Source organism: Mus musculus, chromosome 18 (assembly GCF_000001635.26).
Source record: "Mus musculus strain C57BL/6J chromosome 18, GRCm38.p6 C57BL/6J".
In the NCBI taxonomy this organism is placed as follows: Eukaryota; Metazoa; Chordata; class Mammalia; order Rodentia; family Muridae; genus Mus; species Mus musculus.
This window is the reverse complement of record NC_000084.6, coordinates 17,217,821-17,289,909: the sequence shown is the minus strand read 5'-3', so window position 1 is coordinate 17,289,909 and position 72,089 is coordinate 17,217,821. Positions and strand designations below refer to the sequence as shown.

Genomic DNA, 72,089 nt, shown 5'->3' with positions numbered 1-72,089 from the left:
TGAAAGTTTAAAAGTAGAACAATTCTGTACTGAAAGGAGCATAAATTCAAACACAAATCTAATACACAGAAGACTGCAGCATTGCTTCTGCTATAGGAAAATATGCTGACTTTCTTTTTTTCTGATTTGTCACTTTGTCTGCCACTCAAATAATACCACTTTTAAACAAGTGTGCTTCCTTCTACAAATTAACTTTTCCTTCATTGTTTGGGATTAAAGGTGTGTACTAAGAACATACGCATATTCCAGCCAGAGATATCAAAGGTATGTGCTAAGGGCTGAGCAATACCACAGCTGTAAATGGTTTTTGTTTTTTTTTTTCAGCAAATAAAAAAATCTTAAGGATCAGAGTGTGATAAAATATTCTGCGACATTTTTTTTAAAGCACTGAAATGGAAGGAACTTAAGAGAGAGCAATGCAGGACAAGAAGACAGTTTTACTGGTGACAGAGAGACAGGCTGCAGAGAGAGAACAAGCTAGACCAAGGTAGTCAGAACAAGAGAATGAGAAGGAGTCACCAGATTAGAACAGATAGCCAAAGGTAGTATGAGGTCAAACAGAGCAATTCAGGTGAAGCAGAGAGAAGTCAGATTGATTCAGTCTGGGGAGGAGTCCGAGCCAGAACAGTTGAGTTTGATCAGCCAGCCAGAGATCAGAAAGAACTAGGAAGGGATGAGCTTATTCACCAACAAGTCTAAGAGGCTGAAAAAAAAAAAAAACCTAGGCCTAGATTAGATTGTGTGGAAGCTGAGAGACCAGATCTTGGTTCAGACTCCATCTTAGAGAACCTGAACTAAGGATGAATTTGAGTTAACCAACAAGCTGGCACCTAGCACCAATTTCCAGGTTACTCCCCCCAATAAACCTTTGCCTAGTAGTAGTTTCCAATTTACTCTCCAACAGGCCTGATCCTGGCACTTCACTTCCTAACAACTACCGACCAGAAGTAAAGCAGAAGTTAAGTTTATGGTTTGGCTCCCAGCACCAGCCAATTATTTTTAAGGACAATGAAATTCCATAATAGTCCCCAAATCAGATGTATTCCAGGCAAGAAACCCCCTTGCTTGTTTGCTCACCTTTATAAATGCTTGCTTGAAACTGGGCTCAAGGCTTCTTCACCTTTCAGTCCTGTTGTGTCAGGGTTAGTGCAAGCTGGAGCTTGTCTAAAAAGACACTAGTTCACATGAATTGCAATCAGTTCCTTGGTGATCTTTTGGGGCTTACAATCAAGCACAACAGGTTAGAAGCCTCCAGGACCAGGCCTACTTTAGCAGATGGATGCAGTAAGCCTCCCAGACAATTACTACAGGAGGATAAAAGTTACGTTAACAAGAAATTCTCAGAATTCCATATCATAAAGTGTGTCCAATTATTTTACTCTAAAAAGATGTTTGAAACAGAATACATGCCAAATATGAAAGAAAAAAACACACAAGTTGCTTAAATGCTTAAAAATATAATTTCCTGTTATAAACACTGAAACAAGCTATTTCTACATACAACACCATCAATTGAAAACGAAGCTAGCTGACTTGTTTCACTCTGGAATTCAGTATTAATCATTTGGGGCTCAGACCATGTTTCTGTCAAATTTAGTTCTCTTACTTTTAGCAAAATAACTCCTTACCCATGGTTCAACAGCTTTAAGAAATTAGATAGAAATATGCATATATAATTTGTTCTTTCTTTAAAACCATATAGCATACCTTTCAAAACATACTTCTTATAAATTAGGTTAGAGAAGAACTTATTACTAAATAATTATCTCAATCAAAAAGGGATGTCCTATGAACTACATTAAGATGAACAGAGGAGGGAAAATATGGGTTCCCAAAAGAGGTAAATACTTAATTTCTGTAGTAGAAAGTTGTTAAATAGTGCTTGATGCAAACCAGCAAATAATGATTTATAGCTAGGGAGTCAAATAGGAGAAGAAAGTGTTAAGTTCTGAGGATATGGCCTCAATGGATTGGGAAGTAAAACAGGATAATGTTAACTTCTACATTGTACACAGTAATTTGTTGATTCATAGCACAAATTTCAATTTTCAAATTACATACATGTGCAATTTTGTTTTGTTTTTAAAAAATGGCTCATGCTTCCAAGAAGAAAATCAGAATTGACGGGTGGAAAAAGGACTGAAATCTGCAAAGGTTTAAGGAATAGAATTATGATTTGAGATTGTTAAACAGCCAATTCCTGGCTTCTTTAAGTAAGCAACCAGACATTCTAAAATGCTTTAAACCTTCAAGGAATTTACCATTATATGGGGTGTCTTTGAAAAATGGTTAAATAAGCATAGTCACATTTTGAACATGAAAGTGAAACTTATCAAAAAAATGGAAATGAAACAAGAGGTTATCCATAAGGATCATATACAAATGTTATAAAATTTGACAGTTAAAAATATACTATAATGTTGAAAGTAAATGTTATGGGGGTGAAAACAAAATATGTACTATGTTAAATGTCATTCAAAGCCTATTTAATACTAAAGTAGATATTCTGAAAATAAAAGCATGTAGTGATTTCAAGCATTCTGTATTTCTCATACTTTTTTTCATAATACCAAAGAGAAAATATATGTCAAATACACTTAGTTTCTTTATATTCTTTGTTTTTATAATAATACCAGTCTAAATTTGATAATCCCATTAAATCATAGTTCACAGGACAACCTTATTCTTTAACATTTACCTCCATATCAACTACTTTTGTAAAATCTATATTATATCCCACCTGTATAAGTGTATTAGACAGTTATCTGAATATTAATCTTATAGTAAGGATTACTTGGGAGTTGTGTATTTCCTTGTTATAGTAACACTATCTGAATTATTTCTAAAACACTGGAGTAGTACACACTTTCATTTTTAAAAATACTTAACAAAAAAAAAAAAAAACAAAAACCTCTAATATCACTGGAAAGAGTACAGTCTGAAGTTTTGCAAAATCTCTGGACTCCATCAGACTTGGTCAGTCTGAAAAAAGCTGAGCTATGTATCTGTCTTTAATTTTACTGTCCTTTGTCCATGAATTATCCTTGGCCTAACAGGTACTAGGATGACTTGATAGCATTTCTCTCTAGATACCTTGAACTTGATTTCTTTAAGATACTGCAGCTTCCTTTTCTCCTTCTTTTACTTCTAGTTTTGCATCTGAAGGCCAGTTCTTATTTACTAACTACCAGTTCTTATTGACTAACTAGAATATTACAGGCACATTAACCTATGAATGACTGTCTTCGATCTCTTTCCAGAGGAGTTCAGTTTGCCTGCTTCAATCAATCTTATTTTTTTTTCCCGCTTTTCTTTCTTTTGTGGCCTTCAGGCTGCTCTGTAATTTAATCTGCCTCTTAAGGTGTTCTGTATTTTATCCTGGTATTTAGCATGCTTATATGAAATGGTAACTCCATACATCTGCTTCATCTCAACACAAATTGTACTCTGGTGTGAGGCACAGATGGACAGTTTCTAAGAAGTCTGTATGACAGAAATCAAATTGATAAATGTGGTATCTGGGATGACTAATGTTTTCCCCTTGGCATGTTCTTGAACCATGAAAAAAAGACAAACTTCAAGTAAAATCTATGAGACAGTTCTTTTAGATGAGGTTAAAATGAGGTGGGAAGTCCCATTCTCAGTTTGGGTGATGTCAGCCCATAAGTTGCATTCCTGAAATGAATCAACAAGAGAAAGCCAGTTGAGGACCAACATCCACTGCTGTCTGTTTCATCATCATGGATGGAATGTGATCAGCCTCCTCCAGCTCCATAACTATGGTTCAGCCCCCTCCAGCTCTTGTTACCATGACTGCTCTGCCATGATGGACTGCACTTAGAAGTGTAAGACAAAATGCACCCTCTGTCCTTTCATGTCAATGCAATAAGAAAGGAAACTACTGCATCTAATAGACTCTGTACAACTGATAATGGAAGGACAAAACAGTCTTGAAAGTAAAGAGACTCGAACCAATTAGGTCAGAGGTAGAGACAGAAAAGAAATAGAATGTGAAAGCATACATTAGAAAGTAAACACAGGAAAGAGTAACTTATTTAGTTCCTTAAAATCTAACTTACTCCTAAAAGAACCATTCCACTCTCCTCAGGAAGATGCTTTCCACTCATAACTGAATTGCCCTTATATCAAATTATACAACACTTGGTCCCTGATCGACTAAAACAATTACCAGTTACCTTAGGAATCAAGTTTCCATGAGCCTGTAAAATTTGAATCATATTTCAGCTAAAGGAATATTATTTATTTATTTATTTCACCTTTGAATATTTTGGCTACTGAAGACATTTTATTAATTATAGTATTTTCATTGGTTTTTGTATTAAAGTCATTTCTGAATTGCTAATAAACATTCTTTTTTATTACTGCTAGTATCTATATGCAGTATTCCCCCCTGAGTATATCGAAGGAACAAAATACTATAATCATACAACATGTAAAGGCTCATATTAAAAGGTAATGTCAAAGCCTTTTACAAGATGTTTATGTACAGCAGTTTACTCTTTTCATTTGCATCTCTAATATTTCATAACAAAACAATAATTAATTGTTTTAAAGAGTATAAATTTGAAATGTGTATCAACTTTCAGTTTTATTGGTATGTCTCTAATTTCATGCAAAAAAAAAAAAAGAACATCTGTTCTCGTTACGGCTTGAAGCATTTACTTCCTTCAAGTGGATAACATTCTTTGCATGACTTTCAGTGAAATATTGTGGTTTCTTTTCCCATTAATCTAAAGCCTTTAGATGCTATTGACTTAATGTTTCATCGAAGGTATTAATTACAAATATGTTACCTAAATTTGTAAACTACTTTCCCTCACTAAGGCAATTTAATAGCCAAAATTTAAAATAAAGAAGAAAAAGTGTATGTGGCTCATGTTTCAGCATCACCTAGGTGGACCAACCAACCAGTATCTAGGAAAATTTTAGTGTCCTGTATAGTGTAATTTCAAAATTAGGATTTTTGAGAAGTTTCATGTTAACCCACAGATACTGGAATGGCACATAAAATAATTTTAACATAGAGAAGACATTAACTGTAAAGCTTGCAGCTCATGTTTCTGTAGAGATCTCTTTGTATGATATTTCAATACTACCCTAGCATGTATTTATTGAAATGATTATTATTTTGATAAGGGCGAGCCCGTGAGCAGTATACCATTATATCTTGGGTGACACAGCATGGCAGGAGCAAGAAACTGGATGGTCGCATTTTTCTTTCTTTCTCAAGACGCAGAGAGATCAGGGAAGTAGAGCAACAGTGTGCATCTACAGAGTCATCGCTAGTGATGTACTTCTCCACTCCCTGCAGGTCCCATAGCCTCTCTGAATAGTGCCACCATCCAGGGACCAGATGTTCAACTAAGCCAGCTTATGGAGGATACTCCTTATTAGAACTATGACCCAAAGAATGTTTGACTTCTATACTTCCTGAAGCTCAATTGTTCTGTTTTTAAACATCCTTCTCCATCCTTCTCGGGACCTTTTTGCACACTAATTCTTAGTCTTCTGCTGCTAAAAGCAGCGGATGCTGTTTTGTTACCTTTGAGGTCAGTGCTCAGCATTCAGAATTAACACCACTCTGCATCCTCCGGTGTTTCTTTCTATCTGTTGCTAGCTCAGACCACACTACTAACTATAGACACTAAAGAGAATCCTTTTATCAGATGGTCTTTCAGGTGAACAACGTAACCTCCTAATACATCCAGAGAAGAGATGTTTGCACCAATCACCATACACATTATAAATAAATGAAATTTGGTTTCATATCAGTTGTAGTATTGTCTCTAGTACACATTACAACATATAGTCTGCATATCACTAAAGGAAGTGCTGCTCCTGCGGCCTAGATAAAAATGTTTGTAAGGTCGTTAGGTGTTCACTGAGAATTGAGATAGCAGAAAACGTCTGCTCTAAACTGCTTGAAATGACCTTTGTCAGAAGCTGTTCATGCAGGAGTCTAAGAGCTCAGCTGTGATGGTTGTGTGATTTTTGTCAAAGTGAGCACCAATTTGGGATTAAGGGTAGTACAGGCAGCTGCTTGATAATCCTAGTGTTCAAAACAGCCAGGCCAGTAACGGAGAATCCAATAATTGCCTTTTAGGAGCTGAAATTTCCTTACCCACTAATGTATTTACATACGTATAGGAGTGCAAGCACAAAAAAGTAGGCTTACAATAAGAGTTTCAAGAATTTATCATTTAGTTTTACAATTATTTTGACTAGATTATGTTTAACAGATACCCAGTATTCAGTGGAAATGGGAGTCCCCTTCACACCTCTCATTTCTACTAGACTAAAAGAATCTACTCTTATACTACAATGTCACAATTTATTTCCAAATATTACTGACTCTTCTAAAAGAGGAAAATCTAAGAATAGTTAGAAAAGCTAGGAACTTGAGCAAATTTTAGAAGATCTGAGTCAAGGGAATTCCACATGCTTCAGCTTCTATTTGCTGATTCTAAAAAGAAGCAATGAGATAATTAAAAAACTCAGCAAAACTCTCTCCGTATTACAGCTTTACTTATGAGATAATTTTCAAATGGAAACTCATAAGCCTGAAATGGCAAATACTAAAGGCACACAGAACTAAAATTTGACTTTTTCTTTGTTAAAAGAATAAATTGGATTTAGAGTTCTTAATGAGCTATGGTAAAAGGTTATTTTTTAACCTTCTCTGTAATCAACTCAGAAAGTTGAGGGTCCATAATTCTCTAGAATAATCTTTGTTGGTTTTCAGTGACTTTATCATGCATTTGAGTAATTAAAACTAAATAGTTCCTTGTTTAAGTAGGCACTAAAATGCTTTGCAACTGTGGTTTCTTCTGAGTTTAATTTTAGAATTTAGTGCACATTCGGTAATCATTACCTATAGCACTTATTCTCTGTCATTCATAAATTCAATTCAATCAAGTGACCAAATGCAGTTGAAGCATTTAAATGTGTCCTAATCTAGTTTACAAATGTATGAGACTCAGACTATGGTTATTTTATTTGGCCTTGACAACTACTGGGGGATAACCCATAAACTAATTAACTGCTGCCCTGGCTACTTCCCCAGCAGTATAGTCAAGTACCTGCTGTATCTCCTAGCCATGCACCCAAGGTCCATCTTATCATGGTAGCTTCCACCTCTCTAGATCTCCTCTTTTCTCCTTTCTCTGCAACCCTCAATCAAGTAACTCAAAAACCTGTCTACCTCTAGTCCCTCCAGTAATTGCCTGTAACCATTTTTATTTAAACAGTAGGTTTAAAAGGAACAAAATTTGCACAACAGAAGCTGGTAAAGGTGAGAATTCACTCTTAGACTGGGAGACATAAGAATAGAGAATTTAGCATTACAATACATAGCAACAGATCAACTGTCAACAACCAGAAAGTCAACTCTTGACAACTGTGGCTTTCCATTTCCAAGGTTACATGGAGAGGAAATGAACATTTAGGATTTCCTTTAGGATTTTAATGATTTTTAAGTCTTTAGGTCAGCCATCACAAACTACTATAATGATTTGCTGTATGTGAAAATGTGATGTGAGTTAGAACTGGGATGCTTTCTCCATACTTCTTAATTGGCTTCGCGCTATTGTTGGTTAAGTGTCCTGGGAAGATTCTCCAAACAAATGGCATACTCATGGTTCCCCAGTTGCATTTGCATCTGCCACAATCCTTAAAACTCACAATAAACACTGATCACACTCTTAGGAAATACAAAAAATTTACTTTCCTTAATCACAATATTATTGGTTATTATAAGAAATTAATCAAGCTTTTGTTGTCATTATAAATTAGTATCTGAAAGATCTACAAAGAGCTATGGGCTAGAAATATATGTTGACTCTTGTGAAATTGACTATAACAAGTAATATAAATAATAGTGCTTAAAATATTTTTGTCAAATATTTAAATAACTTCCAGATCAAACTCATGGGATTATTAAAATTCTAAGAATTCTTTGCAGCCCATAGAAGATTTATGAATGCCTATATTGACTCAAAGTCCAGCAGAATGAAATTAATTCTGTCAGAGTCAATATGCTGATGGAAAAGACTCATTTATTTGAAGTAATACTGATGCATACTATTTATGTTTATTTTAATTATAGCTTTGTGGAAGTAGAAGAAAAACACAATATTTAAATTTTGCAACACAGTAAGTTCTAACATACCTCTACAGTATAGTCAATGCTATAAACACATACATCACCGTCAAAAATTTCTCTGCCAAACTTCATGATTCCTGCTGTTTGACCCATTCCACCGGCCCCTGTCTTTAAGATGATATTGATCTGTTTTTCATTGTCACAGATTGATCTGTATTTTCTATAATCTATTTTCTAGATTTTTTTTCATAAAACTGGAATCTGAAAGTGTCTAGTCTTCCTTTTTCTCACTTTTTGCAGCACATAAATGTGTGAGAAGTGGTAAAGCTCAAGAAGAATGGACCTTTGCTCACTAATAATGTAAGACAGTTGGGTGCAAGAGTATTCGAAGAGCAGTATTTGCACTGTAATGTTACTAGCTTCCATTCTTTGCTTTGTCAGTACCTTCTCCAACACACAGGCACACAATGCAGGTAGGAATGCACTCTAAAAAAAGATTGCTTCTAACAACTTCTATGAAGGCCTGCTCCAGCTTTTGGAGATAGGAATCACAGAACACTGGGAACCTCCTTGTGACTAAGTCCTCTCAGAGCCTCATCAAAAGTACATAACCCACAGAAGTTTCTCATTTCATATTTTTCTACCTAATTACTGAACCCTAGGATGTTCACTACCCTAGGATTCCTTCTCTGGCAAGCTGATGCTGTCTGTTTCAGGTGTCTACTATTTGGGGGTCAGTGATCTCCCCAGTGATTTTTCTTTCCTATGTCATCTAAAAATAATGAATGATTCTCCTGTTTGTTGGAGTTTTTATTTGCTTTCAGAATGTAATGACAAGTTCAAATTCCTACACACAGAACACCCCAAGCCAGAGGCTCACATTTATGTTTAACAACTGTTTTAGCTGCACCAGTTTCCTGCTCCCTCATCTCACTTTCATTTCTGATGTTGCAAATGTTTGTCGTTCATTCACTCATATATCTGATTGGAAATTTTTCTGTTTTACTAATCTTATAAAATTTGTATTTTGCTTTTAACAATTCTTTGTGTCTTTCTTGTTCTTTTACTCTTCCAATCTTCCCCATCTGTCCCTTATCTCCCTATTCCCCTCCCCTTCTTTCCACATGATCATGTCTAGCCTCTCTCTCTCTCTCTCTCTCTCTCTCTCTCTCTCTCTCTCTCTCTCTCTCTCTCTCTCTCTCTCTCTCTCTCTCCCTCCTGCCACCTTCCCCCTGTTCTCATCCCCACCTGTCCCTGAGTCCACCTGTGAAATCTATTCTGTTTCTCCTTCCCAGGGAGATCCTAGCATCTCCATTTAAATCCTCATTACTTAGCCTCTCTGGGTCTGTGGATTTTAGTATAATCGTCCCTTACTTTATAGCTAATATCCACTTGCAAGTGAATACATACCATTTTTGTCATTCTGCATATGGGTTACCTCACTCAGGGTGATTTTTTTTCCTAGTTCTACCCATTTGCCAACGAATTCCATGTTGTAATTGTTTTCAAAAGCTGAGTAATAGTTTTTATCCATCCTTCAGTTGGGATATACCTAGGTTGTTTCTAGTTCCTGGCTATTGTGAATAAGCTTGCTCTGAACATAGTTGAACAAGTACCCTTGTGGTATAATGGAGTACCTTTTGATTATATGCCCAGCAGTAGTATGGTGGAGTCTGGAAGTAAATTGATTCCTAGTTTAAAAAACAAACAAATAAACAAACAAAACCAACAAAAACTCCATACTGATTTCCAAAGTGGAAATATAGGTTTGTATTCCCACCAGCAGTGGAGGATTTTCCTATTGCTCCACATCCTCGCCAGCATCAGCTGTCATTTGTATTTTTGCTCTTAGGCATCCTGACAGATATAAGATGGAATCTCAAAGTCGTTTTGATTTTGATTTCCCTGATGGCTAAGGTTGTTCAATATTTCTTTAAGTGTTTCTCAGCTATTTGAGATTCCTCTGCTGAGAATTCTCTGTTTAGATCTGTACCCCATTTTTTCTTGGATTATTTAGTTTGCTGATATCTACTTTCTTGAGTTCTTTGCATATTTTAGATATTAGCCTACTGTCAAGTGTGGAGTTGTGAAAATGTATTTCCATTTTGTGGGCTTCCATTTTATCCTATTGATAGTGTACTTTGCCTTACAGAAGTTTTTCAGTTTCATGTGTTCAAGGCTATTTCCCATTTTCTCTTCTATCAGGTTCAGTATATTTGGTTTTTTATCTACTTGGATTTAAGTTTTTGTGCTAGGTGATAGATATGGATATATTTGCATTCTTCTACATGCCAACATCCAGTTAGACCAGCAGTATGTGTTGAAGATGTTTTCTTTTAGCCATTGTATATTTATGGCTTCTCTATCAAATATCAAATATATCCAATTTATATATTTATATCAAATATAAGTGTGTAGATTTATACCTGTGGCTTCAATTCAACCACATTGATCACTGATCATTGTGTAATGTCTGTTATTATGCTGATACCATGATTTTGCTTTTGTTTTTGTTTCACTTTTGTTTGTTTGTTTGTTTGTTTGATTTACTCCATAGTACAGCTTGAACTCAGGAACATTAATACCTCCAGAAATTCTTTTATTGAACAGGAATGTTTTAACTATCTTTTTTTTTTCCATAAGAAGTTGAGAGTTGCTCTTTCAAGATCTGTAAAGAATTCTGTTGGAATTTTGATGAGTATTGCATTGAATCTGTAGATTACTTTTGATAGGATGACCATATTTACTATGTTAATCCTACTCATCCATGACCATGGTAGGTCTTTCCATATTCTGATATCTTCTTCAATTTCCTTATTTAAAGACTTGAAGTTTTATCATATACATCTTTCACTGGCTTGAGTAGAATTACCCCAATATTTTTTGCATAAATATTCATGAAGAAAATTGGTCTGTAGTAGTATTTTTTTGTTAAATCTTTCTATAGATTGGGTATCAGTCTAACTGTGGCCTCATAAAATGAATTGGCAATATTCCTTCTGTCTCTATTTTGTGGAATACTTAGAGTTTTGACATTAGCTTGACTTTAAAAGTTTAATAGAATTCTGCCTAAAAACATCTTGCCTTGGGCATTTGTTGCTGTTGTTGTTAGCCTTTTAATAACTGCTTCTCTTTACTTCTGGTTTTAAATATATCTAAGTTATTTTTCTGATCTTGGTTTAATTTTGGTTTAAGGGTTATCTATTGAGAAAAATTATTAATTTCTTTTAGATTTTCCAATATTGTGGAGTACAGGTTTTTGTGGCATGGCGTAATGATTCTTTGGATTTCCTCAGAGTCTGTTGTTATATCCCCTTTTTAACTTCTGATTTTGTTAATTTGGATATTCCCTCTCCATATTTTAGTTTGGATGAGGGCTTGTCTATCTTGTTGATTTTCTCAGAGACAACTTTTTGTTTCATTGATTCTTTGCATTGTTTCTGTTTTATTGAATTTGGCCTTCAGTTGGTTATTTCTGGGAGACCACTCCTAGGAATGTTTTCTTCTTTTTGTTGCACAGTGTTTTGTGGTATTAAGTCACTAGTTTAAGATCTTTCCAGTTTCATTATGAAGGCACTTAGTGTTATGAACTTTTCTTTTAGCACTGCCTTCATCTGAGGAACTGTGATAGGCAGTCTATTTTGGTTGAATGAGGCTTGCTCCAGCAACCCAGTAGAGAACTCTACAAGGGATGGAAAAGCGAGCCACAGTCCCAGAGACAGGTGCCTGAAACCACAGAGCCCCCAACTCCATAATTCTGTGACTATCACTCATGCAGACAATGTCCCAAGCTACTGGTGTTCTGGCTAGACTCCACCCTACAGTTACCTGACAACAGCCTTTCTGCAATAAAGCTCTAAAACAGTTTCTCTTAATAAGCCACTTTTAACCTCCTGCCAGAAGGTCTTCCTACACTCCAGCCACAGACCAGACCAAGGACTCTCTACCGAGTGGGAACCAACTAGTGTCCCCCCTCTCCCTGCGCTCTCCTGCACTGACCGAGCCACCCACTGACTGAGCCATTGGGGGGAAGGGGGCATTTGTTCTCAGCTCCTCCGCATCCAGTGTGGGATGCCGGAGGCTGGGAACCTGGGGCCTAGGACTACCCCTTTTCCACCACCCATCAAACACCAGAACTCTGGCGGGACACAGGTTTTCTCCCACTCCCCTCTTTCCCCCACACCTCCCCCACACCTATGATTCCGCATTCATCACGCCCTGTAAGTTGTGTATGTTGTGCATTAATTTTCATTGAGTTCTAGGAAGACTTTAATTTCTTTAGTTATTTCTGCTTTGATCCAGTAGTGATTCAGTCGGGAGCTGTTCAGTTCCATGACCTTATATGCTTTCTGTTGTATCTTTTGTTAATATCCAGCTTTAATCCATGGTGGTCTGAAAGGATACAAGGGGTTATTTCAGTCTTCTTGTATCTATTGGGACTTGCTTTGTGACAAAGTGTAGGGTCCCTCATCCGCTCTGCCACAGGGCATGACCACTCACAGAGGTGGGACACAGAAAGTTGACTGCCCTTACCCCACTCTGTCACCAGTTGGGTGGTGGGCCTTACAGAAGCTTTGGGACACCACTGGGAGGAGGGGTGGGAGTGTGTGGTAAAGCACACCCTGGTATAGAACAGCTGGATCTGGTTTGGGAGCTCCCTGGGCCTGTAAAGAGACCAGGGCTGTGGGGTTCTAAGGCTCTTGGACACCCAGGCACCACTGGAAGTTGCAGAAGAGCTGAGGGCCTGTGAGCTGGAATTGGGCCCAGGGCAGGGGGTTGAGGGGGAGGTGTCCTTGCTTGACACGTGGCAGCTTGGGCTTGGTGGCAGTCATGGCTGGGAGTGCAGAGAGGCCTTCTATGGGAGACTAGACAATGGCTCTATAGGAGAAGGCCTTCTCCATGGCTCTCAACGGTGGATCCCAATGAAAAGAGGCAGTCCATGGTTTAAAAGCATTTATTGTTATGGCAGAAAGAGGATGTGTAAAACCATGTGCCACTTCTCAGAGTGATCCTAAGATTAAATACCTATTGCAGGGAGGAATGTCTGAGAAGGAAAGTTTATTGGCTAAGCACTCTAGACCTTTAGGTACCTCATTAAAATGGAGATTAGTCTTGAGCCTATGTGACATAGGTCATGCCCTTTACATACGGAGGGCCTTGGGTACATTGCCCTTATGTGACTGATGGCCACAAATCTATGGGGGCTGAGGCTAGTGATAGGGACCTGATGCCTAGGAGCAGGCAAAGCTCCCACTGTTCCTTCAGGGTATCCTGGGCTTCTAGCCTTAGGCTCAACTGGGGACATCACTATCTCTCACAGTACCACAACAAAGTATGTAGTCAGTTTTAGAAAAAGGCTTATGGGGTGCTAAGAAGAAGGTATATATAAAATATCTGTTAGCTCTATTATTTCTCCATTTAGTTTTTGTCAGGATGACCTGTCAATTGGTGAGAGTGGGGTACTGATGTCTCCCACTGTTAATGTGGATATTTGATGTATGATTTAAGCTCTAGTAATATTTCTTTTACAAATGTGGGTACCCTTGCATTTGAGGCATAGGTGTTAAGAATTGAAAGATCATTTTGGTAGATTTTTCTCTTGATGAGTAGAAGTATCCTTTCCTATCACTTTTTATTAATTTTGGTTTGATGTATTTTGCCGGATATTAGAAAAGGTACATCAACTTATTTCTTGGACACATTTGCTTGAAAATATTTTTTCCAATCCTTTACCCATAGGTAATGTATATTTCTAATGTTTTTGCATGCAGCAAAAGGGTGGGTTCTGTCTTCACAAGCATTCTGTTTGCCTATGTCTTTTTACTGGAAAATTGAGTCTGCTGTTATTGAGCGATGTTAATGATCATTGATGGTTAATTTTGTTTTGGTGGTAGTAGAATCAATCTCTCTCTCTCTCTCTCTCTCTCTCTCTCTCTCTCTCTTTTTCTGTGTGTGTGTCTGTGTGTGTTTCTCTTCTTTGGGTTTTTCTGGTATGAGATTATTTATTTCCTCTGTTTTCATAGTTCTAGTTAACCTCCATGAACTGGAGTTTTCCTATAGTACCATCTGTGGGGCTGAATTTGTGGATAAGTATTGTTTAGATTTTAGTTTGTTATGAAATGTCCCATTTTTCCATCTGTGGTCTTTAAAAGTTATGGTTGGTCTGATAGTCTGGGCTGATATCCGTGATCTTTTAGAATCTTCAAGGCATGTGTCCAGACCCTTCTGGCTTTTAGATTCTTCATTGAAAGGTTGGGCATAATTCAAATATGTCTGACTTTATGTAATTTAGCCTTTTTCCTGTGCAACTTTTAAAATTCTTTTCTATTTTGTGTGCTTCTGGTCCAATCTATTTGGTGTTCTATAATCCTCTTATACTTTTATAGGATGTCCTTCTTGTGGATAGGGAAATTATCTTCTATAATTTTGTTAAATACATTTACTGGGTGTTTGAGCTGTGATTCTTCTCCTTTATCTATTTTTATAATTCTTAGGATTGATTTTTCATAGTATACCAGATTGCATGGATATTTTCTGTGAATGTTTTGGTTTTGGTTTTGGATTTATTTTCTGATGAGCTATTTTCTCTATCTTTTATAACATTGATTCTCTTTTTCTTTTTTTTTTATTACGCATTTCCTCAATTACATTTCCAATGCTAGCCCAAAAGTCCCCCATGCCCTCCCCCGCACTCCCCTATCCACGCATTCCCACTTTTTGGCCCTGGCATTCCCCTGTACTGGGGCATATAAAGTTTGCAAGTCCAATGGGCCTCTCTTTCCAGTGATGGCCGACTAGGCCATCTTTTGATACACATGTAGCTAGAGTCAAGAGCTCCGGGGTACTGGTTAGTTCATAATGTTGTTGTACCTGCAGGGTTGCAGATCTCTTTAGCTCCTTGGATACTTTCTCTAGCTCTCCATTGGGGGCCCTGTGATCCATCCAATAGATGACTGTGAGCATCCACTTCTGTGTTTGCTAGGCCCCGGCATAGCGTCACAAGAGACAGCTATATCAGGGTCCTTTCAGCAAACGCTTGCTAGTGCATGCAATGGTGTCATTGTTTGGAGGGTAATTATGGGATGGATTCCTGGATATGGCAGTCTCTAGATGGTGCATCCTTTTGTCTCAGCTCCAAACTTTGTCTCTGTAACTCCTTCCATGGGTAATTGTTTCCAATTCTAAGAAGGGGCAAAGGGTCCACACTGTGGCCTTCGTACTTCTTCAGTTTCATGTGTTTTACAAATTGTATCTTATATCTTGGGTATACTAAATTTCTGGGCTAATATCCACTTATCAGTGAGTACATATCATGTGAGTTCTTTTGTGATTGGGTTACCTCACTCAGGATGATGCCTTCCAGGTCCAAACATTTGCCTAGGAATTTCATAAATTCATTCCTTTTAATAGCTGACTAGTACTCCATTGTGTAAATATACCACATTTTTTTTATCCATTCCTCTGTTGAGGGGCATCTGGGTTCTTTCCAGCTTCTGGCTATTATAAATAGGGCTGCTATGAATATAGTGGAGCATGTATCCTTCTTACGGGTTGGGACATCTTCTGGATATATGCCCAGGAGAGGTATTGCGGAATCCTCCAGTACTACTATGTCCAATTTTCTGAGGAACCGCCAGACTGATTTCCAGAGTGGGTGTACAAGCTTGCAATCCCACCAACAATGGAGGAGTGTTCCTCTTTCTCCACATCCACGCCAGCATCTGCTGTCACCTGAATTTTTGATCTTAGCCATTCTGACTGGTGTGAGGTGGAATCTCAGGGTTGTTTTGATTTGCATTTCCCTGATGATTAAGGATGCTGAACATTTTTTCAGGTGCTTCTCAGCCATTCGGTCTTCATCAGGTGAGAATTCTTTGTTTAGCTCTGAGCCCCATTTTTTAATGGGGTTATTTGATTTTCTGGAGTCCACCTTCTTGAGTTCTTTATATATATATTGGATATTAGTCCCCTATCTGATTTAGGATAGGTAAAGATACTTTCCCAATCTGTTGGTGGCCTTTTTGTCTTATTGCCGGTGTCTTTTGCCTTGCAGAACCTTTGCAGTTTCATGAGGACCCATTTGTCAATTCTCGATATTACAGCACAGGCCATTGCTGTTCTATTCAGGAATTTTTCCCCTGTGCCCATGTCTTCGAGGCTTTTCCCCACTTTCTCCTCTATAAGTTTCAGTGTCTCTGGTTTTATGTGGAGTTCCTTGATCCACTTAGATTTGACCTTAGTACAAGGAGATAGGAATGGATCTATTCTCATTCTTCTACATGATAACCACCAGTTGTGCCAGCACCATTTATTGAAAATGCTGTCTTTCTTCCACTGGATGGTTTCAGTTCCCTTGTCAAAGATCAAGTGACCATAGGTGTGTGGGTTCATTTCTGGGTCTTCAATTCTATTCCATTGGTCTACTTGTCTGTCACTATACCAGTACCATGCAGTTTTTATCACAATTGCTCTGTAGTAAAGCTTTAGGTCAGGCATGGTGATTCCACCAGAGGTTCTTTTATCCTTGAGAAGAGTTTTTGCTATCCTAGGTTTTTTGTTATTCCAGATGAATTTGCAGATTGCTCTTTCTAATTCATTGAAGAATTGAGTTGGAATTTTGATGGGGATTGCATTGAATCTGTAGATTGCTTTTGGCAAGATAGCCATTTTTACAATGTAGATCCTGCCAATCCATGAGCATGGGAGATCTTTCCACCTTCTGAGATCTTCTTTAATTTCTTTCTTCAGAGACTTGAAGTTCTTATCATACAGATCTTTCACTTCCTTAGTTAGAGTCACACCAACATATTTTATATTATTTGTGCCTATTGAGAAGGGTGTTGTTTCCCTAATTTCTTTCTCAGTCTGTTTATCCTTTGTGTACAGAAAGGCCATTGACTTGAGTTAATTTTATATCCAGCTACTTCACCGAAGCTGTTTATCAGGTTTAGGAGTTCTCTGGTGGAATTTTTAAGGTCACTTATATATACTATCATATCATCTGCAAAAAGTGATATTTTGACTTCATCTTTTCCAATTTGTATCCCTTTTGTCTCCTTTTGTTGTCTAATTGCTCTGGCTAGGACTTCAAGTACTATGTTGAATAGGTAGGGAGAAAGTGGGCAGCCTTGTCTAATTCCTGATTTTAGTGGGATTGCTTCAAGCTTCTCACCATTTACTTTGATGTTGGCTCCTGGTTTGCTGTAGATTGCTTTTATCATGTTTAGGTATGGGCCTTGAATTCCTGATCTTTCCAAGACTTTTATCATGAATGGGTGTTGGATCTTGTTGAATGGTTTTTCTGCATCTAAAGAGATGATCATGTGGTTTTTGTCTTTTAGTTTGTTTATATAATGGATTACATTGATGGATTTCCGTATATTAAAACATCCCTGGAATAAAGCCTACTTGGTCAGGATGGATGATTGCTTTAATGTGTTCTTGTATTCAGTTAGTGAGAATTTTATTGAGGATTTTTGCATCTACATTCATAAGGGAAATTGGTCTGAAGTTCTCTATCTTTATTGAATCTTTCTGTGGTTTAGGTATCAGAGTAATTGTGGCTTCATAGAATAAGTTGGGTAGAGTACCTTCTACTTCTATTTTGTGGAATAGTTTGTGCAGAGGTGGAATTAGATCTTCTTTGAAGGTCTCATAGAACTCTGTACTAAAACCATCTGGTACTGGGAATTTTTTTGGCTGGGAGACTACTAATGACTGCTTCTACTTCTTTAGGGGATATGGGACTGTTTAGATGGTCAACTTGATCCTGATTTAACTTTGGTACCTGGTATCTGTCTAGAAATTTGTCCATTTCGTCCAGATTTTCCAGTTTTGTTGAGTATAGCCTTTTGTAGAAGGATCTGATGGTGTTTTGGATTTCTTCAAGATCTGTTGTTATGTCTCCCTTTTCATTTCTGATTTTGTTAATTAGGATTTTGTCCCTGTGCCCTCTAGCTAATGGTTATCTATCTTGTTGATTTTCTCAAAGAACCAACTCCTCGTTTGGTTAATTCTTTGAATAGTTCTTCTTGTTTCCACGTGGTTGATTTCACCATTGAGTTTGATTATTTCCTGCTGTCTACTCCTCTTGGGTGAATTTTCTTCCTTTTTTCTAGAGCTTTTAGAATTGTTGTCAAGCTGCTAGTGTGTGCTCTCTCTAGTTTCTTTTTGGAGGCACTCAGAGCTATGAGTTTCCTTCTTAGAAATGCTTTCATTGTGTCTCATAGGTTTGGATATGTTGTGGCTTGATTTTCATTAAACTCTAAAAAGTCTTTAATTTCTTTCTTTATTCCTTCTTTGACTAAGGTATCATTGAGAAGAGTGTTGTTCAGTTTCCATGTGAATGTTGGCTTTCCATTATTTATGTTGTTGTTGAAGATCAGCCTTAGTCCATGGTGGTCTGATAGGATGCATGGGGCAATTTCAATATTTTTCTATCTGTTGAGGCCTGTTTTTTGACCAGTTATATGGTCAATTTTGGAGAAGGTACCGTGAGGTGCTGAGAAGAAGGTATATCCTTTTGTTTTAGGATAAAATATTCTGTAGATATCTGTTAAGTCCATTTCTTTCATAACTTCTGTTAGTTTCACTGTGTCCCTGTTTCGTTTCTGTTTCCATGATCTGTCCATTGATGAAAGTGGTGTGTTGAAGTCTCCCACTAATATTGTGTGAGGTGCAATGTGTGCTTTGAGTTTACTAAAGTGTCTTTAATGAATGTGGCTGCCCTTGCATTTGGAGCATAGATATTCAGAAATGAGAGTTCCTCTTGGAGGATTTTACCTTTGATGAGTATGAAGTGTCCCTCCTTGTCTTTTTTGATAACATTGGGTTGGAAGTCGATTTTATTCGATATTAGAATGGCTACTCCAGCTTGTTTCTTCAGACCATTTGCTTGGAAAATTGTTTTCCAGCCTTTCACTCTGAGGTAGTGTCTGTCTTTTCCCCTGAGATGGGTTTCCTGTAAGCAGCAGAATGTCGAGTCCTGTTTGTGTAGCCAGTCTGTTAGTCTATGTCTTTTTATTGGGGAATTGAATTCATTGATATTAAGAGATATTAAGGATAAGTAATTGTTGCTTCCTATTATTTTTGTTTATAGAGTTGGCATTCTGTTTTTGTGGCTGGCTTCTTTTAGGTTTGTTGAGGGATTACTTTCTTGCTTTTTCTAGGGCGTGATTTCCATCCTTGTATTGGTTTTTTTTTTTTTTCTGTTATTATCCTTTGAATGGCTGGATTCATGGAAAGATAACGTGTGAATTTGGTTTTGTCGTGGAATACTTTGGTTTCTCCATCTATGGTAATTGAGAGTTTGCCTGGGTATAGTCGCCTTGGCTGGCATTTGTGTTCTCTTAGTGTCTGTATAATATCTGTCCAGGCTCTTCTGGCCTTCATATTCTCTGGTGAAAAGTCTGGTGTAATTCTGATAGGCCTGCCTTCATATGTTACTTGACCTTTTTCCCTTACTGCTTTTAATATTCTCTCTTTATTTAGTGTATTTGTTGTTCTGATTATTATGTGTCAAGAGGAATTTCTTTTCTGGTCCAGTCTATTTGGAGTTCTCTAGGCTTCTTGTATGTTCATGGGCATATCATTCTTTAGGTTGGGAAGTTTTCTTCTATAATTTTTTTGAAGATATTTGCTGGCCCTTTAAGATGAAAATCTTCATTCTCATCAACTCCTGTTATCCGTAGGTTTGATCTTTTCATTGTGTCCTGGATTTCCTGGATGTTTTGAGTTAGGATCTTTTTGCGTTTTGTATTTTCTTTGATTGTTGTGCCGATGTTCTCTATGGAATCTTCTGCACCTGAGATTCTCTCTTCTATCTCTTGTATTCTGTTGCTGATGCTCTCATATATGGTTCCAGATCTCTTTCCTAGGGTTTCTATCTCCAGCGTTGCCTCGCTTTGGGTTTTCTTTATTGTGTCTACTTCCCTTTTTATGTCTTGGATGGTTTTATTCAATTCCATCACCTGTTTGGTCGTGTTTTCCTGCAATTCTTTAAGGAATTTTTGTGTTTCCTCTTTAAGGTCTTCTACCTGTTTAGCTGAGTTCTCCTGTATTTCTTTAAGTGAGTTATTAAAGTCCTTTTTGATGTCCTCTACCATCATCATGAGATATGCTTTTAAATCCGGGTCTAGCTTTTCAGGTGTGTTGGGGTGCCCAGGACTAGGTGGGGTGGGAGTGCTGCGTTCTGATGATGGTGAGTGGTCTTGATTTCTGTTAGTAGGATTCTTACTTTTGCCTTTCGCCATCTGGTTATCTCTGAAGCTAGTTCTTATAGTTGTCTCTGGTTAGAGCTTGTTCTTCAGGTGATTAAGTTAGCCTCTATCAGCAGACCTGGGAGACTAGCTCTCTCCTTAGTTTCAGTGGTCAGAATACTCTCTGCAGGCAAGCTCTCCTTTGCAGGGAAGGTGCCCAGATAGCTGGTGTTCGAACCTGCCTCCTGGCAGAAGTTGTGTTCCACTCACCAGAGGTCTTAGGATCCTGTGGGGGAACCTGTGTGGGTCCTTGTGGGTCTCCGGAGACTCCTCGGGCAAGGAACCCTGGTGCTGGAGTGGACCAGAAGGGACTTGTGACCCTGTTCAGGCCGGGTTATCTGCTTCCCTAGATAATGCACTCTCAGGACCCGCACGATTGGATTGGAGCAGACACTGAGTTCCACTCATCAGAGGTCTTAAGATCCCGTGGGGAATCCTGTGTGGTTCCTTGCGGTTGTCCCAAGACTCTAAGGGCAAGACAGCCCGGTGCTGGAGTGGACCGGAAGGCTGATTTTCTTTTTCTATTTCTTGTATTCTGTCAGTGATACTTGCATTGTAGTTCCTGTTCTCTTCCCTAGGCTTCCCGTCTCCAGGATTCCTTTGTGTTTTCTTTATTGCTTATATTTCCATTTTCTGGTCATAACAGTTTCCTTTACCTCCTTGTTTCCCCCTTAGATTTCTTGGCATTATTCAAAGTATTATTGATTTCCTCCCTTTTGGGGTCTTTTTTCTTGATTTCTTTTACAAATTTTATTTTAATTCCTATTAATGACCTCTATCATCTTAATAAACTTGTATATAAAGTAATTTTCTAGTTCTTCAACAGTGTTGCAATATACAGGTCTTGATGTGTAGCATAACTAAGCTCTATTAGGAGCATATTGCCCTGACATTTTTTTTTTTTACTGTGTCCTTATACTTGCATTTAGGCATCTGAGTTTCAGACCATTATAGTTCTAGATGCTGATTTTCGATTTTGTCTTTGTTGAATGGGTGTTTTGGTCTTTGGTTTCTCTTTCCTCTTTGGTCTGCTGGTCTTTGCAGCAGCAATTTCTCTCAGCTGGCATGACCTCTGACACAGTAGGGAGTCTCTATCCAAGTTAGGAGGGAACTTGTGGTGGCTTGTTTGATCTTTGGTGCATCATGGGATCTCTACCTGAGATTTGTGGGTGGAATGTGGTCAGGAGGGGAGTAGGGATTAGGGGCACAGAGTGAATATAGGAGGCTTGATGGTGGGCCACATATCTGTGTTTTATTTCTGGTGGCTGGTGTGGTATCTTGTTCAGCAGAAAGTCTATGCCTGCATTCATCTATTTTTTTTTCTTCCTTGTTTGACCTGCACATGTTCTTCAAACTGTCATGGCCTGAACCAGTTCTTCTGAATGGTATGGCCTGCACCTGGACAGAGAACTTCTGCCTGAGTTGATGGGAGAGGATGTAGTAAGGGAGAGACATTGGAATTTATCTTTGGGAACCAAATATCAGGAGTGTTTTAGCTTAACTGGCAGATGGGTCACTCACCTGTTCTGCTGAATTGCATGGCCTGTTCCTGAACAGTAGAAGTCCACCAGAATTGGGGGCAGGAGCATGGCAACATGCAGGTAGTAGGCCAGGATAGTGTTGGGGGCAATGGAAGGTGTATTGGGGAACCAAATCTAGGATATAGAGAGGAGGCAGGTCACTCACCTGTTCTGACTCCATGTTTGCTACTGTTTGGATGTAGTGGTCAGAATACAACTTTGGTCTTCATCTCACCCTGCTTGGAGTCAAGACCCTTCTCTTTGCCTGTTGTCTTATCCAGTGTGGCTGAGTTAGGAACTTCCAGGGGTTGTCCTGTCTCTACCACCTATCACACTGAAAGATATGGATGTTGAGGATTAGAACTCAGATCTTTATGGCTGTCAACGAACACTTTAGCTATTGAGACATTTTCCCAGCCTCAACTCTCTGGAAGCATATATAATTCAGAGCAACTTGACTCTATCAAGTAAAGTCTATTTATACTATCTCATTCTGAAAATCAACTGAAAAGGAACTGAAAAGGAAAAATGATCTTTCCCAATTGTGATTGAGGTTAAAGAATGTTAAATATCTTCTAAATAGATTCTCTCTTCTGTCTTGAAAGGACTCATTTACTGTAGGAGGAATGGCAGGCCCACTGACATAAATGCCAGAGGGTCCTGCGGCCACAGATGCAACTGCTGAATGAGGACCTCATTGAAGACTGCCTGAGAGCCTAACGATTGGTGATGCAGACAATGCCAGCCACTTGGAAGAGATGATTGCTTGGGACCAATGGCACCTGGGTGGAGGGTATAAAGGGTACTCACTGAGAATTAATAAACAACCTTGCAAAAGTGTTCTCATGAGTTGGCTGCAGTGTTCTCACATGGTCAAGGAGTCTGAACCATTAAACATGACCTCATCCTCAGCCATCAAGGGTGGTTACAGTTGGGTAGTGGGTGGTCCAAGGTACAAGCAACAATTTATGAGTAATTAACAATGGTTAATTATTATATTGTGTAGTTTTTACATATTCTTGCTTAAATACTAGTCTTGGCTAATCTAGATCTCTGGCTCCCTTAACAGAATTAAAGAAATAAACTAAAAATTGGAATATAGTACCAAAATTGTCTACTTAAATAATCAAAAGAGATCCATACGCTAAAGGAATCTCCTGAGAGCATGGCAAGTCACTATTTTCATCCAAGTAGACTTTATTTCTTTCAATATTTTATCCTGATTATCTGCTTCCTGGTAAGGCCACTGGATTCTAAAATAGACAATTTGCAATTTATCACTGTGTGTTCCTTCTGTTTACAAACTCCTTTTGCTCAGTCAATGGAGAATATGAACTCACCTGGCACCAATTCTCCTGTTCTGTGTATATACCTTTCCAGAGATCAGGTAGCATAGCTTGATTTCTTCATTCTTGCCTTTACCTTGGTCTGAAAAGTTGCTTGTGCAAGTAGAATTTGATAAAAGTGACTTGGGGAAACTACTATAACCAAAACTTAAAGAGATTCAAGTTGTATTTTATGCCTTTCTAAGAATGAAACAATCTCAAGCTCATCACAAGGAAACACCTCATGGTAAAGTACCAGCATGCTTGCTCTATGAACTGATTCTACTAAGGATCCATTACTAGTTGTAAACCTCTTTATGTAAGAAATGAGCTATAATGTTTTAATCTCAGCTGATACTAAGAAGGCTCAAAGTGGAAGACTCCCTCAACTGGGTTAGGCTATTTTGCAGTATTGGAAGAGATACGAAAATGTGATTACTCTAGTCTTTAGTGTGTATAATTGCTATGCAACAGGATAAAGTTATAGTATGGGATCACAGGATGTGTGATTTTAACTTTCCCCTTCATTAGAGGAGTTGAAAAACAGAATGCAAATAATATTGCTTCTCCTGAAATCAACTAAGACGAAGCGTTGAACTGCCTGGGTTCTTAGCTAGGGAAGAAAATATCTGACACTCTTAAGAAACAGAGTAAGCAATTTTATGATCAATATGTTGTGATGCATTGCCAGAGATAAGGGGAACAATATGAGAGAAAGGTAGCAAGACGTCTGGCCATCTTTTTTTAGATAAAAAAATACAGAAAATAAGTTCCCTATATATAGTGACAAAATATGTTTATATCACTGTCATTTCTATGGTAATTGAGATACATTACGAACATTATCAAGGATATATGTTTAAATAAAAATTGTTTTATCATTTTAATTAAGAAATGAGAAAAAACACTAATATATTATAATTTTATTATTTTTTAGTTTAAAAAATAAAACACATATAGAGTTGTACTATAGAATATTGAACAGTTGATTACTAAAATTACAAATTTATAAAGGAACATGAGCAAGAAGTTGTGCTGTGTAAAACGTGAAAAGGTTTGTGCAAATATCTGAATATCATAAAAAATAGAGACCAAGAAAAACCATGTACAATGAAAGCATCCACCTGGTTCTATTCTAGCTTGTATAACAATATGAAATAAATGACTCTGGAAATTTAATCGTGACAGTTTGAGAGATGCACAGATTTAATTAATGAATAAGTAGGTTGAAGAAAGAATACAGTCATTCTTGCCTTTGAGTCATGCAAGTTTGGATTGCATTTAGTTGAACAATATCTCAGCCTCATATATAACTCATTTCTGAAATTGGCCATAGGCATAGACCTTCCTAAAATCTTTGGCTCATAGTTCTGAGGCAATGGTCAGTGAATGTTAACTCAAAGTAGCAATTTTTCTTTAAGTAGTGAACATGTGAACCAAAAATAAGGAAGAAGATTCACAGAGAACATACTGAAGTCATGTACACATAGAAGGTATGTGCTGCCAAAAAAACAAAACAAAACAGAAAGCAAAATAATTCGGACACGATTACATTTAGAGAGTATTAACAAAGAACCTGCAAGCAAACTTATCAGGGCTATACCAAGTCTCCATGTCACTGGTCAGATAAGTCTAAAGGAACTAACTGTTGTTATAACTCTGCTAATAAAATGTTTTAATCTGTATGTACTTTGACTAAGATAGCCTAACTATATTGATTTTAAAGTCTCCAGTATATTTTGAACAGAGCTTCACATTTATCCTTTATTACATATCAAGTTTGAGGTGAACCTGTGGCTATGAGAACTTCTTTCACTCCCTCATAATATATAATGTTCAAAAGTAAAATTTAAATCAATAAAATGAACTGTCAGCCCAGAGATATTGTCCACATAAGAGAAGCCTTTTTGCACTTTACCCAGCTCAGCACCTTCTCTTTTCCTAGGACCCTGCTTCCCAGGATGCCAACTTCCCATTTGTTCCTTTCATGATGTCTTATTACCACGCACATCAGGCTGAGAATAAATGTTTAATTTTTCTCTCTGAGGTTTCAAGAATGAAGTCAAACCATGCTGTGGAGTGAGCTTTCCCACATCAGGTGTTATACAGAAGAGGTGGATGCATGGAGCATTCAGTGTTCCAGATTACAGCTCCTGGGGACTTTTGTAAAGCAGCAAAAGTAAGCAATCTAAATGTTCCGGGGGATCTAGTCCCTGTCACTCATGTGTATTGGCTTATGTGTGTGCTTAAGACTGTACTCCAACCCCAGGATACCCTGTCTTGTTTGGACTGAAAGTGAGTTAGCATTCAACAGAAAGACTCTAGTCTACTAGATAAAACAGGAAAGATGTTTATAGTGGTAGTTTTGGAAAACCTGGCAAAATTAGAAGTGGACAAACTAACACTCAACAAAATTCTAGATTTCTGTCAAAAGACACTAAGAAATAGGCAACTGAACCTGAAACTTATGATGAATTATTTCATCATCGTTTTGTTATTTTAATATTTGGTAGGGAATGCTCTGCCCTCCATCTTCAGATAATGTCTTTTGAATTATTCAACTTTCTAAAAATATTAAAATTGAATTGTCAATTTTCAGCAGAGATGGATGGATAGATTGGTCAATAGACAGACAGACAGAAAGAAAAATAGGAAGTAGTAGAATTTTTTTTTTAATTCAATCTATTAGGAGCACATTGTTCTTTAACTAAGTTGGTTATCTTACCTAAATATTTGACTACACCTTGGGTTTTTCCTTGAAAAGTTCTAAGTAATGCAAATACTAGATGTTTCGATATCTCTTTTTTCATTAATTACTTCAAAAATTGAAGCTCAATTTAACTGTAGTAAAATACAAGCAAATATCCACAACAACAAAACAATAAAAATAAAAGTTGCATGTAATTTTTAAAAAATCCACACTTGTTCCAGATAAGCTCTGGGACTAGCACAAATTTTCCCACAAATGCCAGGAGTGCCTTCCCGGCTATGCTCTGAGAGCAGCCGCTGCCATGTGGTCGGTTGGGCTTTTTCCAGTTCCTCAGCCTGGCTTCGCTAAGCCACCCTGCATCTGACCCTCTTGAGGATGCCTGGAGCTACCACTCCTGTTCCACTAACCATCCACTCCTGCAGCTGAGGCCGCCCCACAGCTGCACCTTCTTTCTTGCCCACCTAAACTGTCGCAAATGGAAAACACCAGACAATCTTAATATTTAAAATCAGTCAGATGTTGCAACCACTGGGCTCGGAATCTATTGTCCTAAACTCATCAGCTATTCTATGTTGGAATTCTTCTGGTGGTGTCTGCAGATGTTTCTGGGTCTAACCAGAACTAGCTGGGCTGTCTCCTCTTCTTCCACTGCCTGTCGATAAAGGTCCTCCTTCTCTATACTATTCTATCGGACCCGAAAAACCCACCTCCATGTCTTTCTCCAACGACTAGCTTCTGCTGCCTTTATTTAGCCAATCAAGCAATTAGGGAAACAACTAGGGAAACTCCTCCTACAACTCATTTATACTTACACAATAGAAAGTGAGACTTATGAAAGGTGAATAAATTAGAACAAAGACCAACAGCATGTAGTCAAAAGTAGCCCACCACCTGTTTCATGGATAGTTCTTGAAAAATGCAAGTGCATACACATAAATATTACTTATATCGCATTCCTTTTTTCTTGCTCTAATATCACAAGAAAAATATTTGTGACAGGGACTAGATCCTCCGGAACATGTAGATGGTTTGTTTTTGCTGCTTTACAAAAGTCTCCAGGAGCTGTAATCTGGAACACTGAATGCTCCATGCATCCACCTCTTCTGTATAACACCTGATGTGGGAAAGCTCACTCCACAACATGGTTTGACTTCATTCTTGAAACCTCAGAGAGAAAAATTAAACATTTATTCTCAGCCTGATGTGCGTGGTAATAAGACATCATGAAAGGAACAAATGGGAAGTTGGCATCCTGGGAAGCAGGGTCCTAGGAAAAGAGAAGGTGCTGAGCTAGGTAAAGTGCAAAAAGGCTTCTCTTATGTGGACAATATCCTTTGTCATAAGAAGTCCTCTGGGCTGACTGTTCATTTTATTGTTTTAAATTTTACTTTTGAACATTATATATTATGGGGGAGTGAAAGACGTTCTCATAGTCATAGGTTCACCTCAAACTTGATATGTAATAAAGGATAAAGTTGAACGTGTCTTCAGACTCTGCAGACAGACATTAGAAATGCCACCCACAATGCTGTTCATGGGGTGCTATTGGTCAAACTCAGAGCTTCCTGCTTCCTGCAGTTTAGGCAAGCTCCCTAAGAAATGGGCTGCATACTTTACTCAATTAATTGGTTTAAATGACTGCAGTGACTTTATTGGCGTGTGATACTTTATACATGCTTACTACTTTCTTTTCTTTTTTTTTTTTAGCACAAATCTGTTTTAAACAATTTTGATGAATTTTCCTAAGCATCTTCACTTTAAGAATGCACAGCAAGTTTCTAGCAAGGCCTAAATTATCTCATTTCTAATTCACATCTTTGAGGTAGAAACTGTTGCATTTAGGCTGTATTAATGGGAAGTCTGTGATTTAGAGAGTAGAGTAATTTTCTCAAAGCCACTGGTTAAGTTGTTTGTATTTAATTAAAGATTTTCCTCACTTCAATTTCCAATATTTTAAACATAGCAGAAATATACTGACCATTAAGAAAATGAAGAGGAAGGAAGAAATACTTTAAACTTGGTGATTAATATCTCCTGGGTCTTACATCTGTTAATTTCATCATTTGTTACTAAAATTTATCCTCAATTTTATCAATCCTAATATATCAGTTCATAAGAATAGAAAATACTAGCCAGGCGTGGTAGCGCACACCTTTAATCTCAGCACTTGGAAGGCAGAGGCAGGCGGATTTCTGAGTTCAAGGCCAGTCTGGTCTACAAAGTGAGTTCCAGGACAGCCAGGGCTACACAGAGAAACCCTGTCTCCTGTCTCGAAAAACCAAAAAAAAAAAAAAGAATAGAAAATATCAAAAACCAAAATCAAGTAAAAATTTGGAACATAATTCAGAAAGTACATTTTGAGTTTCAATCTGTGGATCTTCTTAAACAAATAATATTTTGGTTTCTCAACAAAGCATCTGAAAATACATAATAAATGATGTTATTGGAAGAAATACACAAAGAGATGTTTTTTCACTATTTTTAAGGCTCCACAGGCCAACTTCTGGTTTTCCTTCTGTTTTTCTCATCCACTACCTAGCATATCTGTATTCAATATGCTTTTGAAAGCATTCCCCTTGCTAATGCTCATATAATTCAGGTATCCTCACTTCTCACAGCAGAAGTTCCCCAAGGAAGCACAGTAGAGGTTTTCACTCATTTCAGTACCACTCTACTGCACAACTTTGAGTTTAGCAAAGGCCCCACCATCTTTGGGATGATGTGTACTCACCAACAGGTATTTAGTGCACTTTTATTGACATTTCTTTCAAGGTCTTGTAGCCTACTTCTCTCTCTGTTGTACCCAAGACCCAGCCTCAGTTCTAAGAAACAATAGCCATGGGATGGAGAGATGGTTTCGCAACTAAAACCTGGATTTTAATCTCTGGTCTAAAAGGTGGCTGTCTAGTGTAAAACACAAATCTGTCTAATAAGAAACCTATTCCTAAGTGAGAGACCTGAACTTTAAACCATTTGTGTTTTATTTGGATGTGATTGCTTTATTATACTATACTCAAATTAAAATATTTTTCATATTTTTTAACAAACAATAGAAGATATTTTTAGGTTGAGCCATTGTAAAGAGAATCAGGCTCTGTCCTGGGAATCTTGACTAAAGACACACAAATTTATTTTTTAAAATATGTTTGCTTTTCTTTTATATAGATGAGTGTTTTGCTTGTATGTATATAACTTGCCCATTACCTACAGAGATCAAATTAGTGAGTCAGCATATTATGTGCTAGGTCCTCTGCAAGACCAATTAGAGTCTTAGTTGCTAAACCATCTGTCAGTCCCATGATTATTGTGGCTATATTGGCTATTTTGCATTGCATAGGAAGTATGCTAAATTCTCTTGTTTTGAGGGAACTCCCCACCAAGCCTCACATCCCACAAGGAGACAGGTCACAGAAGGTGGAGAATGAAACTCAAGCCAGTACCATCTTTGCAGGCACTGAGTCAAAATTTTCCAGAAACTGACCTGATAGTTGACTCTTCTTACACACTTAAGCATAGCAAAACCTTAGGAATGGGCTCCATGTGACAATTACCATAACAGACCTTTAGGAATAGCTACATAGGAACTCATAGCAAGGTAAAAAGGCACCTGTGACTTTTAAATAAGAATGAGTTCCATTGGCTGACAGAGTTCAGGGATAGGGTCTAGTGGGATGGTTTGTGATAAGCGTAAGGGTAGATTCTATTGGTGGAGGATGCAGAGTCCATGGGCCTCTCTCATAGGAATGTGTTCTATTCAACAAGAGATGAAGTTCAGTATTAGGACACAAACGATGCTCATACTACGTTCTTTCATCAACTAGCTGTATCACCATATCAAGTTATTAAAGGACCTAAAACAATTTATCCTTTCAATTACACCAGCCATGATTCCAACTCACTCATTACATTCATGGATTTAAAAAGATACCACTAGTATGTGGTCTCATTGCTTCAGTGTGTATGTGTGTGTGTGTGTGTGTGTGTTGTTTTCTAAGTTCATAAATCATAAATAATACAAGCGTTTGTTTATACAAGCTCTATTTTTATCATTTTTCATAGTATACAACTTAAAATCTAATCAACTCAAACATGAAAAATTGCATACCTACTTTTGCTTCTGAGTTTTGACAGTCAACACTCATAAGGCCTGTTTTCACAATAAATTCTTAAGACATACTGGAATATGAAGTATAAGACAACTGGGAAACTTAAATAAACAATTGATCCTCCTTGCCTTTACTGCGGTCACTAATTCCTTGAGATAAAGGACCAAGTCTAGTTGTATAGTAAAGAATGGGTGAGCTTAGAGGCTCGGTGTAGAGGCCTATTTAGGTCTTTCTGATTTACTAAATTATGTGTCATAGATATTTAGAATTAATCACACTTAAAATAGAATAAAAGTTCACACATGGGTTAGAACACAGAATTTAGTAGTGAGTTGAATTTGCCTAGTCTCACACTGATTACAAAGCTAAGGTTCATATATATTGCTCAGGGTTACTTACAGACTTTTTCAGTTTATTTTTATTCAGCCTATTTGTTTTCGTTACAATTTTGTTAGTTAAAAAAAAAAAAACAGGAAAAACAGACAGAGAAAAAAACAAAACATCGACTAGAAACTGTGACTAGAGGATGAGGGAAAATGAGTTGCAATAGTCTGTCTATTTATATTTTCCTAGCTGCTTTCTCAGTTGCCAACACTGGAGATTATTAGGAATGCATTGTTATAATCCCTGCTCACACAGACAGCCCCGTCTCAGCCTTTTTCTCTACAGTTATCTACAGAAGATGGATTGAAACAAGATGAAGTGACTACTGCACTATCATGCAGCTAATATTGTCTGAGGTCTTAGGGCCTGAAAGATACTGAAAATACTGCAGAGCAATAATGTCCTAGTGATTTCCTGTCGACTTGGTCTATCAATCACTGTGAGATGGATGCTGGAGTCTCCAACTGGAGAAGAGGACTAACTCATCCCTCCTTTTCCTCTGACTGTTTTTGCCTCATGTATCTTGACATCTTGTTGCAAATATGCAAGCTAAGGTTTGCTGGATCTTCTTAGAGAACTAAGTCCTTTATCATTTAAGTAAATTCCCTCTCATTATTTCTGATCATTTTATTTGCTATGAAGTTAGTTTTGCCAGGAACCAATAAAGCTACTCTAGCTTTTTAAATTAAGTGTCAGCATGGTACCTCTTGTTCCATTTTCTGTCTCCACTAATTTAAATTGAGCATTTTATAAGATTCCACTTATTTCCTCTTCGCAGATCAAACATATTTCTCTTTAAATAGCTTGTGCTTTTCCTGCATTGCACAGTATGCATTTATACCTCTTTTGAGATTGCTTTGGCATGCAAATCAGAGGTGGAGTAAGCTCTAACCCCTCCACACATCTCTTATGACAATGCTGTCAAAAATTCCCCTTATCCAGGCACTGTTATTACCCAATTTTTTCTATTATTATTCTGGACTAACATTCAGTTAATATATCAACTAGGAAAAATACAATTTTCACTTTACTTTTACTATTAATTTTATGACACTATCAAATTTTTATTATGACTTAATTTTAAGAATTTTACCAATTTCCTTTTCATATCTTATTCTTATTTTATTTATTTCTTTATTTTTTTATTAAAACATACCCTGTTTGATACCCTTTCCTTTCTTTCTTCCAATACCTACCAGGTGCTCCTTTAGTTTCTTTTTGAAATCACATTGTTGTGATATTGAAAACCATGAACTAATACCAAGATATTGCAAGCAAAACTTTATTTTTATGGCCAAACCAAGCTTATAGTTCTCCTTAGTAGGAGGATGAAATGGTGCCTAGGTTGTTGCAGAGAAGTTCTTATACAGGACTTTTGCAATCAAGCAAGTCTTAACAAAACAGAATATCTGCATTAGGCTTTACCATAAACACACTGTCACAAAATGCAACATCATTGTGATCAGTCAGAAAGTTTCAGAAAGACCTTCTTTCAAGTCAAGTAAACCTGATTCTCAGAAGGACTTTGTGATCTGTGGATTTGAAAACCAGTCTGCACAACAGGAGCCCAAATCTCATCTTACCTAAGAAATACGCATACAAATATGAAGACTCTGGAAAACATATTCAAAGCTGAACAATGGGGAAAATGGACATCCTGTTACTATGTAACCCATATTAAAGCCAATAATGGAGGCAGAGCTGTGGGAGTCACATTCTAACAACATCCTTTTTTTTCTTTCTTTGTTACTGTTATTTTTCTTTCAAGGCAGTGCAAAGAGCAACAGATTCTAGATACCAAAACAGTTTTTTGTTAATGTGTAACTTCCATGACTACTAATTCTAGTTTGGAGGATTTTATCTTTCCTCACTGTGATTTTTTGCTTTTGTTCCTTCTGCCTTCCTAGAAACCCCAATAGGGCAAGTGAGATAATGAATCAAAGCAGTCCTTTTCACCTCAGCTCTGGTCTAGGAACCTGTGTAAAAAGTCTGATACAGCCACACCTGTCCATCATACCAGCACTCCTGCAGAAGAAGCCGAGAAAGATTTGCCAGAAGCACTCACACCAAGTAGCATGGTGTATGAGAACATGAACAATAGATTCAACTTTAACCTAGGTATCCTCTGACCTCTGTATGTATATAATGGTACTTCTGTACCCTCACACAAATAAATATACCTCCACCCTCTCCCTCCCCCCCCCTCTCTCTCTCTCTTTTCACACACAAACACACACACACACACACACACACACACACACACACACAACACAACACATTGACACAGCCATACCAAGCATTACAGAAAGGTAATTTTTTCACCTCATTTTTCATAAATATTTTTGCTAAATTTAATGAAGCCTGGATATTAAATGATTATTCTTTGTATACTCCTATGAGCAAAAGTGATAATTAAAATATTAACTGACCGAAGCCTTACTGTCACTTCTTTATTGACAGTAACAACTGTTAAGATGTGCAGGCAGTACTTCCAGAACTTCCAGTAAGTACAGACAAATACTGTTATAGTACTTATATCCGTATTTCCAATTTAATCACAGTAGTCAGCTTATGTATAATGACAAGTTATATGTATACATCTGTTCATATCCCTCTATATCTATACAATCAGCTTATCACCAGGATATCAGGCCCTAACATTTTATGATATCTATAGTAGTAGGTTTGGGGAGGGTTTGATGGTGAGTTTGAGAATGCAAATCAACTGCTGAGACAGTAAGTTATTACTATTGGTTTAAAAATAAAGAATCCTTTAGGAATTTCTTTCTGATTCCCTAATACTTCCAAAGTGCTCATTATATTTTAATTTTAATTCTTTACAGTCCACATGGAAGCCAAAGTATATTTGTGATGAAACCATAAAACACCCGGAAGAGCCTTTAAGACTGAACGTGGACTAGTAATTGTCACTGCTGATGCAGTCCGCTGTCATGTCGTATGTATTACTTTGTAGATATTATCATTAAAATGATGTCATTAGTTATTATATGAGCCACCTTCTAATCTGGAAACCACATAAAAAAGAATTTGCAAGCTCTGTTATTATAAGAGGACAGTTCAATTGAGTGGAACTTGTTCAATATGTAAATAGCTTAAAGTAACTCATCTAGAAATTTATTATAAAAAATAAAATGTAAAATGGTGAACTAGAATTTCCCCCCAAAGAATGCCATAATATTTTCTTTTTGAACATAAAATGTGTATATGCAATTGACTGAGTGACTTATTAGAACTTTTCATAGACAATAAAATAAATTAGTACAACAGAAATTTCAGAGTCACACATTTACACAACATTACCATATAATAGTTTAATGGGGCCCAAGACCTGAACATTATATACCTATTTTTACATGGTGTAATCACAGTTTTACAAAATAGATTCTAATGACATTAATCAAGAACGTGTGCTAGTTGGATTATTTTAAGAACTACTATAAATACATACCTAGCAACAATTTAGGCAAAAGAAGTTTGCTGATACTCAAGACCTAGAAAAATCTCAAAAAGCTTCATTATTGTGTAGTGGGGATAAAATTCTGGGCATTGCTCCACTTATAATTGTTCTAATTGTATTTTATTAATGTTAGCCTTAGAATAATTAGAAATAGGAAAATATTTTTTATAAAACTTCTTTCATATGTTTGCCATATCACTGAGAATGTAGCCTTCTGTGGCTTTATATTTAAAACTGCATAGCATCAATCACTGTAGCATATTCTACTTGTCTGAGTGACAAATTAAACCATCTCAGTGATTGACATGTGTAGATTTTTCAAATCTTTTTGTTTCCATTTATGGAGAGATTGAATAAATCAAATGTTTAATCTGAAATTTTATAAAATGTGGACAATTCATCATTAGAACTCATAGTTTTACACATGAATTAAGTAGAGTCCAAAGGAGTTTTCACAATGATAACGTAAGTTACCCATTCAGCATCTACAGAGGTCTCAGACATTAATACTCACGTGGAGGCAGGCAAATAATAGGTTTTTAGCATATTGTTTTCATGCTCTTAATATAATTTGGTTTAAGCTTACAAGACAATCAAAAGACAAGGAAGGTAATACTTGGGTTGTGAAAATATTATCGTTTCCAGTCACTGTTAGATAGTGTAACCTTGTTCCAAACTTAATCATTTTTCTCAGACTCAGATCCTCTTAAGAAAAGTTTCATTGACAATAGGATAAGTAATATGTCTTCCATGAAGACTCCCACGACATATATGCACAATGGTCATAATGTTTGTGTCCAGGGTCTGATCCGTATAAAACTCTCAGTTATCTGTCTAACTGTGAGACTATTATCTGGAAGTAATTTCTAAGGAGCAAAGCAAAGGATGTATAAGTAATGCTGAAGCAAAGTGCACAACGGAATTATTTTAAGCCAGCAGTAGCGATAAATACAAAGTTGATTGAGATGGAAGCTCCTTTATTGAATCTTCACCCACTTAGCTCATTAAGTCATTCTGTGGACTTCTTCCTTTGCCGTGTGCTGCTACCAGGAAGACGCATGAATGATGTTCATGTTCTAAATCATGAAAGATGTGCTCTCTCTGTGAACTATAATGCGGCCAACTTTTAAAGAGTCGTCTTTTCCTTTGTGCTTACCTGAAATTTGTGACTCATCAGAGATTTACATATGTCTTTTGCTAAGCTTTCTGCTCATGATTCCTTTACAGAAATCTTTTTCATGGATCAAGTATGCTCTCAGAGCATAGTAAAGGGACAAGACTGATTCTAACTGGCCAGATAAAGTACGGTTACCTGAAGAAGGGGACACACATCACGCCATGGAAAGGGGAGGCATTCCTAGTAATGCAACAAGGGAGAAAAGAAAACTCCAGGAAAAGAAAACAGGGGTTTGCACAACATGGAGAGAACACGAGTCCAGATGAAAAATGGGAACTGTGACCCATGGAATTATAAAAGTTTGAAAATAGGAATAGATGTGAGAATTTCTGTATTTGACTTATAATTGGCTACACTGAAAAAATCCCATCAACAATGACAAGAGACTAGAGTTCTCCCAGGTTCTAGTAGGCTGAAAGTAACTTAATATATATATATATATTTTTAATTTGGAGAATAAAACAAAGACTCACCAAATAGCACATCTTCATGAAATTTGTATTAAATTTGAATTTGTCTTATGGTAAATATCTGTTTTACAAACTATTATTTTATCTATAGCTGAATAAATGAAGGCTAAGAGAGATTATTTAATTTAACCCAATTTCTGAGGAATTAGTTCAGATTATCTATCCATTATGTTTTTTACCTACAATCTCTTCCAGAAAAATAGACATTGTCCATTATAAATCTGTTTAATTTTTTCAGGTAAATATACATGTGGTATTTTATATCTAAGGCATATTATCATGGTTTGGACTTACATAAGAGTATAGTTCTTTAAAAGAAAGAAAATCTGCTCCTACAAAGAATTCCTAAATTAAGTATTTTGTTTCATGATGAAAATGCAGGTTTCTCTAGTTAAGCAAGTAATTACTCTAAAAATATAAACTATTAAATAAATGAAAAAGAAATTTCAGTTGTTGAAATCTAGGACACACTAAAAGGACTCTGAAGGAACTTAAGTTTTTTTTCAACACACTCTGTATCACTTGCTTCAGGATTGAAAAATTTCCCCTCCCTCCCAGTGTCGTCCTAAGATTTGAGAGTGTCTATAGCCTTGCTGAAGGAGGTTCCTCTCTACAATTCTACAATTTAGTTTTCTTGTCCTGGCAATTAACCTAATTTGCATGCAGGAATGTTGTCTCTGCAAAATTTGGAAGCTAAATGTTCATTTCCATATAAGGCCATTCCTTCAGCTTGAGTGTGGTTTGCCGCCCAGAGCCTATGTGCTGTTTTCCCTTTCGAAGCCCAGTGCTCCTGAGCAGGTCCCCATTCCCACGGAGGAAACTCTACGAGCTATGAACACATATTCTCCGAAGTCTTCTAAGTAGCTAATCATATTACAGGGAGGGAGATTAAATATCCCTTCAAAAGGAATAATTAAACAAGTATTATCTAATGCCAACAAACACTATTCCTTAAAGTTTTTGTTAAAATGTATTTTCTGTTACTATTTGCTAGGATATTGTATCATATAGCTGTAGCACATTTCTTTACATCTTAATGCAAGAGGCTGAATGCCCTTCCTCATTATAAAATATGAAAAATCATTACTTCAAAATGAATTACTAGAGAACAATTCATCTGACAGAAAAGTCAACAACACACCAAACTTTCTGAACAACAGCAGTTCCAGTGCTGCAAGTGTGTCCCTGTTCCTGCACTGTGTGTCCCTGTTCCTGCACTGTGAGTATGTCCTTGCTCCTGTACCGGAACTGTGCCCCTGTTACTGCACTATGAGTGTATTCCTGTAGCTTTCTTTCTCTCCTTCTCCCAGTCTACTTTTCTGTTGGTGTATTTATTTATTTGGATTGGTTGATTTCTCTCTCTCTCTCTCTCTCTCTCTCTCTCTCTCTCTCTCTCTCTCTCTCTCTCTCTCTCTCTGTGTGTGTGTGTAATGTTTTGATTATATGTGTATGTAATGTTAATAATATCATTAATTTAGAGTTCTTAGTATACTTTAGTATAAATTCTGCCCAATGATTGAATAGGTTTCACAATGGTTTCATCATATAACTTGTTTTTGCTTCTGTGAATGGTGATTATAAGAGATAGCAATGGTTTTCAAACAGTAAACTATTTTCAAAGGATATATAAAATATTGAACATGTTAAGGAATATCAGGAATAAGTGGCATGATTAGTCTGACATGTCTGACATGTCCAATCAAAGTTCCAGGACAGTAAAATGTTAAAGAAATAATGAAAGATGCTTAGCTTTAAGATACCGCAAAATGTTGGCGTTCAAACTTCACTAGGTGATACAAGACTGTGATGACTTCCTAAAAACAGCCATGGAAACCAGACAAATGCCTTTCCCAGACTAAGAACAACAAGGCTCAAGAAAGAATTTAACAGCCACAAAAAAAATTATTTTTGAAGCACTAGAGCAAAACAAACAGATTTTTTTTGTGTAGTAAAATGTGAGAGAAGTTTGATACTTCCCGAAAAGTGAGCTGGAAAGGGTGATTACTTAGATGAAGAGACAGCATTGTTAATAAATACTAAAATGACCAAGAACAAAGCAATACAGAATTACATATGCAGTGATTTCCAGTAAATAAAATATATCTGAGTGTGTTAGTGAATGTATAACACACACACACACAAACACACACACACTATTCCATCAAATCTGTTCAAGTATGAAACATATGGAAGCATTGTGGAAAACAGTTCTGTATTATTTTATCTATAAAGATGAATGTTTCATAGGGTCCCATAGTTGACATAGCTGACATTCATTTGTATTTTTTCTATCAGAAAAATCAAATGTTTCATTTCATTTTTCCATTTGCAAAATGCAGCAATGTATATCCTGTAGATACCACTTTCACACTGCAGTACTAATAATCCCCAAACAGGTGGATAGAGAATACCGGAAGCCCTGATATGCTAATATTAGTTACATTAAATAACAAGCCTTAATACTGTTTTCTTTGAGCTCGTGAAAGTCTAATTTAGGGGACATAAAGTCTTTGATTCTGCCGGAGAATGGGGAATTGTTGGAATTCCCTTCACTCTGAGGCTACCAATGGACTTCTTCCTAGCAGTGGTGGTTCACAGTAAGAGTCACAAGGAAAGTTGGCTTCCGACCGAGGCCAGTTTTTCTAGGTAACTAATAACTCAACTATTCAACTTTCAACAGTTTTCTATCCTACTGTTTAGATCAATTACTCAAAGCATCATTAAATCAAGTTATAGTTAAATAAAACATATTAAAGGGAAATTAATATTTTTCCAAAAGTATCAATCTGAATAGTTTTAGAACCTTTTACTGTTTCCTGTGTTCTGGAGTGTTTGAGCTTGTCTACATGTAGTAGAATGGTTGTATGAGAACTTATTCTTTTGCCTCCATTCCAGACTTAATGCTTTCTCCTTCTACTGTGCTTATAAGGAACCTGTCCATATAACATTTGTCATTTGTCATCTATTGGAACTGACAGGCTCTGAGAAATGGGTCCCAAGCTTCCCTAATTGTACAACTACAACATATTTTTTATTGTTGATCTTTGCCTTATATTTTTTTTTGGTGTGTTGTTTTACAAATAATGATCAATTTTGGTCAAGTCTTTGTGAGCTATAACAATAACATGACTATAACTCATTATTAATATTTTAATTTTAATTTAACTTTTACTAATATTTCTGCTTGGTACTTTCCTTATATTATGATTACTTAGGATAAGTTATATAAAGCTAGATTTAACTTTAATTAAAATAAGAATCTCAGCCAGGCATGGTGGCGAACGCCTTTAATCCCAGCATTCGGGAGGAAGAGGCAGGCAGATTTCTGAGTTCAAGGCCAGCCTGGTCTACAAAGTGAGTTCCAGGACAGCCAGGGCTATACAGATAAACCCTGTCTTGAAAAACAAAAACAAAAACAAACAAACAAAAAAATCTCTAGAATATTTAAAGAACTTCAGGCATTAAACACCCGAAAAAGCATCCGGTCAATAAGTGTGCTAATGAGCTAAATAGACAGTTCTACAAAGAAGATATGCATAAGACCAGTAAATACCTGAAATGTGTTCAACCTTCTTGGCCATACAGAAAATGCAAATTAAAATTGCTTTGCAATTCTAACTTCTAAGAGTAGCTCTTATTATGGAGACAAGTGCCACAAATACTAGGGAGAAAGCAGAGGAAACAGAACTCTTACACAACTCTTACTCTTGGGGATGCAAACTGGAATTTTAATCAGAGATGTTTTAAGACACTAAAACAAAGCCAAGCATATAACCCAGCTATGTCATTCGTGAGTGTAGTTCTGAAGAACTATATTTGACCCACCAGAGAGCTGCACATTTGCATTATGGTTGTACTATTCACAATAGCCTGGAATGGAGCCAGGATATATGTCCATCAATTAATGAATGAATAAATAAAATGTACATAGACATAATGGAATTATGTTCAGTCATAAAGAAAATGAGATAATAATATTTGGAAAATTGATGGCACTGGACATTGATTTTTAAGCTAAGAAAGTTGGATTTAAAAAGATAAACATTGAATGTTTTCTCTCATATATGGAACAAAGATTTAACATTATCAGTATGTGTGTGTGTGTTTATGTGTGAGGGATTTGTATAACTTGATGGATTCATTTGAAGAGAAGGAGAGATGTGAGAAGCCAGGGAAAAGAGAAACAGAACAAAATAAAAGGAGGAAGCAGCCAAAATGTGACAAAGGGCAGAGCAGAGGGAAGTTCTAATGGGAAACAAATTGAAATGAAACAAAGTGGCAACTGTAAAAGAAAATGCCATAATGAAAGTCATTCTGTTAACTAAGTTTTGATAACAATTTTAAGTGAAAAATATGTCTTTTTATAAAAAAAACCTCCACGTAATTGGACATATTTTCATATCTAATATTCTTGATCTATTTTCTGCATCCTAGTTTTATTGCAATATGCTTCAGATAATTATTTTGAAGTCCTTTTCAAGTTCCTCCCTAAGAACATGTTGTCAAACTCTGCTAAGTTTCCTCATTATGCATTAATTATTATTGTGAACCATCAAGGAGGAAAACAGAGATTTTCACATCTTGAAAGCACATCTTGAAACAGAATGACATTTTTAATTAACAGAGGAGCCCAACTATCATTAATCCCCGAGAAACCCCTTCAGTCACAGTGGTTGCTAACCTGAGAGTCAAGGCTATTACTTTGGGTCAATTCTAATCTCTGGCAGCCATCTTTGTCTAAATTCTTTTTGACCAATCTATACTTCCAAGGGCTTCTGACTACTTACAGTTTCCACATCACCATGGAAGGCTCTATTTCCATATTGTCTGAACTGTGATAGCACATTGTTTTAAGAATACTCCTACTACTTTGAGGTTTACCTCAATTAGATATGCAATCTATTTTCTGCATCTCAATGACATGCTTTATAGAAATATAAAATTAATCTCTTTGCTCTCTTCAGTTCTAATTCCTGGCAGCATGAAGTATATGCTGAATTTGTGACCCAATAATATTAATTAACATTATATGTTAAATCTTATATCAGGAAAATGCTTGTACCATGAAAAAATTTATCCCTAGGGAAGCAGAAAATGTCTGTCTCTCATAAAAAAAAAATTAAAGCTAGCTTGATGCCGATATTTTCTAATAATGTTATCAATCAATTCTATCCATATAGATTTAGCTGTTGTATTTTCCCAGACACTTTGTGGTTGGAGCACACTGTCAACAAGAAATAGGACCTCATAAATACTGAGAATTAGCCTCCATTGTGAATTGGATAGCAGCATGACCTAGGGAAAGTACTTAGCCTGAAAGCTTTGTCTTGCTTGTTCTGGAGTCAACCAATGTATGTCACTGTGAGCAGATCTGGGAGGGCCTTACAATATAAATTACCTGAGGAAAAACCTATATAATGGATGATGATGTCCAGAAGTAGCTCAAAGTGACCCAAGGGGGAGAAAAGGCTGCTGTTGCTTGCCAAGCTTTACTGCTTGTTGATGTGGATGCCTACCTGATTTTTGCTGCTCTTGATTCCACAATACTTTGTTTACGCATTTTCTTTGGACTTTCAATCTGGAGTACACTATATTCACATGTCTAAAACATACTGATCCTTCAAGGGATGATGAGGGTTGTTGAAGGCATCTGTCTCCACTTAGGAAAAAATGATTCCTATGTCAGCCTGGAGATTTTGTTTGTTTGTTTAGCTGTTTTTGGTGTGCTTTGGAAGACAGAGCATCACACAGCTAATGCTGGCTCAGATTCGATGTTTAGCTGAGGCTAAGCTTATACTCCCAAGTGTGAGAATGGCTGAATGGCACACCTCCCCTGCATTCCTCTTCCTAAGCTGAATGACTGACATCAACCCAGTGAGCCTCCACTGTGATGTTTACTTCCTCACACATAGCCTGTCCTTGGTCCTCCATGAAAGGCTTGATGCTCACTTGTGTTCATCTGGCAACGTCTTCATCCATTAATGCAGACTCCCACCTTGATATGTCTATTGACTTCCTGGATCCTAAGAAAAGAAGGAAAAAATGAAAAACATTTAATTAATGAAAAGTCAGTGAATACCAGCCTATGCTTCAGTACTCTGCTTAGGGACATGTGACATGGATATAACTTAGGTTTAATTCAATTGTCCTATGTATAAACCAGGTCAGGCTATGAATGATCACTTCATTTTACACTATATAAGTTTAAGAGAATACATAGTAGTGGTCATTATGTTACTTATAGAATCATTTTTATTTATTTTTTAATTAGATATTTTCTTTATTTACATTTCAAATGTTATCCCCTTTCCTGGTTTCCCTTCTGAAAGTCCCCTATCCTCTCCCCCTTCCCCCTGCTCCTCGGCCCACCCAATCCTGCTTCCTGGCCCTGGCATTCCCCTATACTGGGGCATAGAACCTTCACAGAACCAAGGGCTTCTCCTCCCTTTGATGACTGACTAGGCCACCCTCTGCTACATATGCAGCTAGAGCCTTGAGGTTCTCTGTGTGTTCTTTGATTGGTGGTTTAGTCCCAGGGAGCTCTGGGGTTACTGGTTAATTCATATTATTGTTCCTCCTAGGGGGCTGCAAACCCCTTCAGCTCCTTGGGTACTGTCTCTAGCTCCTTCATTGGGGACCCTGTGCTCCATCTAATAGATTCCTGTGAGCATCCACTTCTGTATTAGGAACTGGCAGAGCCTCTCAAGAGACAACTATATCAAGCTCCTGTCAACAAACTCTTGTTGGCATCTGCAATAGTGTCTGGGTTTGGTGGTTGTTTATGGGATGGTTCCCCAGGTGGGACACTTTCTGGATGGTCATGCCTTCAGTCCTTACTCCAAACTTTGTCTCTGTAACTCCTTCCATGGGTATTTTGTTCCCTCTTCTAAAATGGATCTAAGTGCCCACACTTTGGTCTTCCTTTTTCTTGAGTTTCATGTGTTTTGCAAATTGTATCTTGGGTATTCTGAGCTTCTGGGCTAATATCCATTCATCAGTGACTGCATATCATGTGTATTCTTTTGTTATTTGGTTAACTCACTTTGGATGATAGCCTCAAGATACATCCATTTGCCTAAGGATTATATGAATTCATTATTTTTAATAGCTGAGTAGTACTCCATTGTGTAAATGTACCACATTTTCTGTATCCATTCCTCTGATGAGGGACATCTGAGTTCTTTTCAGCTGCTGGCTATTATAAATAAGGCTGCTATGAACATAGTGGAGCATGTGTCCTTATTACAAGTTGGAGCATTTTCTGAGTATAGGCCCAGGAATGGTATTGCTGGATCTTCTGGTAGAACTATGTCCAATTTTCTGAGGAATGGCCAAGCTGATCTCCAGGGTGGTTGTACCAGCTTGCAATCCCACCAGCATCTGCTATCACTTTAGTTTTTGATCTTAGCTATTCTGACTGGTGTGAGGTGGAATCTCAGGATTGTTTTGATTTGCATTTCCCTGATAACTAAGGATGTTGAACATTTTTCAGGTGTTTCTCAGCTATTCGGTATTCCTCAGTTGATAGTTCTTTGTTTAGCTCTGTTCCCCATTTTTAATAGGGTTATTATGGCATCATCAAACTGTTCTTAAAGAAGTTGGAAATATTCTGACTTGAATTAGAGATGTGTAGGAGCAAATGCTCAGAAAAAAAACTCAACAGATTATATTTTGGCTCACACTTTGAGATCTATTCTTTTTCTCTTATAGAGAAAGTAATAAATGGTTTACCTCTAATAAAACTAAAAGGTTTCATGATAAGAAATTAACATGGCAGTTTTTACATAAGTTGGCAGGTTGATCTAATATCTTTACTATAAAAGAAAATGGTGTTTTAATAAAGATACAAAATGATTAGGTTGTCATTTTGTTTCCTAGACTTGTACACAAACAGCCAAAATTGAAAGTAGAATTTATGTGAATTGGTACAGTATAGCTTCCAACTTTAGCAAAGGTAATAGTGGAGAAAGATGTCCAATATAAGGTAAAATAGATTTCTTAATGCTATATTATATCTATAATAAACAATTGATGTTCAAAAATTAACTACTTTATCTAACTATAAGCTTTTATTTGTATAGTTTTATCATTTTTATTACTTGCATCCCATCTCTTATTGAGTGTCTTAGTCAGGGTTTCTATTCCTGCACAAACATCATGACCAAGAAGCAAGCTGGGGAGGAAAGGGTTTATTCAGCTTACACTTTCATACTGCTATTCATCGCCAAGGAAGTCAGCACTGGAACTCAAGCAGGTCAGGAAGCAGGAGCTGATGCAGAGGCCATGGAGAGATGTTCTTTACTGGCTTGCTTCCCCTGGCTTGCTCAGCCTGCTCTCTTATAGAAAACAAGACTACCAGCCCAGAGATGGTCCCACCCACAAGGGGCCTTTCCCCCTTGATCACTAATTGAGAAAATGCCTTACAGCTGGATTTTGTGGAGGCATTTCCCCATCTGAAGCTCCTTTCTCTGTGATAACTCCAGCCTGTGTCAAGTTGACACAAAACTAGCCAGTACAATGAGCTATATTGTAAATATAGCTAAATCTTATAGTAGGTATTTAAAATAGTTTTGGAAACATTTTATTCATTAGGAATTACCAGTTCAGGCATGTTTAACCATTTAAATTGGTACAGGTAGATTTAACTTACTTGATATTTGTAAGACAAATGAGAAGATAGGAATTATGTGTTAAGGACCCATTTTCTGATCACTATAAAAATATTTGCATAATAGAGAGGCCTATAACAAACACATTTCTACAATTAGAAAAATAACCTCTGTGCATTGAAAATGAGATTATCAACAATAACAGATCCAACATGGACCCTTCTTTGTACATTAACACCATCTTAAACTCTCTTACTCAGGGACTTATTAATATTGCCAGTATAGATCATGATATGAAAACCCTTAGGGAAAAGGAAATTATACAGACAAGTATTGCCTAAAATATAAAGGGGTGTTGTGTCTGGCCAGTGGATCACGTGTCTGGGTTTTAGTCTGGAAAGGCATCTTGGAAACTTGGAAGAAAAGAGGAGCTAGGCAGCGGGAAAGAAAGATGCAGCTAAGACATCCTGTTCAAAGCTCAATTTTACTATTCTGACATGCAGTTATGAAGGAGGGGAAGGGGGCCCGATTCCCGCCAAATAATCTTGGGATCCAGTAGCAGGGTAACCACGTGTATGGCTCCAGAAGAGCAAAGCAGCAGGTTCCAGCAGTGGGCGTGGCAGAACGATTGAGCGTCAAGCTCCATCCAGATGTAAACAGTGGAACCTGAGCAGGCAGGTTTCAGGCTGGGGGAGGGGAGGCTATAAAGGGACATTGCCATGTTGGTATCATGGGCATTATCAAATTAAAGTCACTTCAGGAATTTGTTATTAATACATTGTTTACCTTTCTGGCAATTAAAATTCCAACTAATTCATGCTAATAATTTAATATTGAAACAATGAACACAGTTTATAAACAACAGCCGGAAAACACAAATCTGTCAGAAGTTTAGAGGCATATTAAAAAGGAGAAAATAAATGATATTGTAAAAATATAAAGTCCGTATAAGAAAGCAGTTCTTATTGCCAATTTTCACCTACTAGCTTAAAAAACCTTTTCTCAAAAATCTATCTATATATTTGGGTGAATAAATTTAAAAAAAAAATCAAAAAACAAACTAGATTCTCATCTATGTATTGGTATCATGGATCATTCTGTACTATTTACATATTTTTATTAGTAACATTTCTTTATAATGGTCATACATTATTTTAACATATAAATAAGATATTGAAAAGTGGTCCAGTAATTACCGCTTGCCTGTTCTTCTCTGAGGTTAAAATTCAGTTTCCAGATGCATGCTGGGAAGCCTCCCCCCCAGGCATCTGGTACCCCTTCTCTGGTCTGTTAGTCACTGGAAAACAGAAAAACAAGCATACAAAAATAAAAATAAATACTTCTCGCTTTACTAAGGAAATCTTAGAATTGCTCTAAGACTGCTGTTGTTTCTGCACATCCTCCATTAGCATTATTGTTTAAAGGGCAGAGAAGAAGAATGTGTTGTCTTAGAGACCCGATTACAAAGATGAGGAACACTTCTTGGTACTGAGCAGGGATGCTCTGCCCATAGTCATTTCACATTGCATTTTAATTACAATGATCTCATATATGCCCCTATTCCTGTTTTCCTCCTTATCTGCTCAGAGTTTCACTAGAAGACAGCAAATACTTCCAGACACTTCATCCAGGAGTCTTCTTGTTGTACATTAATCACAAAGGAGCCCGGCCAAAATGAGACGTCCATTTTCTTTTTCTGGGGACTGGGTTTTGTCTAGCTGGAATTGAATTTTCATAATCCAGGGTATGGGAAGCTTTTGGGATCTTCAATTCTATTGCCAGGTTCTCAGAGAATAACTATAGTTCATAACTAAGAAAAAATGAAATCTGCTCCAGAAAGGAAAGTAAAGATTCCCTATTATGCCACCAGGATGAGAAGTTTTGAGATAGATAGCAGGCAAAGATCTAGGATTAATGAGAAAGCAAAGAAATGAAATATGTAGCTGTAAAATAGGGCAAGTTACCTGCTCACCTTGTACCTGGAGAGAGCAGCCCCCATCTACAGCCACAGAATCAGGCAGAAATTAAATACCACACAAATCCTCCTCCATCTCCAGGGCTGTCCAAGATACTTGTAGTAATGACTTTTATACACAGCATTTAATTATGGAGGTTTCCAGACTCCATCAAAATATTTTAATTGATTTTTTTCTACAACCCCATTGCATAGATAAAATGTAATTGCCATCAGGTGTGACCATAAACAAAATGAGATATTGCTAAATCAGTCAGGAGGCACCTATTAAAGAAGACATTTCCTTTCCTAAGCTTCACACAGGGCCTTTGTAACTTCCAGAGCATCAGTCACATGTTATCATGTATTAGTTTAAGGAAAAGATAGGACTGAAGAGATGACTCAGTCAGTTAAGGGCTTGCCATGTAAGGAGGAAGATTCCAATTCATTCACCCAGAATTCATGGTTAAAAAAAAAAAAAAAGAGTTGAACCTACTGGTACATGCTTCTATCTCTGCACTTAGGAGGTAGAGTCAGGTGGGTCCCCGAAGCTTGCTGGTCAGCCAGCAAGCCAAGATCGTGAGCTTCAAGACAATATTCACAAAAGAAATGGTGGAAAGTGATTGAGAAATAAACCTGAGATCCACCCTGGCTTCCACAAGTAATGTACACAGTTACACATGTCTACACACACAAACACAAAGAAAATTCTGCAGGTAAGTTTTTAAAGGTGATAGAGTTATACTTGAGTGTATATCTGATTTTTCAATGTCAGATCAGAACTACTCTAGATCATTGACAAGAAACCGTAGGGAAGCCCAGGCATGCACCTGAAGTGGGATAAAGTGTACCCTGCCATCCATGTGTGTTGGAATAATGGGAAAGGAGACACCTGCTTTGCATCTCATTTTCTCCATGGTGGATATGGATGTCTTTCTGTCCTATGATAATTACCATGCCAGTGTCTGTGGCTCCTGGTTACAATGATCATCTGCACACAAGTGTGGATGAGACAAAATGATGCAGGTGTACTGCCTGTGTTTGCTGGGATTGCATTTGTTTAAGGGACAAAATAGAAATGATTAAACTCCTGCTTCAAACCAACCTAGACTATATCCCCACAGGGCCAATTTCAGTGAATTTGTCCTAAGCTTCAGCACAAATAAAAAAATAAAAGTGTAATCTATTCCCGTGATATTTATTACTTACTAATACAATCACAAGTGAAATAAAAGGTTTTGGCATTTCTCACATTGAGATTTTGAAAGTTGCTACATACTCAATTAAGAGATAAGGACCCAAGAAGGATCAATCTGATGTTCTTTACCCAGAAGACTTTTGTTTTCTTCTTCTCATCTTTGTTAAAAACCTCTGATTCTATTTCATAATGGGCTTGACAGAAATCTACAATGTAAGCTGAAAGAGAATAATTGCATTATTCTTTAAATGAGCCCATTGTAAAGGCAAGGAAGGGACATTATAAATCTTTTATACTGGGATACATAATAAGTTTTTATAGGTGTGTGTTTGTGAAATGCTTCATCGTAATACCATTTTCAGGTTCCCATCAAGGGCTGTGGCAGTAATAGTAATCACAATAATTATAGACGTAGATTGCAACTATCTTCTAATCAGTCAGTGGTTTCTAAGCAACCAGGTTTAACAAAGCTAACAACTGCCACCTCATATATTCCTGTAAAAGAAAAAGTCTCTAAATTTAATCATTATGAAACTACTGTCATAAACCCCCTGACCTTTATTTGATTCCTTATTTATCCCCAATTGCTTCAGCTTAATCTAGCCCTTCAATATGTGAGGAGAACTACTTGAGTTTTTATGTCAAATGCTTTCTTCTTAATGCAATACTATTTTCTCTTTTACCAAAATCATACATGGGACCTGATAAACTCATAAAAAGCATTCTTTGCAACCTTTGTGCTCTTATTGGGAGTTAAAGTGTGCATAATCAACTGTCATAGCATAGGTTTTATATCAGGCAAGTTGACTTTGAGCCATTGGGAACTATGCAATAGTGATGAATTGTCATGCTGCATCCTGACTCTCTACAGGGGGTGCCTGGGCACCACCAGAGGCAGCAGGGCAAATTCCAAAACTCGGGTCCATAGTCCTGTCTTCCTTCCCAATTCGGGAAGGGTAAACAGGAGAGTCTGGGACTGAGATGATCCTTGCTTGTTCACACTGGTTTATTTGATGGCAGATGTAAATGCATGCACTTTATTCGGTGTGAACCAGGGATTATCTTCTTGCAGGAAGGAATACCCAAGAAGGAAAGTTCATTGGCTGACGGCTCAGGGCTATCAACACACCTCATTTGCATGGAGAAGAACTCCAGGTGTTATGCCCTCAGTGCCCACGGACCTCAGTTGAGTGGAGTGGAGTGGAGTGGAGTGGAGTGGAGTGGAGTGGAGTGTAATGGAGTGGTTACAAGTTCCAGCCCAGGTACATAGACAGATAGGGAACAGCTCCACTTCTACCTGTCGCAGATCTCTGAGATTTCTGTAGTATGAGCTAACTCAACCTTGTCAGTTCTTATGCCTGGCTGGCAACCTGGTCCCATGTGCCCTACAATGAATGAAACAACAGGACAGTTAAACACAAACACAAAAAGGATACCATTCTTTGAAATAACCAGTGAGAAAAAGGATTAGCATTTGCTGACCAAAGGGTTAGCATTTCCTGGAGATCAGGAACCAGAATAATTAAACCTAAAACTTACCCGCACATTCTTTAACAATAGCTGTCTGACCTCGAGTTTTATAAATTTATGTCATTTCCCAATTTTCATGAGAAGAACATCATTTGATTGTGACTAAAGTCTGAAACCTTAGCAAGGTGAGGTCTTTAATATGTTTTTTTGCCAATAGATATGAAACACTAAGACATCCTATGGTTTATCTAAGATCAACATGGCAAAAATACACCAGGGTCATTCCTCTTCAGAAAATAATACACACATGTAATTGTTGTGTAGGTTGTTGGACAGGATGAGGGCAGAGATGGTGCAATGTGTGCTCTGTGGATTCACTAGACAGCGTTTATTTTGATCTTCAGTACATTCATATACTGATGCTTGGTCTGAGGTCCTACATTTCCATTTGGAAGACACTTGCTTCTGCCAGTTCTGTGCCTGTAAGAACTCTCCCTTAGGGCTACAGGAAGTCTATTTGGTCTTGTATTAGACAGTGTCGATGAAATCTTTCTCTGTTTAGTTAATTTGAACAAGACTGCAGGGACCTTGCTCCTTATTACAAGGCTCAGTCACTGGGAAACTATGTCTGCCTGATTGTGCTGTGCTGGTCATGGTCTATTTAAGGAATGGTGACATTTGTTCAAAAGAAAAGCAGTCCCATGGACCACTCTTCTCTCTGCCAATACAACTGTGTGTACTCTTGGGAAGCCATGTGCCATTTATGTTCTTTCTATTGTTGTATGTGAATATCTCAAGTATGTTTGAACGGGGTCAGAAAATCAGGAAAGTCTCATAGATGTGGAACATAAATAAATCCATTAGGACTATGCACAAGAACCAAACATCAGTGGTCAAATGTAGAGTAGTAAATTTGTAGTAAGCCCCAGGTCAAGTTCAATTGTGACAGGGAAATAGCTGGTGTGCAGTTCTTCTCTTATCTTGGATATTCAGCAAGATATCAACAGTGCTTCTTGGCAGTGCTCAGAACTCTTATACAAGAGATCTCTCCTGATCTACAATAGCTGGGAAGACTTAGAATGATTTAGTTACATCTCAACTAAGTCTCCAGATGGGAATGACACCTTGTGTAAAATTGAGTTTTGATGGAGGTTTGGGAGCTTAAGCCCATGATGCCCTGTGATATTACACATGGACCTCTGGGATTCCCACAGGTACAAGAGAGGGAAGAGTTCCACAGCGGGGTTCCACCTGGTGCAAATCTTGTTGACTTCAAGAGCTGTGTTGGCTTACACATGGTATTGTACTGCAAACTAAGTTTTGTTTCTTGATCTTATTTGACTCAGATGAAAAATTAAGTTCTAAAGATGTCATGTGTAGTTTAAATGTATAGACAACCACCACAGAGGAAAGGGGGTTGAAGATGACCATTATCAAGATCCCAATGTGTCATTGGGTACTTAGAAACATCTGAGGGTGGCTTTGAACTTTCTGTAAAGTATTGTGATTTGTTCATTTTTCTATGTTGTTGGGGCCCAAAATCCCCTGTCATCTCAGTCTCCATCTTGTCCGTGGACCATCATCTATTAACTAACACCCTTTTTTTTCTTCTACTATTTTGCTTCTGGAATTGACTGTTTGCAAGGGGAGCATGTATTCTACAGGACTATGACTGTAGCTATTCTGAATTTGGGAGGAGGGAGGCATGTTCAAATATGTGGCTCTCTCAGTAAACTTTTTCATAACCAAAATTAAAAAAACTATGTACAAATTACAGAAGCTGGATAGAAACTCAGATGACATGTAGAAATATGGATAGGAGCAGACAGAGCAGGGAATAATAGGTGTGTGTGCTGAGTGCTTACAGCAGCTGGCCTGCCCTTTGACACCCCTTACTCCTCCCAATTCCCACATTCCCCTTCACCAGAACACCTAACCTGTGCTTGTGCTAAGACTCCCACTTTGCAACCAATTTAACAGGCAGAGCATTTACACAGTTTGGGGAGGGCTTGGAGCACAGACAAAAGAAAGAGGGCATGGGGGATTTTTTTGTTTTCAAGTTCGCCAGATTGCTCATATCCTTAGAGCAAAAGGAGATATGTGATTGTAGCTTGTAGCAAAAAAAAGAAAAAAAAAAAACAAAAAAAATAAAAACAAAAACCAATCCATGCTAAAGTGGTTAGGCACAGGCAAGTTGGTCTTAATAACCCCCAGTGGACAGTCCAATGCAGCAGCAGTCTTGCCCTGGTTTCCATGGTTAGCTGCTGCCAGGCTGCTCATAGCTCACACTTCCAATGCTATCCACCCTCTGTGGGTAGCCTACAGAGAGCTGGCTACCGCTCCCACTTCCCCTTACATCCTTAAAATGATAACACAAGAGACTTGTAATATGCCAGCCAAATTTATTAGAGGAAATCTCCAACCACAAAATGCCCATGCAAAGAATCTAATACTCAAAGCATATAAATACAAGCTGCAGACCTAGATCTGGCAAATGCGCCTACTTTACTCTACTTCCCATCTATGAAATCCCCAGTTACTATGGCCCTTAGGGCCCTGTGGTTCAACTCCATCTTCCTCTTCCTCCATCTTTTGTTCTCCATTCCCTCTCTCTTCTCCATCTCTCCTTACCCTCTCTAAAACTTTGAGCTGTGCTTTGCCTACTCCAGCCCAATATCAGCTCTAGCCTTATCTGAACAATTAAAATTTCACCTGACTGCATCTAAGTTTAGGATTGAGGGAGCAGAACACACAAACAGCAATCCACAACATTTCCCCTCTTTTGTCCAATTAAAAGGCTCTTTTCACTGAGATATAAATTGAGCACAACTATTACCACTCTGTAATTTATAAAGTATAAGATACACTTATCACCCAGCCCATCAATTTGGTCAAGTAAAGCATTCTATCATCCATTCTAATTTTAAAAAGTTTATAATTTTATACCTATTAGGTCCTGGTTTCAGATTTTATATCATCTGAAAACCTTGTTGTCAAAACTATCATCTGTTACAATGCTAAACAACTGGAGTTTGCTATGAGACTACAATTAGTTGTCAACCCCATCAGAATCCCAAGAGCAACATAAAATTTACTTGAAAATATAGGAAGCACTAACACAGCTTCCAGAACAGAAACAAATTGTAGTGACAGCTGCCTACCTACACAGTGCTCTGTTTCTCGTCACCTTGGAGCACCAGTCTGTGGCTATTTGGCCCAGGATCATCTGACAGACCTTTATCATTCAGAATTTTGAAGGGCTGATTACCCTGTATTGGCAGAGGTATCAGGAGATGTACTATTGTGCATAGTGTGTCCTTTTTCTGGATAGTATTTTTGTTCGAAGATGAATAGGCAATTTCTGCCCAATGACCACTTAGCCACAATATGCAACCTCACCTGGAGGTATAGATGCTCAATTCAACAACACATGATTAAATCTCATTAAATCTCACAATCTATGGATTTTTTTTTGAGTGTTTGGAAACTATATATCTATTTAGAACAATCTGGAATGGTGTCCTTTAAATGCTCTGGGCCATTTCTAATTAGAATATCTTGAAAATACCCTTACAATTAAGTTACAACATTGAGTTCTTTATCTGGCCCTTAATGCATATGCTTAATCATGTAAAGACAGTTTGTAATGACAGTTATAGAAGGAATAGGTCTAAGCATTGTATTTTTAAATTTTTGTATCTATATTAGAAATTCATACCAATCAAAACTTTTATTCTCTACAAATGTAAGAAATTAAAACTTCAGTCTTGTAACCACATATAGATTTCTACAAAGTGAGATTTATGATTACACAATCCTCCCTGTTCAAATCATGGCCATTTCTAAATTCCCCAGAAAGACAACTAGAACAACCACGTCCAGCCCCCAAACCCAGGAACTGGGATGACAACTCTTGATAAGTTCTTCCTGCTGAATATGAGAGTTGAGATATCTTTAGAGGAGGAAAGGGTAGGAAAATGAGAGAGTTGGGTAGGCCATAAGAAGACCATGCCAACAATTGTTCTAGTCTCTGATGTCTAAGTTCTGATTGGATCCATCTGAAAGGTTTAATAAGGCAAGATGACCTGGACTCCATGACACTGGGAGTTCTAGAAGGCCAGTTTAGCATGTCTCAGGGTGAATCTCACCAAAGCTGTACCATCTGCAGTCTACAAATCTCAAAACCAAATGTAAGTACCGTCAAGATATTTGCATGAATTTTGTTAGACTGTGTAGGGTGTACAGACTAGTTAGGTAAGAAAATTTGACCCTTGTTTGAGCACAAAAACGACAATCTTTTTATGGGCCAATTATAAGAATAACTGATCCTAAGTCTTCATTCATGCCATGTGCAGGATGGCACAAAGAATCTACATTTTTGTTTGATTCTATTGAATCCAGTTCTTCATAAGTTCTCACTGTGTCATATCTGAACCATATAACTCTGGAAGTTGTCCAGAGACTAATTACCTTTTCTAAAAACACAAACAGCTGGAAGTGGTGGCACACCCCTTTAATCCCAGCACTTGAGAGGCAGAGGCAGGTGAATTTCTGAGTTCAAGGCCAGCCTGGTCTACAGAGTGAGTTCCAGGACAGCCAGGGCTACACAGAGAAACCCTGTCTGGAAAAAGCCAAACCAAACCAAACCACAAAAACAAAAACAAAAACAAAAACAAAAACAAAAACAAAAACCCCACAAACACAAAGACTTTCTCTGAAATAAGAATGTCCTTTAGCCTGTAACCAGGAAAAGTTTTAGCTCATCCTCTCTCCCACAGGAAGAAGAAAACCACAAAAACTCTGAACCACACCCATCTTGACATCAAGCAATTTATAACAAGTAAATAATATTAAACAAATGCTATTTAAGCCTTAATAAATTCTGATTGATGTGTGCTCATGTGTGCTTGCTTGTGAGTACTCTCTTTCTTTCTCTTATACACACACACACACACACACACACACACATACACACACACAACACAGAGAGAGAGAGAGAGAGAGAGAGAGAGAGAGAGAGAGAGAGAGAGAGAGAGAGAAGAGAGAGAGAGAGAGAGAGAGAGAGAGAGAGAGAGAGAGAGAGAGAGAGAATATTCTTTAAAGGAGAAAAAGAGGAAGACTATTCTTTGAAGCAAGCTCAGGCATGACAGAAATCTCCTGTGGAGCAGGGCTTAAGGATTTTCAGTATGAACCCAGACTGTGAAAGAGGGGCAGAGGGGCTTCCCCCCTTTATCCAGCAGTAGAGCTCGTATTCCTGGTTATCAACTTGACTATATCTGGAATGAACTACAGCCTAGAATTGAAGGGTTCATCTTTGATCGAGATCTTTAGCTGAAAGACACAAGTTTCTGACCTGGATCTAGGTGTGGAGATTAGGCTCAAGCAAGGTCATAGACACCCTTAATATCAGGAGATTAAGGCAAAGAGATCTCTTAGTTTAAGGTCAGCCTGGGACAAAACAAGTCCCAGATCCAGGCTTGGTGGGTGGGCCACACCCTTAATCCTGGCCACGCCCTCTGCTGGAGACCTGTTTAAGGCCAGCAGAAGAAGCAAGATTCACTGTCCTTCACCTACTTGCATTTCCTTGCCAGCAGGTTGTCACCAAGGAGCTGGAGAGTCAACGTGTAACTTAGACCCACGGAGCAAGATGGATGTCCTAAGATCAGAGATTCTGCGAAGCGACAGCTGGTGGAGGACAGGAACCTGCTGGTAGAAAATAAAAAGTACTTCAAGCAGAGTAAACTCGCCAAAACAGAGGAGGAAGCACATTTTGGAAGATGCCCCTACAAGACACAGCCAAAAGAGGATGACCGGACACCACCATCAAATCCTGTGCTGGAACTCGAACTTGCAGAGGAAAAACTTCCTATGACTTTTTCTAGGCAAGAGGTCATCAGAAGACTGAGAGAGAGAGGAGAACCAATTACACTGTTTGGGGAAAGCAATTATGATGATTTCCAATACTTAAGAAAAATAAAGATTCTTACACCAGAAGTAAGGGCTTAAGGAATGATCTGAAAACAGCTTTGGACAAGATTGACCAGCAGTACTTGAATAAAAAGTGGTTGGTCAGGAAGCTGGAGAGGAGAACACACAGAATGACCTGAAAGTTCTTGAGGAAAACACGACCACTGAAGAAATAGAGGCACTGGGGGAGTCCTCAGGGAAAGGTGAGGATCCTGAGGACATGGACATCATCACCAAGTTCCTGAAGTTTCTGCTTAGTGTTACATGGGCTAAAGAACTGAATACCAGAGAGGACTATGGGAAGCAAAGCATGCAGGGCAAACTGAACAGTGCTACCCACAAGCAGACCGCTTTTCAGAAAGCTCCAGAAAAGAAATCTTCCTGCTGATACTAAAGGGTCAGTCACAGGTATTATTAAGTTCCTGTTGCAGCGAGAGTATGTGAAGGCAAATGATGCTTACCTTTAGATGGCCATTAGAAATGCTCCCTGGTCTATTGGTGTCACTAAAGCTGGTATCCATGCCAGAACTGTCAGGGAAAAGATCTTTTCCAAGCATGTTGCACATGTTTTAAATGATGAAACCCAGCGGAAATACATTCAGGGACTCAAGAGGTTAATGACAATTTGCCAGAAGCACTTTCTTACAGACCCATTGAAATGTATGGAGTATAATGCAGTGTAAGATCTGTGTATGGTGATCTCTTTGACAGATCAGATGTCAAATAGGCTAGTATGCACTTGGCATCCAACTCTCACATGATAGAAAATAGTACTGTTAATATACTTAGGATATTAAGATGAAAACTTTAAATAGTTATAAAATAAAATCTGCTTTTGGAATAAAAAAGCTAAATGTTCTCCATGTAAAACAAAAAAAGATAAACTATTACTTTCTCCATTAATATTTTTAATCATATATCCACTTTCTACCCTACTTTTATAATGCACATATTCTAAATCTCAATATTTTGGAAAAATTAAGCCATCCCCATTTGCCCACCTGTTGTGTCTCTCCTATTAACATGTTTTTTTTCCCAGATATTTTTTTATTAGCTACTTTCTTTATTTACATTTCAATGTAAATTCCTGGTTTCCCCTCTGAAAACCTCCATTCCCTTCCCCCATCCTCTGCTCACACTTCCTGGTCCTGGCATTCCCCTATACTTGGGCATAGAGACTTCACAGGACCAAAGACCTCTCCTCCCATTGATGACGACTAGGCCATCTTCTGCTACATATGCACCTGGAGCCATGAGTCCCACCATGTGGGATACTGGTTAGTTCATATTGTTATTCCTCCTATAGGGCTACAAACCCCTTCAGCATCTTGGGTCCTTTCTCTAGCTCCTCAATTGGGGACCCTGTACTCAGCCCAATGGTACGCTGTGAACCTCCACCTCTGTATTTGTCAGGCTCTGGCAGACCCTCTCAGGAGACAGATATAACAGGCTTCTGTCAGCAAGCACTTGTTGACATTTGCAAACGTGTCTGGGTTTGGTGATTGTATATGGCATGGATCTCTAGGTGGGGTGGTCTCTGCTCCACACTTTGTCTCTGTACCTCCTTCCATAGATATTTTGTTCCCCCTTCTAAGAAGCACTGAAGCATCCACACTTTGGTCTTTTTTTCTTCTTGAGCTTCATGTGGTCTGTGAATTGTATCTTGGATATTCTGACTTCTGGGCTAATATCCATTTATCAGTGAGTGCATATCATATGTGTTCTTTTGTGATTGGGTTACCTCACTCCGGCCATTAACATGTTTGATAGTTAAGGCAAAATTCCTTGGAAAGTCACTGTCAAGGGCTGCAGAGATGACTTAGAGATTAAGACAGTGTAATGCTCCTGCAGAAGACCTGAGTTCATCAATCCACAACCCTGTCTGCTGGCTAACAACTGCCTCTAACTCCAGCTCCAGGGAGTCTGATGCTTTCCTTCTTCTGTCTTCTCCTGGTAACTGCATACACGTGCATACATACAAGCAGAATCACAAACATATATACACAATTAAACACAAATCTTATTTAAAGGAAAGTGGCAGTAAAATGTTTTTAACATATCACATGACTGATAAAACATCATAGGTATGCATCTAATAAGGCCTTCGGTTTGTAGTCTTCTGGTTCATATAGTGTTGTGATAGAAAAGAATCTGAACATTCATTATTTGAAAATCTCTTGATTGAGTGTGCATCTAACATGGTTTCAAATGCTTGCATAGACCTTAGAAGATGATAGCATTAAGAAAGCTACATTCTAGCAGTAGTGACACTTTTCTAAGGCAGTGTGTGTTCTTTCCTACTAAATCCGTCCCAACCCTGATGTCTCATCTGTGGAAATCGAAAGTATAATGTGATCTAAGAACGAATCCAAGGTTATATGGTTAGCAAGAGGAGGACCTGAAATCCCTGGATGTGATATGATTCCAGTTATAGCATGTTGGCTGACAAAAGAGTTTGCAAGGCCCTTGAAAATTTCAGGGATATTCATCCAAAATGTATTTCTTAGCTGGGCCCACAGTTTGTTTTATTTTCTTGCCAGAACAATGAAAGCAGTTCATGGAGCTAACCCAATTATATTTATTTCTCTTCTTGATACAGAAATATTGTACAAGACAATATTGGACTGACATACCCCTCACCTTTAACTTATTAGAAAAGAAGGATCAGAAGAAGGAGAAGGAGGAGGAAGGAAGGAAGGAAGGAAGGAAGGAAGGAAGGGAGGGAGGGAGGGAGGGAGGGAGGGAGGGAGGGAGGGAGGGAGGGAGGGAGGGAGGGAGGGAGAGGGGGAGGGAGGGAGGGAAGGGGAGGGAGGGAAGGGGAGGGAGGGAGGAGGGAGGGAGGGAGGGAAGATGTGCTGTTATTTCTTTCTATGGTCTTCCACCTCTGTGGGTCTTTCATTTCTTAGAGGTCATCAGCCACTTGCCCACAAGGGTGAATGGAGCAGATATTGTTGGGATTTGTATTTAATTAACTTTTTTAGTTCTTAATAAAGCCAGAGCAGCCCTTCCTTAATAACAGAGACTGAGTCCTATTGATTTATTTAAACAACTTTAGCACAATTACTGGACAATTATCTCTAAATCTATTTTTCTATATCCTAGACAGCACTCTCCAAGTTGCTGTTTGAGTATTGTCTGGGTTATTTCTGCTCTGTCACTCTGTCTTCAGGGGCCACTTCTCTTGACCATGTACTCATCTCCCATCTCCTCTCATGGTGGCCTCATCTTCTCTCAGTCTTCCTTCTCTTCCTCTCTCTCCTTGTGGTCCCTACCTGCAACCCCAAGTCTGGTAACCAAAGCCCTGCCTACCTCCCTTGTAACTGACTGTAGCCACTTTTGTTTGACTAATAGCTTTAATTTGGAAGCAAGTTTTACACAACAAAGGCCAGTGTACATGAAAATTCACTAATCTGGGAGTAACCAGATCTTGGGGTTTCGAACTTAGCATTTGTACACACAGCACCAGGCAAACCTCCAACAGCAGAGGCAGTGGACAGAGTTTGGACAGCAGTGAGTATGACAGAATGACTTCCAGGAGCTGTTTCAGTGAGCTAGCTCTACTTTATTCATGGTGAACAAGAACTACTTTAAACTAGGGGTTTCACTCCCTATCACAGCCATTAGTGGCTGGCACTAATGGCTGGAAATGCTTCATTCTCATGAAGAGGAATGTCAAGAACCTGCCCCTTCTAGGCAGGTTCTTATTGGGAGAGAGGAAGTTGAATTTGTAACTTGACTACATAACAGTTTTCAGAGGTAGGGAGGTAAATTTTGCATGTAAATTCCACGTTGTGTTTTTTTAATGGCTGAGTAATACTCCATTGTGTAAATGTACCATATTTTCTTTATCCATTCTTAAGTGGAGGGATATCTAGGTTTTTTCCAGTTTCTGGTTATTATTTGAAAAAGTGTCCTTGTGGTAAGATGATGTGTTCTTTGGGTGTATGCCTAAGAATGCTATAGATTGATTTACAACTTTATGACAAACTGACTTGCTGGTTTTCATAGTGGCTGTACAAGTTTGAATTTCCTTATTCAACAGCCTTGAAAGAATGAGTTGTCACTTGTATTATTGAAATTAGCCATTCTGACAGGTGTGAGATGGACTCTCACAGTAGTTTTTATTTATATTTCCCTGGTGGCTAAGAATACTGAACAGTACATAAGTATTTTTCAGCCATTTGAGAATTGGAGAATTCTTTGTTTAGATGTGTACCCCCACTTTTAAAATTGGTTTATTTAGTTTTCCAACATCGAGTTTCTTGAGCTCATTACTATTTTGAATATTAGGTCTCTATTGGTAAAAATCTTTTGCTATTCCATAATCTAACTATGTAGATTAATAAACAGTTGTTCATTGCCTTACAAAATCTTTTCTGTTTTATGGAGTCCCATTTACTAATTTTTGATCTTAGTGATTGTGCTGATAGTGTTGATGGTTAGGAAGTTGTCTCCTGTACCAATATGTTCAAGGCTTTTTCCCATTTTCTCTTCTATCAGTGTACCTGATTTGATTTTGACGTCTATGAGCTACTTGGACTTGTGTTTTGTGCAAGGTGGTAAGTAGGAGTCTATTTGCATACTTCTATATGCCACGGAGTTTAACAAGCACCACTTTTAAAAGATGCTTTCTTGGCATGGTGGGGCATCTTTTAGGTATATGGTCACGAGTGGTATAACTGGTTCTTCAGGTAGATCTATTTCCAATTTTCTCAGTAAACTCCATATTGATTTTCGGAGTGTTTGTACCAGTTTGCAATCCCATCAGTAATGGAGGAGTGTTCCTCTTTTTCCATGTTCCCACCAACACGTGCCATCACCTGAGATTTGAATCTTAGCCATCCTGATCGGTATAAGGTAATGTTTCCGGGTCATTTTGATTTGCATTTCCCTGATGACAACAGACTTTGAACTTTTCTTTAAGTGCTTCTCTGCCATTCGATATTCCTCTGTTGTGAATATTCTGTTTATTTAGTTCTATGCCCCATTTTTTGATTGGCTTGTTTGGTTTTATAGAAGTAAGCTTCTTGATTTCTTTATATATTTTGGATATTAGCCCACTATAGCATGTGGAGTTAGTGAAATTTTGGTCCTAATCTGTAGGTTGCCAATTTGTCCTATTGCTTATGTCCTTTGCCTTACAGCAGGCATGCTCTCCAGTATGTTCATAGAGGCCTTATTTATAATAGCCAGAAACTAGAAACCCCCCCCCCAGATGTTCCACAAGGGAAGAATCAATACAGAAAATGTGGTTCACTTACATAATGGAATACTACTCAGCTATTAAGAACGAGGGCATCAATTGTTTTGTAGGCAAATAGATAAAATTAAAAAATATTATCCTGAGTGAGGTAACTCAGACCCAAAAGGACATGTAAGATATCTTCTCACTAATAAGTGGATATTAGCCAAAAAAAAGAGGACAGAATACCCAGAATAGAATCCACATAACTAAAGAAGGTTAACAAGCCTAAGGACTCAAGTGAAGATGCCTCAATCCCACTTGGGAGAGAAAAGAAACTATTCATGGGAGCATCAGAGGGAGGGAGGAACCTGGGTGGGAAAGGGGGCAGTGAGAGGAAAGGGAGAACATGATAAGATATTGGGGGTGAACTGGAGTGAAGTCCTGAAGGCCAGCAGAATGAATAGAAACAAGCAACCTCAGGAAGTGGGAGGTGGGGCAACCCTCTAGAATGTACCAGAGACCTGGGAGGAAAGAGACTTTCAGAACTCAAAGGGAGGGACCTTAGATGAAAAGCTCTACAGTGGGTAGAGGGAATTCCTAGAGTATACCTCCAGTAGAAAGATAGGACATCAAGTGGCAGGATGGGTTTGCCACAGTCAAAAACTCTGATCCAGAATTGCTCCTGTCTAAAGGAAATTCAGGGACAAAAATGGAGAAGAGACTGAGGGAAAGGAGGTCCAGTGACTGACCTAAATTGGGCTCCATCTCAAGGAGAGGCTCCAAGGCCTGACACTATTACTAATGCTATGGTGTGCTTACAGACAGAAGTCTAGCATGACTACCCTCCAAGAGCCCTAACAAGCAGCAGACCTAGAGAAATGCAAATACTTACACCCAACAGATGGACAAAAGCTGGGGACTTCTGTGGCTGAATTAGGGAAAGACTAAAAGAAGTTGTGGAGGAGGGTGACCCCATAAAACCAGCAGTATCAACTAACCTGAACCCCCATGAGATCTCTCAGACACTGAGCCACCAATCAGTCACTATATACTGACTGATATGAGGCCCCTGACATGTATACATCAGAGGACTGCCTGGTCTGGCCTCAGTGAGAGCAGATGCATCTAACCCTCGAGAGACTTGAGGCCCCAAGGAGTGTGGAGACCTGGCAGAATCAGGGTGAGGTGACATCCTCTTGGAGATGGGGAAGGAGGAATGTAATGAGGACCTGTCGGAGGCAGACCAACCAAGAGGGGGATAATGACTACACTGTAAAGAAAAAAAAAATAAAGATAATTTAAAACATAAATAAATAAATACAGATGCTTTCATTTTCAATGTATTTTTCTGGGTTCTTTGTCAAAAATCAGGTGTCCATAGTTGTGTGAATTTATGTCTGGTTCTTCGTCCATGTGTCTGTTTTTCTTTCAATAGCTTTTACTTTGTATTTTATTTTATATTTTATTTTTTACATGTATAAGGCTCTATGGTATAATTTGAAATCAGGGATGGTGATACCTCTAACAGTTCTTTTATTGTCCAGGATTCTATAAACTATCCTGAGATTTTGGTGTGTCTATATGAAATTGAATATTGTTCTTTCAAGATCTGTAGAAAATTGTGTTGGTTTTTTGATGAAGACTGCATTGAATTTGTAGATTAATTTTGTAGAATGATCATTTTTATTATGTTAATCTTATGAATCCATAAGCGTGGGAGATCTTTGCATATACTGATATCTTTTTCAATTTGTCTCTTCAAAAATGTCATATTTTTATTATATAAGTCTTTTACTTGCTTGGTTAGATTTACTCCAAGGTATTTTATATTATTTGAGGCTATTATGAAGGGTGTTGTTTGCCTGATTATTTTCTCAGCACATTTGTCATTTATATATAGGTGGAAAAGTGAAAGTGCTTACTAGCTGTAGGAGTTGTGGAATTATTAGGGTCCTTATGTATTCTATCATATCATCTGCAAAAAACAATACTTTGACTTTTGTCTTTCCAAATTGTACTCTTTGATATATTCAGTTTTCTTAGTGTTCTAGCTAGAACTTCAAGTACTTTATTGAATAGATATAGAAAGAACAGACAACCTTGTTTTATTCATTCCTTTAGTGAAATTGTTTTGAGTTTTTCTCTGTTTAATTTGAGGTAGGCTATAGGCTTGCTGTAAATTCCCTTCATTATGTGTAGGTGTGTCCCTACAACTCTGAACTTTCCAGGAATTTTATCATGAAGAGGTTTTAGCTGTTTTAGAATCTAATGAGATGATTATGTACTTTTTATTCTGTACATTTTTATGCTGAATTAGATTTACTGATTCATGTGTGTTGAAACAATTTGACATCTCTGAGATGAAGCCTACTTGATCATGGTGTTCTTAGTTTGCAAGTATTTTATTAAGCATTGTTGTATGTATATTCATAAGGGAAATTGGTTTGTAATTATTCTCTATTGAGTCTTTATGTGGTTTGAGTATCAGGGTAATTGTGGCCTCATAAAATGAACTGTAAAATGTTCCTTCTGTTTCTATTTTGGGGAATCATTTGAGGAGTGGTGGTATTACCTCTTCTTTAAAAGTCTGATAGAATTCTAGAATTCTGTGCTAAAACCACCTAATTCTGACCTTTTTCTTTTCTTCTTCTTCTTCTTCTTCTTCTTCTTCTTCTTCTTCTTCTTCTTCTTCTTCTTCTTCTTCTTCTTCTTCTTCTTCTTCTTCTTCTTTCTTCTTCTTTTTTGGTTGTTGTTGTAGGAGTTTAAATGACTGTTTCTATTTTCCTAGATATTGTAGTTATTGGGTTGTTCATTAGATGTTGATTTAACTTTGGTAAATGGTACCTATAAGATATTTATCCATTTCTTTTACATTTTCCAATGTGGAGGAGTACAGGTTTTTTTTTTGTTGTTGTTGTTTGTTTGTTTTGTTTTGTTTTTTTTTGAGACAGGATTTCTCTGTGTAGCCCTGGCAGTCCTGGAACTCACTCTGTAGACCAGGCTGTCCTCGAACTCAGAAATCCACCTGTCTCTGCCTCCCAAGTGCCAAGTGCTGGGACTAAAGGTATGGAGTACAGGTTTTTAAAAGTATGTCCTTATGATTCTTTGGATTTTCTCAGTGTCTGTTATCCCCTCTCTTTTTTTCTGATTTTATTAATATGTATGCTGTCTTTTAGTTATTTTGGATATGATTAGTCTATCTTGTTGATTTTCTCAAAGAACCAACTGTTTCATTGATTCTTTATATTGTTCTCTTTGTTTCTATTTTATTGATTTTAGCCCTCAATTTGATAATTTCTTGCTGTCTACTCCCCTTGGGTGTGCTTATTTCTTTATCGTGTAAAGTTTTCAGGTATGTTGTTAAGTTGCTAGTATGAGACCCCCAGATTTCTTTATGAAGGCACTTGCTATAAAAATTTCCCTTAACACTGCTTTCATGTGTTCTATAAGTTTGGCTATGTTGCATATTCATTTCCTAGAAACTCTTTAATGTAATTTATTTCTATCTTGATGCATTTCTCTTTTTTTTTTTTTTTTTGAGCTTACAATTTCTTTTATTTGCTAATTTCTTTTTTTATTAGGTATTTATTTCATTTACATTTCCAATGCTTTCTCAAAAGTCCCACACATGCTCCCTAGCCACTCCCCCGCCCACCCACTCCCACTTCTTGGCCCTGGCGTTCCCCTGTACTAAGGCATATAAAGTTTGCAAGACCAATGGGCCTCTCTTTCCACTGATGGCCGACTAGGCCATCTTCTGATACATATGCAGCTAGAGACAAGAGCTCCTGAGGGTACTGGTTATTTCATATGGCTCTTCCATCTATAGGGTTGCAGATCCCTTTAGCTCCTTGGTTACTTTCTCTAGCTCCTCCATTGGGCGCCCTGTGATACATCCAATAGCTGACTGTGAGCATCCACTTATGTGTTTGAAGGCCCCGGCATAGTCTCACAAGAGACAGCTACATCTGGGTCCTTTCAATAAAATCTTGCTAGTGTATGCAATGGTGTCAGCGTTTGGAAGCTGATTATGGGATGGATCCCCGGATATGGCAGTCTCTAGATGGTCCATCCTTTCATCTCAGCTCCAAAGTATGTCTCTGTAACTCCTTCCATGGGTGTTTTGTTCCCAATTCTAAGAAGGGGCACAGTGTCCACACGTTGGTCTTTGTTCTTCTTCAGTTTCATGTGTTTCTCAAATTTTATCTTATATCTTGGGTATTCTAAATTTCTGAGCTAATATCCACTTATCAGTAAGTACATAGAGTTTGAGTTCTTTTGTGATTGGATTACCTCAATCAGGATAATGCCCTCCAGGTCCATCCATTTGCCTAGGAATTTCATAAATCCATTATTTTGAACAGCTGAGTAGTACTCCATTGTGTAAATGTACCTCATTTTCTGTATCCATTCCTCTGTTGAGGGGCATCTGGGTGCTTTCCAGCTTCTGGCTATTATAAATAAGGCTGCTATGAACATAGTGGAGCATGTGTCCTTCTTACCAATTGAAACATCTTCTGAATATATGCCCAGGAGAGGAATTGCAGGATCCTCCGGTAGTACTATGTCGAATTTTCTGAGGAACTGCCAGACTGATTTCCAAAGTGGTTGTACAAGCTTGCAATCCCACCAACAATGGAGGAGTGTTTCTCTTTCTCCACATCCTCGTCAGCATCTACTGTGACATGAATTTTTGATCTTAGCCATTCTGACTGGTGTGAGGTAGAATCTCAGGGTTGTTTTGACTTGCATTTCCCTGATGATTAAGGATGCTGAACATTTTTTCAGGTGCTTCTCAGCCATTCGGTATTCCTCACGTGAGAATTCTTCTGGTTTTTTTTTTTTTTTTTGGCTCTGAGCCCCATTTTTTAATAGGGTTATTTGATTTTCTGGAGTCCACCTTTTTAAGTTCTCTATATATATTGGATATTAGTCCCCTATCTGATTTAGGATAGGTAAAGATCCTTTCCCAATCTGTTGGTGGCCTTTTTGTCTTATTGACAGTATCTTTTGCCTTGCAGAAGCTTTGCAATTTTATGAGGTCCCATTAGTCAATTCTCGATCTTACAGCACAAGCCATTGCTGTTCTATCCAGGAATTTTTCCCCTGTACCCTTTCTTCAAGGTTTTTCCCTATTTTCTCCTCTATAAGTTTCAGTGTCTCTGGTTTTATGTGGAGTTCCTTAATCCACTTAGATTTGACCTTAGTACAAGGAGATAGGAATGGATCAATTTGCATTCTTCTACATGATAACTGCCAGTTGTGCCAGTACCATTTGTTGAAAATGCTGTCTTTTTTCCACTGGATGGTTTTAGCTCCCTTGTCAAAGATCAAGTGACCATAGGTGTGTGTGTTCCTTTCTGGGTCTTCAATTCTATTCCATTGGTCTACTTGTCTGTCGCTATACCAGTACCATGCAGTTTTTATCACAATTGCTCTGTAGTACAGCTTTAGGTCAGGCATGGTGATTCCACCGGAGGTTTTTTTATCTTTGAGCAGAGTTTTTGCTATCCTAGGCTTTTTGTTATTCCAGATGAATTTACAGATTGCCCTTTCTAATTTGTTGAAGAACTGATTTGTAATTTTGATGAGGATTGCATTGAATCTGTAAATTGCTTTTGGCAAGATAGCCATTTTTTTTTCTTTCCATTTTTTATTAGGTATTTAGCTCATTTACATTTCCAATGCTATACCAAAAGTCCCCCATACCCACCCACCCCCACTCCCCTACCCGCCCACTCCCCCTTTTTGGCCCTGGCGTTCCCCTGTTCTGGGGCATATAAAGTTTGTGTGTCCAATGGGCCTCTCTTTCCAGTGATGGCCGACTAGGCCATCTTTTGATACATATGCAGCTAGAGTCAAGAGCTCCGGGGTACTGGTTAGTTCATAATGTTGATCCACCTATAGGGTTGCAGATCCCTTTAGCTCCTTGGCTACTTTCTCTAGCTCCTCCATTGGGAGCCCTGTGATCCATCCATTAGCTGACTGTGGGCATCCACTTCTGTGTTTGCTAGGCCCCGGCATAGTCTCACAAGAGACAGCTACATCTGGGTCCTTTCGATAAAATCTTGCTAGTGTATGCAATGGTGTCAGCGTTTGGATGCTGATTATGGGGTGGATCCCTGGATAAGGCAGTCTCTACATGGTCCATCCTTTCATCTCAGCTCCAAACTTTGTCTCTGTAACTCCTTCCAAGGGTGTTTTGTTCCCACTTCTAAGGAGGGGCATAGTGTCCACACTTCAGTCTTCATTTTTCTTGAGTTTCATGTGTTTAGGAAATTGTATCTTATATCTTGGGTATCCTAGGTTTTGGGCTAATATCCACTTATCAGTGAGTACATATTGTGTGAGTTCCTTTGTGAATGTGTTACCTCACTCAGGATGATGCCCTCCAGGTCCATCCATTTGGCTAGGAATTTCATAAATTCATTCTTTTTAATAGCTGAGTAGTACTCCATTGTGTAGATGTACCACATTTCCTGTATCCATTCCTCTGTTGAGGGGCATCTGGGTTCTTTCCAGCTTCTGGCTATTATAAATAAGGCTGCTATGAACATAGTGGAGCATGTGTCCTTCTTACCAGTTGGGGCATCTTCTGGATATATGCCCAGGAGAGGTATTGCTGGATCCTCCGGTAGTACTATGTCCAATTTTCTGAGGAACCGCCAGACGGATTTCCAGAGTGGTTGTACAAGCCTGCAATCCCACCAACAATGGAGGAGTGTTCCTCTTTCTCCACATCCTCGCCAGCATCTGCTGTCACCTGAATTTTTGATCTTAGACATTCTGACTGGTGTGAGGTGGAATGTCAGGGTTGTTTTGATTTGCATTTCCCTGATGATTAAGGATGTTGAACATTTTTTCAGGTGCTTCTCTGCCATTCGGTATTCCTCAGGTGAGAATTCTTTGTTCAGTTCTGAGCCCCATTTTTTAATGGGGTTATTTGATTTTCTGAAGTCCACCTTCTTGAGTTCTTTATATATGTTGGATATTAGTCCCCTATCTGATTTAGGATAGGTAAAGATCCTTTCCTAATCTGTTGGTGGTCTCTTTGTCTTATTGACGGTGTCTTTTGCCTTGCAGAAACTTTGGAGTTTCATTAGGTCCCATTTGTCAATTCTCGATCTTAGAGCACAAGCCATTGCTGTTCTGTTCAGGAATTTTTCCCCTGTGCCCATATCTTCAAGGCTTTTCCCCACTTTCTCCTCTATAAGTTTCAGTGTCTCTGGTTTTATGTGAAGTTCTTTGATCCATTTAGATTTGACCTTAGTACAAGGAGATAAGTATGGATCGATTCGCATTCTTCTACATGATAACAACCAGTTGTGCCAGCACCAATTGTTGAAAATGCTGTCTTTCTTCCACTGGATGGTTTTAGCTCCCTTGTGGAAGATCAAGTGACCATAGGTGTGTGGGTTCATTTTTGGGTCTTCAATTCTATTCCATTGGTCTACTTGTCTGTCTCTATACCAGTACCATGCAGTTTTTATCACAATTGCTCTGTAGTAAAGCTTTAGGTCAGGCATGGTGATTCCACCAGAGGTTCTTTTATCCTTGAGAAGAGTTTTTGCTATCCTAGGTTTTTTGTTATTCCAGATGAATTTGCAAATTGCTCCTTCTAATTCGTTGAAGAATTGAGTTGGAATTTTGATGGGGATTGCATTGAATCTGTAGATTGCTTTTGGCAAGATAGCCATTTTTACAATGTTGATCCTGCCAATCCATGAGCATGGGAGATCTTTCCATCTTCTGAGATCTTCTTTAATTTCTTTCTTCAGAGACTTGAAGTTTTTATCATACAGATCTTTCACTTCCTTAGTTAGAGTCACTCCGAGATATTTTACATTATTTGTGACTATTGAGAAGGGTGTTGTTTCCCTAATTTCTTTCTCAGCCTGTTTATTCTTTGTGTAGAGAAAGGCCATTGACTTGTTTGAGTTAATTTTATATCCAGCTACTTCACCGAAGCTGTTTATCAGGTTTAGGAGTTCTCTGGTGGAATTTTTAGGGTCACTTATATATACTATCATATCATCTGCAAAAAGTGATATTTTGACTTCCTCCTTTCCAATTTGTATCCCCTTGATCTCCTTTTGTTGTCGAATTGCTCTGCCTAATACTTCAAGTACTATGTTTAAAAGGTAGGGAGAAAGTGGGCAGCCTTGTCTAGTCCCTGATTTTAGTGGGATTGCTTCCAGCTTCTCTCCATTTACTTTGATGTTGGCTCCTGGTTTGCTGTAGATTGCTTTTATCATGTTTAGGTATGGGCCTTGAATTCCTGATCTTTCCAGAACTTTTATCATGAATGGGTGTTGGATCTTGTCAAATGCTTTTTCTGCATCTAACGAGATGATCATGTGGTTTTTGTCTTTGAGTTTGTTTATATAGTGGATTACATTGATGGATTTTCGTATATTAAACCATCCCTGCATCCCTGGAATAAAACCTACTTAGTCAGGATGGATGATTGCTTTAATGTGTTCTTGGATTCGGTTAGCGAGAATTTTATTGAGGATTTTTGCATCGATATTCATAAGAGAAATTGGTCTGAAGTTCTCTATCTTTGTTGGATCTTTCTGTGGTTTAGGTATCAGAGTAATAGTGGCTTCATAAAATGAGTTGGGTAGAGTACTTTCTACTTCTATCTTGTGAAAAAGTTTGTGCAGAACTGGAATTAGATCTTCTTTGAAGGTCTGATAGAACTCTGCACTAAACCCGTCTGGTCCTGGGCTTTTTTTGGCTGGGAGACTATTTATAACTGCTTCTATTTCTTTAGGGGATATGGGACTGTTTAGAAGGTCAACTTGATCCTGATTCAACTTTGGTACCTGGTATCTGTCCAGAAATTTGTCCATTTCGTCCAGGTTTTCCAGTTTTGTTGAGTATAGCCTTTTGTAGAAGGATCTGATGGTGTTTTGGATTTCTTCAGGATCTGTTGTTATGTCTCCCTTTTCAGTTCTGATTTTGTTAATTAGGATTTTGTCTCTGTGCCCTCTAGTGAGTCTAGCTAAGGGTTTATCTATCTTGTTGATTTTCTCAAAGAACCAACTCCTCGTTTGGTTAATTCTTTGAATAGTTCTTCTTGTTTCCACTTGGTTGATTTCACCCCTGAGTTTGATTATTTCCTGCCGTCTACTCCTCTTGGGTGAATTTGCTTCCTTTTTTTCTAGAGCTTTTAGATGTGTTGTCAAGCTGCTAGTATGTGCTCTCTCCCGTTTCTTCATGGAGGCACTCAGAGCTATGAGTTTCCCTCTTAGAAATGCTTTCATTGTGTCCCAAAGGTTTGGGTACGTTGTGGCTTCATTTTCATTAAACTCTAAAAAGTCTTTAATTTCTTTCTTTATTCCTTCCTTGACCAAGGTATCATTGAGAAGAGTGTTGTTCAGTTTCCACGTGAGTGTTGGCTTTCTGTTATTTTTTTTGTTATTGAAGATCAGCCTTAGTGCATGGTGATCTGATAGGATACATGGGACAATTTCAATATTTTTGAATCTGTTGAGGCCTGTTTTGTGACCTATTATGTGGTCAATTTTGGAGAAGGTACCATGAGGTGCTGAGAAGAAGGTATATCCTTTTGTTTTAGGATAAAATGTTCTGTAGATATCTGTCAGATCCATTTGTTTCATCACTTCTGTTAGTTTCAGTGTGTCCCTGTTTAGTTTCTGTTTCCATGATCTGTCCATTGGTGAAAGTGGTGTGTTGAAGTCTCCCACTATTATTGTGTGAGGTGCAATGTGTGCTTTGAGCTTTACTAAAGTTTCTTTAATGAATGTGGCTGCCCTTGTATTTGGAGCATAGATATTCAGAATTGAGAGTTCCTCTTGGAGGATTTTACCTTTGATGAGAACGAAGTGCCCCTCCTTGTCTTTTTTGATGACTTTGGATTGGAAGTCAATCTTATCAGATATTAGGATGGCTACTCCAGCTTGTTTCTTCATACCATTTGCTTGGAAAATTGTTTTCCAGCCTTTTATTCTGAGGTAGTGTCTATCTTTTTCTCTGAGATGTGTCTCCTGTAAACAGCAAAATGTTGGGTCTTGTTTGTGTAGCCAGTTTGTTAGTCTATGTCTTTTTATTGGGGAGTTGAGACCATTGATGTTAAGAGATATTAAGGAAAAGTAATTGTTGCTTCCTGTTATTTTTGTTGTTAAAGTTGGCATTCTGTTCTTGTGGCTGTCTTCTTTTAGGTTTGTTGAGGGATTACCTTCTTGTTTTTTCTAGGGCATTGTTCCCGTTCTTGTATTGCTTCTTTTCTGTTATTAACCTTTGAAGGGCTGGATTCGTGGAGAGATAATGTGTGAATTTGGTTTTGTCGTGGAATACTTTGGTTTTTCCATCTATGGTAATTGAGAGTTTGGCTGGGTATAGTAGCCTGGGCTGGAATTTGTGTTCTCTTAGTGTCTGTATAACATCTGTCCAGGCTCTTCTGGCTTTCATAGTCTCTGGTGAAAAATCTGGTGTAATTCTGATAGGCTTGCCTTTGTATGTTATTTGACCTTTTTCCCTTACTGCTTTTAGTATTCTATCTTTATTTAGTGCATTTGTTGTTCTGATTATTATGTGTCGGGAGGAATTTCTTTTCTGGTCCAGTCTATTTGGAGTTCTGTAGGCTTCTTGTATGTTCATAGGTATCTCTTTCTTTATATTTGGGAAGTTTTCTTCAATAATTTTGTTAAAGATGTTTGCTGGTCCTTTGAGTTGAAAATCTTCATTCTCATCCACTCCTATTATCCGTAGGTTTGGTCTTCTCATTGTGTCCTGGATTTCCTGGATATTTTGAGTTAGGATCTTTTTGCATTTTTCATTTTCTTTGATTGTTGTGCCGATGTTCTCTATGGAATCTTCTGCACCTGAGATTCTCTCTTCCATCTCTTGTATTCTGTTGCTGATGCTCAAATCTATGGTTCCAGATTTCTTTCCTAGGGTTTCTATCTCCAGTGTTGCCTCACTTTGAGTTTTCTTTATTGTTTCTACTTCCCTTTTTAGGTCTAGTATGGTTTTGTTCATTTCCATCACCTGTTTGTATGTTTTTTCCTCTTTTTCTGTAAGGACTTCTACCTGTTTGATTGTGTTTTCCTGTTTTTCTTTAAGGACTTGTAACTCTTTAGCAGTGTTCTCCTGTATTTCTTTAAGTGATTTATTAAAGTCCTTCTTGATGTCCTCTACCATCATCATGAGATAATCTTTTAAATCTAGGTCTAGGTTTTCGGGTGTGTTGGGGTGCCCTGGAATGGGCGAAGTGGGAGTGCTGGGTTCTGATGATGGTGAGTGGTCTTGGTTCCTGTTAGTAGGATTCCTACGTTTACCTTTCGCCATCTGGTAATCTCTGGAGTTAGTAGTTATAGTTGACTCTGTTTAGAGATTGTTCTTCTGGTGATTCTGTTACCGTCTCTCAGCAGACCTGGGAGACAGATTCTCTCCTCTGAGTTTCAGTGCTCAGAGCACTCTCTGCTGGAAAGCTCTCTTACAGGGAAGGTGCGCAGATATCTTGTTTTTGGACCTCCTCCTGGTCGAAGAAGAAGGCCCAAAACAGGGCCTCTCTCAGAAGCTGTGTTGCTTTGGCAGTTCCCAGAAGCTGTCAGCTTCTGTGGTGCAGACTCTCACCTGTGCAGACTAAATTCCTAAGTTCCAGGGAGTCCTGGAACCAAGATGGCGACCGCTGCTCCTGAGGCTGAGGCTGCCTCCCGAGCCAGGCGGACACCTGTCCTCTGGTCTGGAAGGTGGCCGGCTGTCTGCGGCCCGCTAAGGGTGCTGACTCAGCGGCTCTGTGCTTCCGCCCGTCCCAGAAGCTGTCCTGTTCTCTGGCGCACCCTCTAACCTGTTCAGACTAATTTCCTAGGTCCCGCGGAGTCCCTTGATGCATTTCTCATTAGAGAGTTGTTCAGTTTCCAATATGATTTGTAAGCTTTGTGTTGTTATTTCAATACAGCTTTAACTACTGGTAGTCTGATATGTTGCAGGTGGTTATTTTAGGTTATTTTTTTTTATATCTGTCAATACTTGATTTGTGTTTGTTGCCCATTTTGAAGAAAGTTCTGTGAGGTGCCAAGAAGAAGATATATTATGTGTGTGTGTGTGTGTGTGTGTGTGTGTGTGTGTGTGTGTGTTGAGTTTGGGTAGAATGTTCTGTAAATTTCTGTAAGCCTCATTTGATTTA

General features: G+C 38.1%; 1 long non-coding RNA gene and 1 pseudogene across 2 annotated transcripts; both read left to right on the top strand.

Moving 5' to 3' along the window:
- Positions 1 to 32,887: 32,887 nt before the first annotated feature.
- Gm30960 lies at positions 32,888 to 35,271 on the top strand. The gene is made up of 3 exons (XR_386093.2): positions 32,888 to 32,927; positions 33,268 to 33,380; positions 35,130 to 35,271. It is a non-coding gene; the product is annotated as a predicted gene, 30960 (long non-coding RNA).
- A 19,156-nt stretch (positions 35,272 to 54,427) lies between these two features.
- Positions 54,428 to 55,427, top strand: 4921533I20Rik (Riken cDNA 4921533I20 gene; annotated as a pseudogene). The gene has a single exon (NR_033607.1). The product of NR_033607.1 is annotated as a Riken cDNA 4921533I20 gene (transcript).
- The last annotated feature ends 16,662 nt before the right edge of the window (positions 55,428 to 72,089 follow it).